General features: G+C 38.1%; 1 protein-coding gene across 5 annotated transcripts; it reads left to right on the plus strand.

Moving 5' to 3' along the window:
* Window positions 1-13,012: 13,012 nt before the first annotated feature.
* ZFX (zinc finger protein X-linked) lies at window positions 13,013-50,243 on the plus strand. 5 transcript variants are annotated; one of them, XM_070289863.1, is made up of 8 exons: window positions 13,013-13,349; window positions 29,650-29,738; window positions 32,635-33,204; window positions 41,832-41,981; window positions 42,201-42,344; window positions 42,777-42,929; window positions 43,456-43,596; window positions 44,491-50,243. In XM_070289863.1, the coding sequence occupies exons 2-8, from the start codon at window positions 29,678-29,680 to the stop codon at window positions 45,672-45,674; spliced, it is 2,403 nt and encodes an 800-aa protein (XP_070145964.1). In that variant the 5' UTR covers window positions 13,013-13,349; window positions 29,650-29,677; the 3' UTR covers window positions 45,675-50,243. The 5 variants fall into 5 exon arrangements, with proteins under 5 accessions (XP_070145964.1, XP_070145963.1, XP_070145966.1 ...); XM_070289862.1 differs by having other exon boundaries at window positions 13,339-13,905; XM_070289865.1 differs by lacking the exon at window positions 13,013-13,349 and adding an exon at window positions 13,371-13,905 and having other exon boundaries at window positions 32,704-33,204.
* The last annotated feature ends 20,438 nt before the right edge of the window (window positions 50,244-70,681 follow it).

Below are 70,681 nucleotides of genomic sequence, written 5' to 3' on the forward strand. Positions count from 1 at the left end.
GTGGGTTTATTTCTAGGCTCTGTACTCTGTTCCATTGATCTGTAATGTCTGCTTTTTTCCAAGACCACACTATTTGGTTGCTGTAGTTTTGTAATATAGTCTAAAGTCTGGGAGGGTTATGCCTCCAGCTTTGTTCTTTTTTGGTGGGGAACAGGCACTGCACAGTGTGGCATGCAGGATCTTAGTTCCCCGACCAGGGATTGAACCTGTGCCCCCTGCAGTGGAAGGGTGGAGTCTTAACCACTGGACTGCCAGGGAAGTCCTCAACTTTGTTCTTTTTCCTCCAACTTGCTTTGGCAATTCTGGGCATTTTGTGGTTCCATATAACTTTAAGGATTAGTTTTTCTATTTCTTTGGAAAATGTCATGAGTATTTTGACATGGATTGCATTACATCTGTAGATTGCTTGGAGGTAGTGTGGCCATTTTAACAGTATTAATTCTTCCAATTCAAGAGCATAGGGTCGCTTTCCATTTCTTTGAATCATCTTCAATTTCCTTTATCAGTGTTTTATCTTTTTAAGTGTAGAAGTCTTTCACCTCCTTGGTCAAGTTTATTGGTAGGTATTTGATTTTTTTTGATGTGATTTCAAATCTGAATTTTTAAATTTTCTTTTTGACACTTCATTATTAGTATAAAGAAATGCAGCAGATTTCTGTGTATTAATTTTTTATCCTGCTCTCTTGCTAAATTCATTTGTTAGCTCTAATAGATTTTGTGTGGAGACTTTAGGGTTCTGTCTACACATATCATGGCATCTGCAAATAGTGACAGTTTTACCTCTAACCTTCCAATTTGGATACCTTTAGTTTCTTTTTCTTTTCTGATTATTGTAGCTAGAACTTCCAATACTATGCTGAATAGAAGTGGCAAGAGTGGGCATCCTTGTGTTGTTCCTGAACTTAGAAAGAAGGCTTTCAGCTTTTCACTGCTGAGTATTATGTTGGCTGTGGGTTTGTTGTAAATGGCTTTTCTTATGTTCCCTCTATACCCATTTTGGTGAGAATATTTATCAGGAATGGATGTTCAATTTTGTCAAATGCCTTTTCTGCATCTGTTGAGATGATTATGTGGTTTTTGTATTTCCTTTTGTTAATGTGTTATATCACATTGTTGAATTCATTTTGCTAATATTTTTGAGGATTTTTACATCTGTATTCATAAAAGATACTGGTCTGTAATTTTGTTTTTATTGTAGTGTGTTTGTCTGATTTTGGTATCAGAGTGATGTCTTCATAATATGAATTTGACACTGTTTCCCACTCTTCAGTTATTTTGCAATCATTTGATAAAGGTAGGTATAAGTTGTTCTCTGTATGTTTGGTAGAATTCCTCAGTGAGGCTGTCCGTCTTGGACTTTTGTTTGCAGAATATTAATCATATTGTTTAGTGTTTCTCTATCCTATGTATTGGAGAAGGCAATGGCACCCCACTCCAGTATTCTTGCCTGGAAAATCCCATGGGCGGAGGAGCCTGGTAGGCTGCAGTCCATGGGGTCGCTAAGAGTCGGACACGACTGAGCGACTTCACTTTCGCTTTTCACTTTCATGCATTGGCGAAGGAAATGGCAACCCACTCCAGTGTTCTTGCCTGGAGAATCCCAGGGATAGGGGAGCCTGGTGGGCTGCCGTCTATGGGGTCACACAGAGTCAGACACGACTGAAGCGACTTAGCATCCTATGTATAAATTTTTTTAAATTTCAGTGTCATTTTTTAAATGTCAAATTCTACTAATATTTTTCATATTAGATTTCTCTTAGTTTGTATTTGTTTTATATATTTCCTCTTCCTTTACATTAATCTTTTTGTTTCATCATGTGCTTCATTTAAGTTATGTAAAATTGAAATTTAATTCAATTTGTGAATGCTAATTTTTAATAAGGGAGTAGATTCCATTTATATTTATCATGATCACTAATACATTTGTTTTATTATTCATTTCATTTTTCTGTGCTACTTTGTTTTCTCATCATTTTTTGGTGGCATAGTGGTAAAGAATCCACCTGTCAATGTAGGAGACATAGGAGATGTGAGTTTGATCCCTGGGTCGGAAAGATCCCCTAGAGAAGGAAATGGCAACCCACTCTAGTGTTCTTGCTTGGAAAACCCCATGGACAGAGGAGATTGGCAGGCTACAGTCCATGTGGTCACAAAGAGTTGGACATGACTTAGCGATTGAACACGTGCATGATCATTTTTTATCTGCTTTGTGATTTTTACATTTATTTTTCTCTTTTGAGTGTTTGCTTTTATCTTCTTTGTTTCTTTGGAAGGCCTATGTGTTCCTTTTGATACTGGTAAGCTTTTTTTTTTTTTTTTCCAGTGGCACCATGTAGCTTGTGAGATCTTAGTTCTCTGACCACAGATTGAACCCTTGGTCCTCAATATTGAGACCGTGGAGTGCTGACCACTGGATCACCCGGGAATTCCCTGATAACTATGACTTTTAAGTTTTCCAGAAGCATTCTGTGGGTCTATGGAATGTCATGTACCCTGTATTGTAATAGCAAGAAAGTTCTCCGTGACTGTTAGTGTCACTTCAGAAGAAATCTGAAGGCAACTTTTTAAAGAAGTTCCTTGTAGCCAAGGATAATTTGGGATAATTTGAACATTAGTAAAAATAATTGCATCAGGGAATTCCCTCGCAGTCTAGTGGTTAGGACTCTGAACCCTCACTGTTGTGGGCCTAGGTTCAATCCCTGGTTGGGGAACTAAGATCCTGCAGTCTAGGTGCAGCATAGCTTAAAAAACAAACAAACAAACAAAAAAAAAACAAAAAAAAAAACCTGCAGTGAATTGAGACACATTGAATATGTTTGAATCACGAGTATAAGACTACCAAGAAAACTTATTTTTACCTTAAAAAAAACAAAACCTGTTTATGGTAGTTGACTTTTAAAATAGTGGGATAAAGAAGTCAGGAGATACTCTCCTCAGTGAAATAACCATTTAACTGGTAAAAATTATTTTAAAAAGTCAGTCATTTTAAGTATCTGGAATTTGTTTTAAGGACATACAGCAAATAGAGAAGCATTTATTCAAGAAAATCCACAGACCTTAGTGATGGACCGGGAAGCCTGGTGTACTGTAGTTCATGGGGTTGCAAAGAGTCAGACACGACTGAGCAACTGAACTGAACTGAACTGAAGAACAATGGGAGCCCGTAGAATTTGAGCCAACGACTGCTTACCATCCCCCAGCTCAGTATGATGGAGGCTCTGCTCTTAGAACTCTTAGAAAATAGAACCAGAAAGATGAGGCTCCATTCCCTTACATCTCCTGGTCTAGAGCTTTGGTTTCACTCCAGGGAGGCAGGCCAACGCCACCTCTCATCACAGCCAGCTCTGTGCTGCAGAAGGTATATATCCAGGCAGGGGCAGGGCAGAGGATTGGCGATCTCTCCTCTGCCCAGCTTCCACAGTAAGATGGAGGGTCTGCACACGTGTGGCAGGCTGTGTAGTACTGGGTTCCAGCATTCCTGCTCCTGTTTGCTCACAGGGCAAAGGTTCCATATCAGGAAGAGCGAGATGATAAGATGAGGGGCTACAATCCCTGCCCACTTATCCTCCTCCAGAGCAGATGTGTCACTCTGGGAAAAGTGGGCCACAAGCCTCCTCTTCCCTCAGCTCAAGCAGAGGAATACAGAGGTCCCCTTAGAACTTAGAACACTGCCTGTCACACAGTGTGAGTGTGTGTGTGTGTGAGAGAGAGAAAGACAGTTTGGCAGAGCACACAGATCTTTTCAGTTACAGTCTTTTTCCCCCAAAACTTGAGCTGTTGCTAGACTTTTTCTTCTGAAAACTGATGTTGCAGAGAAGTCTGAAACCAAACTGGCTTTGTTGCCTTCGAGCGCAGTGGTTAAGAGCTCTGGTCAGACCGCCTCGCTTTGTGTCCTGGCTCTTTGACTTGCCCGTGATGTGCGACCTCGGGCAAAGCGACTTGACCTCTCTGATACTCTCTGATCCTTACTGTTGTCCTCTGTACAGTGGGGCAGCTCCTAGACCTCCCTGTCGTGGACCCTTGGGATCTGTTAGCCAGACCAGCCTTCCTCTCTTTTCTTCGTCTGTTTCTTCTCACTCTAACCTTTTAGTTCTGGTGGGACTTCTAGTCACAGTACCCTCAGCCCCTGCTTGAATATCACTCCATCCTCTTGCCCACCGTCGTGGATCCAAGGGCGAGCATAGAACATAAACCGGTGTCCTTCTGTGGGGAAACCAGAAGAGGGACTCTGTCTTCTTCTGGGGCAGCTGAGCTGGGACACTGTGAGCCCAGAGCTGCCTGTGTGCATCTGGGGGAAGCCTGCCTGCTCCCACGCGCGATGAGAGAGCTGAGGTAGCTGGAGGGCAGAGGGATCCTGACAAGATGGTCCGAGTCGCTGAATCCAGTCCACTTAACGGCCAGCACCACCATTTTATTGGAAGGCTATGAGGGTTAAATGAGAGAATTCATGGAAAGTACCATGTGGCGTGTGGAACTCAAGCCCTCCATTAATGATCACTTGTTTTCTCCCTGAATGAAGGCAGGGCTCTCCCCCCAACCACCACCTCCCCTGCCCCTTATTAAACATTGTTGCCAAATGTCTCTGTGGGCAGGTAGTTAATTTCCTGTGAACTGAGGTGAGTTCTTTCAGTCCACAGATACGGATCTTCCTCTAGTTTAGGAAGACCTTCTTCTCAAAGAGCTTTCATCCTACGCCTTGGTGGGAACAGTGAGTCCCTGGTGCTGGGGCTGACGCTCTGTTCTTCCTATCTTTATCTTTGTCCTCCTCTGCCTGATGAGTTCCTGGAGGCGTGGACGTGGTCGGCAGTGTTAATCTCAATAGCGGTTGACTTCTTCCTTGTTCTACCCCCAACTCCCGGGGCCACAAAAGCCCAGGCGGCAGAACTCCTTGCTTACATAAAGCCTACTCCTTTATGCTGGGTGGTTGTGGAGAAGGCTTCAGCTGTTTCCCGGGCCAGGCCTGCTGTCTTTCTAGCAGCAGTACCAGCAGGTACCTGCCATACACTACTTCTCAGTGATAGACTTCAGGCAAAGTTATGGGGACGAGGGCAACTATGCAGGTTCCACAGACCCCTGATGTGCAGGCCTAGCCTGGGCGCTAGTAAGGAAATGCAGAATCTCAGGCCCCAAACTGGACTCACTGCGTCACAGGAAGCCTTTCTCACAACATTCCCAGGCGATTTGTGTGCCCATTTGAGAAGCCTGGCTCCAAAGCACAGGCCACTTTAACCCTTTTATTCACAGTCCTTTTTTTGGAGTAGGGAGATCTACTCACAAGTCATTCTTCATAGCGAAATCCTTCCCAGACTCCTCACCAGCCCACATCATGTCATGTTTACTGCTTACTTCATCTTCATGTGAAATTTCCCTTACTGTCACTACCATAAAGTGGGGGCTCTATTGCCAAGGACTAGGAATCTTATATGCACAATTCACACTTTATTGAAACTTTAATTTTACTAGGTCAGATTCCTGCTGTGTCCTTGGCTCGCCTCACCTTTTGGAGAATTACGAAACTTGCCACATTTCTGCCAGATGCTTCTTCCTGTTTTGTTCTCAGTTTGGGCCGTTTGTTTCTATTTGCTTGATGTTTGTATGCAAAAACAATCAAAAAATATTTGTGGTTTATGTAAACACAGAGCACAATTCAAATTTGTTCCATATGAGATTCTCTGACTAATAATTCTAATGTCCTGTATTGCTCTAAGGTTAAGGTTGAATTATCATTTCTTTTTAGCATATTTATTGAATGTGTTTTGGGGTGAAAAGTCATTATGTCATTAAAAAGAAGTCTTTGTTCAAAATGTGGAAAATTTTTCAAGAGCTGCTTTAACAAATGTTGCTAGCTGAAAGGTCATTCTGTAAGATAGTTATGTTCTTGGCAAAAATTTAAAAGCACAAGCACATCAAGAATTGGCCAAGGAATGGGGAACTGGGAATTCTCTTCTGCTGGAGGGAATGTATATTAGTACAGTCATTTTGGAAAGTAATACTGAAAATGTGCCACATCCAGCAATTTTACTTCTTTGATACTCAAAGAGAAAGTTTTTATAAATGTGGGCAAAGATGTATTAAAGGATGTACTAGAATTTCTTAAAGTACTATTGGTGTGTGGGCCACTTGTTTATGTTATCACCTGAGCTCCTGGTTAAACTGCAAATTCCTCAGCTGTATACTGTACCTACTAAAAATAAGAATTTCTAGGAATTGAGGCCCAGGAATTCACATCTTTAACAATGTGTTCCCTTCCAAATTTGAAAGGCATTGCTGTTTTCCTAATATGTAGTCTAATTTTATTTCTTTTAGTGCTTATTCTTATTGTTTTGAAAATAAGTGGTATTATATGGTCCACAGAAAAGTGAGAAAAGAAGCAACTAGTATCTGTAATGCTTGCCCTTCTGCAAAGATTCTTTGAAAATTTGAAGGTAATGTTTTTCCTTCTATGTTTATATATGTTTGTTTTTTAAACTTGCTATGGAAAATTTCAAATATATGCACAAAGAGAATAATGTAGCAAGCACCCATGTGCGTATCATACAGCTTCAACGATTGTTTGCTCAACTGCAATCTTCTTTCAATTCTATCCACTGCTCAACCTCAACCTCTTTTCCACTCACCCTCTTTGAAGACCATCTCTGACAGCATATCATTTTATCTGTAAATATTTTGATAATATATCTCTAAAAGATAAGGACTCAAAGATATGATCTCACCATCTTTACACCTAAACCAGATTAACAATAATTTATGTCAGTATTTATCTGGTTAGTGTCGATAGCAATCCAGTCAGTGTTCCCATTTCTCTAATTGTCTGATTTTTTTATACTTACTTGACTTAAGATTCGGATGAAGTTCATACACTTCAGTTGACTGAGATATCTTTTGTCGCTTTTCTCATCTGTTGGTTTCCCCTCCAATGTTTTTTGACTTATAATTTATTTATTGAAGAAAGAAGATCCCATAGTGTTTCCTACCATCTAGATTTTGTCGATTACATCCCTGTTGTTTCATTGGTATATTTCTCTGTTCTTTTATTTCCTGTAAATTGGCAGAGAAAGCTAGTGGGTTGATTAGGTTCAGGTTTCATTTTTTTTTCACCGATGCACTGTCATGAGGCATATGTCTGGTTGTTACTCTAGTTAGCAGCTATTGATGATCATTGTTCAGATCCATTGATTTATTAGTGGTTGCAAAATGGTGATATTCTATCAAGTCTTCTTCATATATTGTAGGGATACTTATTCAGTTCAGTTCAGTTCAGTCCCTCAGTCATGTCCAACTCTTTGTGACCCCATGGACTACAGCACGCCAGGCCTCCCTGTCCATCACCAACTCCTGGAGTTTACTCAAACTCATGTCCATTGAGTCGGTGATGCCATCCAACCATCTTATCCTCTATCTTCTCCTTCTCCTCCTTCCTTCAATTTTTCCCAGCATCAGGGTCTTTTCAAATGAGTCAGTTGTTCACATCAGGTGGCCAAACTATTGGAGTTTCAGCTTCAGCATCAGTCCTTCCAATGAATACTTAGGACTGGTTTCCTTTAGGATGGACTGGTTGGATCTCCTTGCAGGCCTAGGGACTCTCAAGAGTCTTCTCCAATACCACAGTTCAAAAGCATCAGTTCTTTGGCACTCAGCTTTCTTTATACTCCAACTCTCACACCAGTACATGACCACTGTAAAAACCATAGCCTTGCCAGATGGACCCTTATTGGCAGAGTAATGTCTCTGCTTTTTAATATGCTGTCTAGGTTGGTCATAACTTTTCTTCCAAGGAGTAAGCGTCTTTTAATTTCATGGCTGAAATCACCATCTGCAGTGATTTTGGAGCCCCCCAAAAAGTCTCTCACTGATTCCACTGTTTCCCCATCTATTTCCCATGAAGTGATGGGACCAGAAGCCATGATCTTCGTTTTCTGAATGTTGAGCTTTAAGCCAACTTTTTCACTCTCCTCTTTCACTTTCATCAAGAGGCTCTTTAGTTCTTCTTCACTTTTTGCCATAAGGGTGGTGTCATCTGCGTATCTGAGGTTATTGATATTTCTCCCAGCAATCTTGATTCCAGCCTGTGCTTCATCCAGCCCAGCATTTCTCATAATGTACTCTGCATAGAAGTTAAATAAGCAGGGGGACAATATACAGCTTTGATGTACTCCTTTCCCAATTTGGAGCCAGTCGGTTGTTCCATGTCCAGTTCTAACTATTGCTTCCTGACCTGCATACAGATTTCTCAAGAGGTAGGTCAGGTGGTCTGGTATTCCCATCTCTAAGAATTTTCCCCAGTTTGTTGTGATCCACACAGTTAAAGGCTTTGGCATAGTCAATAAAGCAGAAGTAGATGTTTTTCTGGAACTCTCTTGCTTTTTTGATGATCTAACAGATGTTGGCAATTTGATCTCTGGTTCCTCTTCCTTTTCTAAATCCACCTTGAACATCTGGAAGTTCACAGTTCATGTACTGTTGAAGCCAGACTTGGAGAATTTTGAGCGTTGCTTTGCTAGCATGTGAGATGAGTGCAACTGTGTGGTAGTTTGAACATTCTTTGGCACTGCCTTTCTTTGGGATTGAAATGAAAATTGACCTTTTAGCCCTGTGGCCACTGCTGAGTTTTCCAAATTTGCTGGCATGTTGTGTGCAGCACTTTAACAGCATCATCTTTTAGGATTTGAAATAGCTCAACTGGAATTCCATCACCTCCACTAGCTTTGTTCGTAGTGATGCTTTCTAAGGCCCACGTGACTTTGCATTCCAGGATGTGTGGCTCTAGGTGAGTGATCACACCATTGTGATTATCTGGGTCGAGAAGATCTTTTTTATATAGTTCTGTGTATTCTTGCCACCTCTTCTTAATATCTTCTGTTAGTTCCATACCATTTCTGTCCTTTATTGTGCTCATCTTTGCATGAAATGTTCCCTTGTTATCTCTAGTTTTCTTGAAGAGATCTCCAGTCTTTCCCATTCTATTGTTTTCATCTATTTCTTTACGCTGATCAATGAGGAAGGCTTTCTTATCTCTCCTTGCTATTCTTTGGAACTCTGCATTAACATGGTTCACTGGAGAAGGGATACTTCTATTAAAAGAATATTCCCTTCATCAACTATTCTTTTTTAATTTGAAGTATAGTTCATACAGGGCTTCCCTAATAGCTTAGTTGGTAAAGAATCTGCCTGCAATTCAGGAGACCCCGGTCTGATTCGTGGGTTGCGAAGATCTGCTGGAGAAGGGAAAGGCTACCCACTCCAGTATTCTTAGGCTTCCCTTGTGGCTCAGCTGGTCAAGAGTCCACTTGCAATTCGGGAGACCTGGGTTCAGTCCCTGGGTTGGGAAAGTCTCCTGGAGAAGGGAAAGGCTACCCACTCCAGTATTCTGGCTATTTCAGTATAGTTCATACACGATAAATACTTGATCTTTCCCTTTACTAGTTTTTAAAATAATGGTTGGTTCTCTGCATGGATGTGTGCTAAGTTGTTTTAGTCGTGTCCAACTCTTTGCGACCCTATGGACTGTAGCCCACCAGGCTCCTCTATCCATGGGATTCTCCAGGCAAGAATACTGGAGTGGGTTGCCATGCTCTCCTCCAGGGGATCTTGCCAACCCAGGGATCAAACCCGTCTCTTGCTTCTTCTGCATTGGCAGGTGTGTTCTTTACCACTAGTGCCACTTGGGAAGCCTGGTTGGTTCTCTAGTATTCTCCAAAGGTGATCATATTTTAGATGTCAAGATATAGTTCACATGCTATAAAATTCACTAGTTTCTAGTATAGTCACAAAGTTGTGCAACCGTCACCACTAGGTGATCATTTTTAAAAGCCTCAGTATAAACTCAGGGACATAGATGATGTATTTTGATCCAAAGCAATTATTCTTTTAACATTCAATTGTTTTTCATCTTTAGCCAGCTGGAGCCTCTTTAAACTGGCTCCTGAGACCTTCTGACACTTTCTTTCTTTGCTTTCTTTTATGAGAAGATATCGCTGGTTCATCTTGTACTGTTCTGCTCCAGCCCAGGAATCAGTCATTTCTCCCAGAAACCCTGGTCCTGTAGTGGGAAATTATATATAGAGATCCCAGTCTGGGTGCCTGGGGTGCTCATCATTACTGGTTATTGTTTCTAGACCTCATATATTGATTTTTACCTCGTCAGTGGAGCTAATCTGTTTGCTTTGTCCTATGATTTATAATCCATGAGGTAGAATTTAGCTATTAGTAATTTTCAGGAATTAAACAGTGTCTTATTCAACTAAGGATTTGTGTGAAAAATACTGTTTGAAAACCACCTAATTGTCACTCAGTGTTTATTTTAAAATTATTTCCCTTGGGTAGGGTGGTTTAAAGATTCAGAGTAAAAATTCTTACTTGGCATTAATTATAGTCAGCTGAATTCCAACATGATGCAACGTGTTCATGTTAAGTATAACTTAAGTATCAAGTACCAGATAAATGATAAATTTTTATAGGGCATGCTTAGTTCAATAAAACTTAAGTTCTTGCCAGGGGAAAGTAAATGCTTTTTTAACCTTTGGAATATAATATAATGAATTATCACAACTTTTATTCAAGAAGGTCTATATTTCTCATAAGCTAGTAATTTATTGTTTCTTATTTGGATTTCTGTCAGTCAGTGATGAGAAATGAAAAGCAACAGCTTCTTTTTTTAACAGCTTCTTTTCTGAATAATCTTTTTCTGAAGAGATGATTGAAAGGCCTTGTATTATTCCTGGCTCAAGGACCCATAAACATGTCAGGGATTTTTAGTTAAGTTATTAAAACACTGTCGAAACCTTGAGTAGTTGCTTTTAACTATCTGATATACATTAACAGCTCTGAAGGAACAAATAAATTTTAGCACTTAACCAAAATCCCTTTGACTGCTTTGAAACCATCTCGTTTGTATTCACAGCATATGCCTTTGAAATGTTCTGCTCTCAATCTCCCTAAATAAAATTTCACTTTATTGTGTGTTTATTTAAGTGAGAAAATGAAAGCACTTAAGAATGTTTGTATTCAGCCATACACAGCCTCCTTATTCTTAGTTCCCCAAGGGCAAGCACCATATCTTTTTACTCCCTGTGCCCAGAATTCTCTAGGTCCCTAATACTAAAACAACAAAAGTATGAGTGAAGAGAGGCTGCAGTAGGTCCCTTAAATGCAAGGTCTCAGGTGCTTAATCACTTAGTGCTTGATTATCAAATGCTTTCAGTGATTTTAGGTGTCTTCAGGGTCCTACTGTGAATATCTTCACAACCTATATTTTGTGTTTTATATAATATGGAACAATCTCCTTTTTAAAAAATATATTTATTTCTTTTTCGGCTGTGCCGGGTCTTAGTTGTGGCATGTGGGATCTAGTTCCCTGATCCCCTGCATTGGGAGCATGGAGTCTTAGCCACTGGGTCACCAGCAAAGTCCCAACATCACACCATCAAACAATTTCTGATCTCTGCTGTTCATACTTCCTTTGCGACTTCACTTTTATAACATGAGAATTTTGTATTAAATGTAGTTCCAGTGAAATGATTTTTATCATATACTGTTTCTTACAGCCTTCTGTAAATGGATTTGAAATACCTTTTTAAAAAATGCAAAAAAAAAATATAGCTGACCTCATCTGTACAATCATCCATAGACTAATCTTTGTTGGACTTCAATAATGGTCTGTTAAATATAATTAATAGGACTAGGCCATCCTTTCCTTGTTTCCCATCAAAGTTAACAGTCTTTTAAAAAATATATTTATTTTTGGCTGTGCTAGGTCTTAGTTGCAGGGATGTAGGATCTAGTTCTCTGACCAGGGATTGAACCCATTCCTCCACATCTGGAGCAGGCAGTCTTAGCCACTGGGACCACCAGGGAAGTCCCGTAACAGTCTTTTTATGGATGAAAGGCAATGGCAAAAGGCTCTTTAAAAGTATCTGTACCTAAACTGCTTTTGGCTTTTTAAATTGAGTAAACATCTTTTTTATGTTCCTTGACACTTTTTCCTCAAGTGCTAGTGGACTTAGAAGTATTGGAGGGTAATTATGGAAGAACTAGAACAAGAATATTGACATTAGGTTGTGTCCTATGTTGCTTAGTTACATGACTGATGAGACCCATTCTTGACATGTCATAGCATTAAAAGGAGGCCCTTGGAAAGTACCTATTAAATGCTGGTTACCAATATTTTGAAACCATATTAGTGTGGGTATACAAGCAATTTTTCACCTTTTTTTTTTAACTTGAAAAAATACTAGTTTTATTTACCTTTCTGTGAATAGTCAGTATCTCAGCCCAGTGGAATTTTCTATAAATGATGACATGTCATTTATCATTTAATTGCTTGAAAAAAATCAAGCTTAAAGCCTTGAGAGAAAATTTACCATCAAGTACATTTTCAGAGAGTACTTCTTACTGTACCTTTGCTTTTCCTTTTTGAAAGCAACTTTATAGTTTTAAGAGGTCTGAAGGGAAGGACAAATTGCATTCTGGGAGTTTTAAAAAGTCATCACGGGATACTAAAATAGAAGGCCTCTATATTTGAAGAGATTTCACACTAATATGCTGTTTGCTTTATAACTTTTGTGTTCTTTACTGTTTAGAAGTATCTTTAACATTTAGTGAGCTGAACAAAGAAATAAAGCATATCAGATTCGAATTAATGTAAAGGCTACATTATTTAGCGTTTAACTAGTAAGTTTTAAACATAGTTTGGGTTCACTATGGAAAAAGCATACCAATTTCAGTAGCGAAATTGCAAAATACACATTTTTGGAGTTGATAAATGTTTTATTTACGCGAATACATATTTTTCTATGTCTCTTTAAACTTTGAAAGGCTTAAGTAGTTTGTAAAAAACACCCATATCGCCATTCTGCTGCTCCCTCTAGATTTATTAAAGAATGTGAAAAATTATTTAGTTATGAAACAATCACACAAGACATATATTTCAGACTCCCCAACCGTGAAACAGATATAGAGAAAATATACGTTAAGAATTGCTGTTCGTTGCAATGTGCGAAACAAGTTTCAAAATGTGACACGTAACACTTTTTATTTTTTCCGCCATAATCAATTAGGTTTTCTGAACGTTTATTAAAAAGAAAAAATTAAACGGTTGTTACGTGCTCTAGGATAACCCTTCTCCCCCTCCTTTTGCCCACACACCCATTTAGACTGGCAAGCCTATTTTCATTTTATTTCAAAGTTGCTTTTTTTTTTTTTTAAGCGAAGGCAGGGGATAGTGGGGGTTGCTAAATTTATCTTCTTCTCCAGCCACAGGGATGAAGAAAACACATTTACTGCGGGCGGGGGTCTGAGGGCCTGCAAACAACTCGAGCAGGCGCCTGGGCCAGGACCGGCGCGGAGAGGCGGTAGGTCTCCGGGGAGGGCCCGGGGGCCGGCCGCGGCCCTCGGGAGATGGTGGGGGGCGGCCGGGCCGGTTGCGGGCCGCTTGCCTCTCCACGGGGTCGGCAGACCACGGCCCCACGCGGGCTTTTACGGCCGAGGCGGCGGCAGCGGCGCGTGTGTAGCGGCGGCGGCAGCGGCGGGCGGGAGCGCGGAGGAGGTGGAAAGAAGGGGGGCGCTGTCACGGAGACTGCGGCCGCCGGAGACCCCGCCGCAGCGAGGCCACTGGGCTCCCCGGTCGCGGAGCGTGAGCGCGCCAACCGGGGCGCCAGGGGGACACACCGGGCGAAGGAGGGGGCCTATCTATCCTTCCGCATTTTCCTGGGTTTCTCTCCCGGGCGGTGACGTGACGTGCTGACGGCGGGCCCGTGCCGGGGAGCTGGGCCGCTTTTTGTCAGCTCCGAACTCGGCCCCTCCTCCCTCCCTCCGCCCGCCCCACCAGCCGGAGCCCGGCCCAGTGCTCCAGAGAAAGGCCGGCCTGCAGCACCCGCCACCGTCGCCGACCGCCCGCACGCCCGTCCGGTGAGTTCCGGGCGCCGCCGCGGCCGTAGGGCCTAGCCTGCGCGCAGGGGCCTGGTCCCGGCCTGGTCGGCGGCCCGCGTGGCGCCCTTCCGCGCTAGGCCGGGCGGTGTGGCGCGCGGCGCCGAGCAGGCCCCAAGGAGGCCGCAGTTAGGCCCGGGGAGGAGCCCGGCTGCCTCGAGCGGCGGCGGAGGCGCGCTCCGCGAACGGGCGGGCGTTGGGGGAGGGTTGCCCGGTGGCCCTGGAGACGGCCGAGGGGCCCCGGGTCGGTGTCGCGGCCGGCCTGGGGCATCTTGCGGGGGTGAGGCCTGGCAAGGAGGCGAAGGCTGCAGGCGTGAGGTGAAGGCCGCAGGCCGGCCGGGCCGATTTTCGCTATGTAAATATCGACGGGGGGGGGGGGGAGGGACGGGGGACAAGATGGCGGCACCTCGGCGCCTGCTACAGGGGACGGTTGAGGGGGTTGCCGGGAGGGGGAGCCGCCATCTTGAAGGCGGCGTCTGAAGAGAAAATTCCGCTACAGCCCGTGAGGGGGGGTGGGAGAGCGGGCGGCGGCGGCGGCGGCTCCGGTGACGGGTCCCGGAGGCCCGGCACGGCAGCGTGTGCGTGCGGAGGGGGCGTGCTCGCTCCCCACAGCGGCCATTGCCCTCGCCGCCATGATGGGCGCTCGGGCTCCAGGCGCTCGGCGGCAGCGCCACCTTCCTGCCCTGCCTCCCGCAGCCCCGTGACTGGCTCCTGCTTCCGCTGTATTTTAACTGAGCTGCCGCAGGCGGCCATAGCTGGCGCCCGGGTGCCGGTGCCATCTCGTCCCTCAGGTCCCTTCCCCCGCGCTGGTAGTCATTTGAGGGTCGTCCGGACGGATGGCCGCCCAGGCTTGTGGATTCATCACGCAAAAGGGACCCCAAGACATTTTTCAATTTTTACCACATCGAAGTCACACGTGACTGTTAGGGTGCCCTAGATGCAGTTGTTTTCCAACAATCACTGTCTTCTCGAGTAAAAAAACTAAGGAGTAAAAAAGAAAAAAACATTGATAGGTAAGAAGTTCTTACCACTTTTATGCTGTAAGGGAAAAATGCAAATTGCACAGCACGGAAACGGAGGAATGAAAAATCTTACGGAGTCATTTGAATTTCATTAATTCGGCAACAGCTTTCTAGCAAAGATACAGTTAAGCTCTTAGCGATCTGTTGGTAGCATTTTTTTTTTCGGCCAGGAGTAAGAAAAGGGCAGAAGTTTTATATTCTTAACTGAAGGACAGCATAAAGTGATGCAGTGCTGTTCCTGTACCTGGTACGGTATTCAGTTTTTCTATTTGATGTGAAAAATTCTACGGTGCAGTTCCACCTTGTAAGTAGTTTTGATTGCATACTCTACTCTCCCGTGAACTCGGAGCCCAGTGCCAGCTGGTGCTCCGAAAGATTAAAAAGATTCTTGTAGTGCAGACGCCGACTCCAAGAAGTTCGTTGTTCAGAGGCAGATGAGGTGAGATGTACTGAGGTGGTGCGGGGAAGGTACAACCAATTATTGGGGTTTCAGAGGAAAGCAAAGTTAGGTCACATTTTGAGGTTACTGAAGGATGGGTAGGACTTTGACGGAGATGGGGGTGGGGAAAGGGCGTTTCAAGGGTGAACGTTTCTTACAGAAAACAGCAAGTGTGTATAATTTGGCTGGAGTAGATGGTGTAGGTAGGGGAGTGGTGGCTAAGGTAGATGGAGCTTGCTTTGCAGGTAGAGAGGCTTTTACTTGATGGGAAAGGCCCAGAGAGCCCTCAAGTATCAAGAGTGATGACGCACCTGAGCCTGGCTTTATAGTCTCTTGGTCCTTCCGCTGGCCTCAGAAGTTTCAAAGTTGAGATATAATGAGAGTAGCAAGTTAACCTTGAAAAGCAGTGTTTCACTACAGGAATGATTATCAAGAATGTTCGGAAGTTCAGCCAATTTTGCTGCTTTAAAAAAAATTTTGTTATAGATAACTGCTCCTTTTTCTTGTCCTAATTTCTCACTTCAAGTAACCTTTTGTTCAAGAGTTGCTATAATTTCTGTAATAAACCAATGGGGAGGGACTTCTAGCTGTTCATTTACCGTGGTTGAACATTACAGGATCAGTGCTGTGGGTTACTTTACCAAAAGGAGGAATGAACCTGTAAGTATCCCATGGTGATTATTAAAGAAGTCAGTTTTAATGATGATTAAAAAGGCAGCAGCCTTCAGATGGCTTTTTTGGAATCCCTATTTTTCTGCTTGGTAAGAGGAACCACCTTTTTGATTAAGAGGGTAACTAAGGCTGTTTGCTACACTAAGCCTTCTCATGTTTTGATTAATATTTGAACTAGTCTAGATGCACATTTTGGGAATGTGTTTCCTAGAATTTTATGATAATGTAAATTTATAGGTAGCATAAATATTCATTAGAAAGTTGTTTCACTTTTTCCATTTTTTTTTTTTAAGAGTCTCATGTTGATTGTAAAGGGCCGTGGGTTAGAAACGTTTGAGACAGTGCGTTGTAGGAGGTGGACTCTTAAGCAAGATACTAAGGTGGGCTGTGGTTGTTGAGATGGTAAAGGTAAATGTAAACTTGAAAGAACCGGTTGCTTTGTATCTTGACAACTGGGAAACACACAGAACTCTAAAAGAGAGACTTGTTATTGCTGCACATGCAGTACAGCAGCAGTGGATGTTCCAGTACAGCAAGAGTGGATGAATAAGATTCAGAGTTGGACTCAAGTTGTATAGTTAAGAGGACAGACATCTGTGGTTTGAAACTGGTGGAACACTGGCCATCTTGGATAAACTAAGTGTTGATTTTCAATTTGTGTATCTTTCAGATAGATGCAAGTTTGCCTTTTTTAAAAAGCATACTCATAATGCATTGAAGAAAAACTTTGGTAAATGCTTCTTTCCTAAACCCATCTAGACTTTTATTGCCCCTGGTGTCCTTGTTTGTATTATTTGTGTTTGTGTACACTGGCAATTCCTGACTTCTCTTTTTTACTCTTTAACTCCTCAACCTGTCCTTTAAACCACTCAGCCTCAGCAGAGATTACCTAATCGTTTACTTAGGCCAGAGAGATAGACGACTGTCAGATATAAGCAATTCAATTTCCTTCCTGCCACTTGAAACTCTTCCTTTGTCTCTCCCTAGGCTGTCCTCCTGTTCTTCGCTTGCAGGAAGAATTGGCCCCCTTCAGGCCCAGACACTCTGCCTGCGGGATCCACCGGTCCCAAAGGATGGAGCTCTGTCAGTGTGCTTCTGCCACTTCCATCTTTGCCCTCTAACTGCTGGTGCCTTTCCCTGTCCTTAAAAACATTCCTGGGTTTGCTCATCTTAAAAAAACTTCAGCTGTTTTTCCTTTCACCAGCACTTTTATTTCTGTTCATCCCACTCTTCCTAGATCCGATACTTCCCCAGTTGGGAAGCTTTTCCACAGCATGTCAGCAGGTGTATCTCGTAAAAGTGTCTGTGTCTCAGAAACTCTGTGCCTTCTCTGTCTTCTGGATGGGATTTTCCTCCAGGTCAGTCATCTATGCTGTTTTCTTGAATCTTTTCCCGTGGTTTTGGTGCCCTTTACAATGCCCGCCCTCTTTTCTAGTTTCTCATCTGGCATTTCCAGTTGCCTATTAATCACCTCTATTCAGGTGTCTAACATGGCTGAAACCAGATTTATCTGGAACATAGTAGATGCCCAGTACTGTTTATTGAGGGGGGGGGGGATTGTTCTTTAAACCCAGAGCCCCTAAAATAACTCCTGCTGCTAGCTTGTTTTCTTTCTTTTATGGCATCATCATTTTTCCAGGCTTCTTCTGTCTCATATAGCAGTGTCGGTATGTTTTAATTTAGCATGTAACCTATTCTGTTTTAGCTGTGTATTTATATTTTTGTTATCTTTTCTAAACCTGTAGAGACAGGTTCTCATTTATCCTTGTCCCAGAGCATTACCTGGCACATAGTAAAGACAGTTACCTAAAAACAATTATCTCAATTATTGGATGCAGAGAATTGTATGTAGTTGGGTAGTTTTCAACTATTAAAGTATCTTGTCTAGTCATCGTGTTCTTTGACCAAGGGGTGTATGTAGTAAGACATACCACATAAGCTGAGTAATCCCCACTGTTTAAACTTGGGGTTAATATAGTCAGTCTCCTCTTATTCCTGTCAAATTATTTTCCAAAGAATTTTTTTTTTATAAAATCCAGGAATCTTGTAACTATATTTTACTCAAAGGGAGGTGCATTTTGAGGAAGCTACATGACCTTGAAAATAAAACCATTAGGATTAAAAAAAATTTAAAATTTTAAAATTATGAAATATCTCCAAATTACTAAAAAGCAAGTATCGCTTAGATTTAACAGATCTTAAATATCTTACACGTATTTTTTTCATAACTTGCTTTGTGTTTAAAGAAAACCTCACAGATTATAAAGAGTGCCTCCCTATCCCATTCCTGTCTTGTCTTTTCCAGAAATAACCACTGTCCTACTACGTATGTACCAGAAACAATATTAAGTACTGCTTTGTGTGTTTTAACTTTACATGTATGGTATCGTACTGTGTTGATCATTATATATATATTTTTTCACTTCGCAAAGTATTTTTTGAGATTTTTTTCATGCTTGTATGTGAATCTAGTTTAGCGATTCTCAGAGTGCTCCAGGAATTCCCAGGGATCCTTGAGATTCTTCCAGCCTCATTCTTTTGTGCACTGCACAAGTACTGTACAAAGGCGCCACGAAACATGATGTCATGATAGATGGAACACAGACGCAGTTATGGGAATCCAGCTGTCCTCTATTAAGCCTGTCTTTGAAGAGATTTGCCGAAATGTAAAACAGTGCTACTCTTTTCACAATTTTTTTGTTTTGAAAAATAGTTATTTAAAAATCAGTGTTCATGTTTACATACAGTGGGTTGATTTTTCTATCAACTAATAAATCTTTTTAAGATGTCTCGGATTTAATTTCTAACATAAACATGTCTAGATAGAACCCACATAAACAAAAACTCTTTGAGGTCTTCAATTTTTGAGAGTGTAAAGAGGTCCCGAGTCCAAGAAATTTGAAAACCACTGATATACTTCATTCATTTTACTTATATTTTAATGTGTATATATATTGTGGTTTATTTATCTGTTCTTAGGGAGGAGCCATTAGGTTGTTAGCAGTTTTCTGCAATTTCAAACAATGTGGCCCTGAGCATCCTAATAGGGGGTTCTTCTCTCTCGAGACTGTGGAAGTCGAGTGGCTACATTCAGGAGTCAGCACATTTGTCAATTTATTGGGAATTGTCGAATTGTGCTCCATTTGACATCCCCACCAACTGTGTATGAGCCTCTATTTCTCCAGACCACTGCCAAAAGATTAGACTTTGCAGTTTTCTCCAGTCTTTTGGGTAAAAATGGTATCTCATTGCTGTTTTCATTTTGCATTTCTTAGATTACTCATGTTGTTGAACTTTTTTTCCCATGTATTTACTGGCTGTATGAGTTTTCTGTGACTTACTTGTGCCTAACCTTGGTCCATTTTTTATTGGATTGTTGCCTTTTCCTCATTGGTTTATGGTTATTCTCTTTATATTCTGAGTATTAATGATGTGTAGTTTTACACACCGAAAATACCATTTTCTAGTCTGTGGCTAATCTTTTAATTTTTGTGCAATGTTTTTTGTGTAGGACTTCTTAATGTGAAAGTAGTCAGTTTTCTCTGTTTTTTTTTTTTTTTTTAATACATGTCTTATGTTATATCAGCAAGAAATTCTTCCCTTGCCCCAAGGTCATAAATGATATTGTACTTTTTTCATATTTAGGTCATTAATTCATCTGGAATTTTTTCTCTATTGTGTGATGTAGGGATCTAATCTTATCTTTTTAAATAAGTGTTCTTTTTCAGAGTTTTAAAGCTGTTTTCCTTCCTTTATTTTCAGGTCAGTTTGTTGGTTTGTATGAAAAACTGTTGGATTTTTATTGTATTTGCATCAAATTTACAGAATAATATATAGATAAATATAGATATATGCTAAATAGGGGAGCTGAGATTTGAGTCTTGGGTGTATTCTACTGCTTTTCATAAAGCTCTTGCACAGCTTTTATTAGATTTTTTGCTAGAAAAAATTTGTATGATTTTTGTTATTGTGAATATCTTTTAGATGTTGTTTCTAGTTATTGCTGATATATAGAGAGTACTATGGACTTAATGTGTTGATAGTGTAACCTTGTTGAACTTGCATATTACTATATTTCATAGATTCTGAAGTACATTCCCCCTCTCCATTATATCTTACATCTCTCCCCCTCAGAGAGTCATATAGATCTTCAGTTGATAGTGTCCTGTAATCATGGTTGTCCTCCAATCGTGGTTGTCCATGTCTTGATGTTATCGTCTTTATATGCACGTACGTGGTCAGGACTCTTCATTTTGTCATCACTTAAATGAGATTGTGGATTGTTGTTTTGTAATTTCTTGCTCAGCAATACAACTGAAGGCAGAAGGAATTGTGAAGTGAGTGTCTTACCAGAAAGAAAATCCCATAGATAATAATGGAACATTTATGAAATGCTATATCACCAATACTCTTATTGGTAGAGGACAGTATTGTTAGGAAAAATTGAAGAGCTTTAAGTAGAAGAGCATTAGTAGAACCCTGAATGTGAAGTTTTAGGAGTACCCCTCTATCAATTTCTTTTGCTTCTATTTTTTCTTCTGTATATGCACAGGCTATGATGGAAATACATCTAAATCAGTCTAAAAGAATTGTCTTGATAAGTCTAAAATGAAATTTGTAGATGTTAAAGTGTAGTATCAGTTTAATTGACAGTGTATTTTCGTTAGTTGTAGGTAGAACAAGGATGCATCTTAAAACAGGTGGTATTTTTGGATTCAGTGAAATGTGGGAGTTTATAATTTGTTTGTATTTTCTAAATACATAAGTGTATGTGAATAAAGATGTTTTATTTCTTCTTTTGATTCCTTTTTGCCTCTTTGTTTTTTGTTTTCTTTTTCTTCTACTTCATTGACTAATGCCTCCAGCACAGACTTGTATGAAAACATTGATAACAGGCATTATTGTCTAGGTACTTTAATGTTTAATGGAATGCTTCTAATATTTTATCATTAAAAATGATATTTTGGTGGGGTTTTTTTTTTTTTGAAGGGGGTATGTATTGAATATTTCTTTTTGAAACAAGTTGTGTTTAATAGAGATGATCTGTTTCTGGAAAGTTAGAATTCATCTGTGAAGTTGTCTTTGCCTGGTGTCTTTTTTTTTTCTGAATTGTTTTTTAATAGTTTTTTTTATGGTGATAGGTCTTTTGGCTTTTCTTGAGTTTTCTTTATACAAAATAAATTATTATAGAAAGATATGACATTTCAAATATATTGGTATAAAATATAGTCTTCTCTAATGACTTTAAAATGTCTAATTTCATTGATTTGTTCCTTTTTTTGATGAGTACTGCCAATAACTTGCCTATATTAAGGCTTTTAAAATAGTTCTTTTTATTGATCCTTTTTGTTTCTGCTCATATGGTTAATATTTCTTTCTATCTTATTTGCATTTATTCTGACATTTTAAAAGTTTAATTTGAAGTTTAGCTCCTTAGTTTTTTATCTCTACTGTTAAATGCCTTTAAAACTATAACATTTATTCTGAACTGTAACTGGGTAGTGAATTTGATGTGAATTGATTTTTTGTTATTTATATCTAAATGTATTGTGATTTTTATAATTTTCCAATTGCCCATTGAATTACTGAGACTTTCAAATTTATGGGATTTTTTGGGGGGGTGTTATTATCTCTGTGACATTTCTGATTTTACTACTTTATAGTTGAGGGACGTTGATTAATACACAAAAATAAATTGTATTTCTCTATACCAACAACAAACAATTTGAAAATCAGATTTAAAAGCCAGTACAGTTGATTGATTGTTTCACATTTTTGTTTTAAAAGCCAGTAGTACAATTTGTAATAAGATCACAAAACATTCAATACCTTGAAATAAACTCAGCACAACTTACTAAGACTTTTAGTTAAAAAGCATTACTGAGAGGAAATGAAAGACGAGCTAATAAATGTAGAGAGACACAGTGTTCATGGATCATGAGTGTCCATATTATAAATATGTCAATTTTTACATACAGATTCAATGAAGTCCCAATCAAAACCCCAACAGGTATTTTTTTTTTGATAGACCATATCAGATTTATATGGAAATGCAAAGGGCCTGGAATAGCAAAGCCAGTCTTGAAAAAAAATGTTGGAAAACTTACACTACCATATATCAAAGCTTATTATAAAGTTATAATGATTAATGTAGTGGGTGCAAGGCTGAATTGGTCAGTGGAACAGAATAGTCTGAAAGTAGACCTATATATATGAGGTCAATTGATTTACAACAAAAGTGTGTCGGGATTTTAATTGAATGTAGTAATCAAAGAAAATTAATACTACTGATCCAGTATATTGAAGAGCAAGATTGACTTTTCTTTGTATTTGTATTTTTTTTAAAAAATCCTACTTAGTAGAGTTTTCAGTTATTCTTATTATCAGTGGTATTTTACGTTTTTAACTATGGCATAAAAAAGCTTTTGTCTTAAAAAAGAAAAACCTTTGCCTTCAAGTATATTAATTTTGTATCAGCACACTTTTATGAATTCACTCTGAAATTAAGATTTTAGTTGATTCTCTTGAATTTCCTCAGTAAGTCATATGTAAATAAATATAGTTTCTTTCAAATAATAATTATATCTTGCATTTCATTATCTTACTGCTTTGGCTATCAGTTCCCATACAATCTTAAATAGTAATAGTGGGCATCCTTGTCTTAAGTTTGACTTGAGAAGAAATACTTCTAGTGTTTCACCTGAGTTTTAATACATTTCTTTTTGTTATAAAGTGATGCTGATACCAGTCTCCTATCTAAAAATACATATTGTAACATGAACTAGTTTTTGATTTGCATGTACTTGTGTGTTTTTTAAAACAACTTTATTGAGAGAAAGCTGTTACACAATACACCCTTCAAAACTGTACACTTCAGTGAGTTTTTTTGTAGATTGTGTTGTTCTCCTATCACCAGTAATTTTAGAACATTTTTATCACCTCAGAAAGCCTGTACCCAGTTAGCAAACAGTTTCTACCCCCTGCCCCTGCCAGTCTACTTTTTGTCTGTATGGATTTGCCTTTTCTTCCCATTTCATGTTAGTGGAATCCTGTTGTTATCTTCCCGTTCTTCCTTTTTCTCTTCACCACCTCCTTCTTCATAGTAAGAACACTTAACATACGATCTACCCTTTTAGGAAATTTTAAGTGTACACTACAGTATTGTTAGCTATAGATAATATGCCATATAGAGGATTTGCAGAACTCTCTATCCTTTACCATTCTCTCTCCAACATCTCCATTTAACCCCGGGGAACCACATTCTACTCTCTGCTTCTCTGAGTCTGACTGATGGGATTTTGAGACTGAATACTATCCCGCTGTATTTATATATTACATTTTCTTTATCCATTCATCTGTCAGTGGACATTTAGGTACTAATATTTTGGCGACTCTTAATCTGAACATGAATAGGGGCTTTGGAAAAATAAGATTTTAGGAAGATTTGTCATTTTTAGGTCTAATTTTTTTTCCTGTTTAAAAGCTTTTTAAAGAAAATTTTTTTAATTGAAGTATAGTTAATAGGCAGTGTTGTGTTAGTTTTAGGACAAAATTTTAATAGATTTTGAAAGTTTGCACTCTTAGACTTTAACCAAAAAACCTTGAAGTGACTGATTGGCGCAAATGGTTTTATGGAAAAAGCTAATCTGTAACAACTTGGCATTAAATTTTTGAGCAAAATGTACAGAATTCCGACAGGACAAGGAAGGAGGGGCTCTGACATTTACAACAGGAAGCATTTTTTTTTCCTCTTAACACAGAGGGTGGCAAGGTTGTTTAAAATATTCTGTTAGTGGAATTTGAATTAAATCTTTTAGCTTAATATTACTTATATATATCTTTACTTATTTTTTGAGTGTTTGATCTGTCAGGTGTTGATAAAAGTTGTAGCTTTTTACTACTATTGATTTTTTTGGTTCCATTTCTATCTCATAGTTGGTTTTTTTCTTTTTTTTTCCTTTTACATGTTTCCATGCTGTTTTATTTGACACATACAAATTAATAATGACTTCAAGATAGACTAGAGAACACACATTTATTTTTTACTTTCTTTTGAAATCACATTAAGGAAGAAGTATACAGATTCAAAGAAAAAAGAAAACTTGAGGGATATGCCACTTGTAGTCTAGAATATGATGAATTTCTGGTTGCGTAAAGCAATTGGGAATCAATCAATGACAAAGCCCTAGAGAGCTTAGCTTAATAAACATGTATCCCTATTTGAAAACCTGGAAGGACCATCCCCAAATTGTCATTTTGTGTTATCCCCAGTGTCAGAAGTGGGGACATCCTAGGAGAAAGAGCAAGCCATGGGCACAACCAGATAATTAAAGTTATGGAAAGCCAAGCATTTACTTATCAGTATAGATGTCTCTAGTGGTTGTCCTCCTGAGCTAATGCCAGAAATTTGGCTTTCTGAATTGCAAATTCATCCATAGGAAATTCCAATGTGAGTATTGTGGGGAGAAAGCTAAGGACAGTGCTTTAGGTAGCTTATAGCTATCCAGAGGATATTGGACCTCTAGTACCTGTGCTTAGGGATACTCATCCACCATAAAGGAAAGCCTGGCTAATTACATGTTTCCTTTCTCTTCCTTGGCCTTTTTCTAGACAGGACTCCTTTGGTCAGAACTTGGGTTCATTGCTAGGCAACCAGGGATTCTCGCTTGGGCTAAGAAAACACAATACAGCCCAGCTATCAGAATGTAACTCTAGTCTAGACCCTCATCCACAAATATATGTGGAGAACTGCTAAGAACAATGCTTTTGAGGAATACCATCAGTCTGAAAGAGAGGCACCAAATTCAACTCACTGAATAATGAAACAGCAGAGGAGACAGTTTAATATAGAGTACAGAATAAATCCTCAGAGATATTTGAGAAGATGCAGTATCCACTGAAAAAGGCTACTGTGAAAAAGAAAACTAAGTTTATTTTGAAATTAAAACTTTTTTAAAAGGCTTTTTGGCCATGCTACTTGGCATGCTGAATATTAGTTCCCTGACAGGAATCGAACTCATGCCTCCTGCATTGAAAGCACAGAGTCCTAGCCTCTGGACCGCCAGAGAAGTCCCAAAACATGATATTTTAAGTAAAAATCAGTGGATGGGGTTAAGATCAAATAGCTAGTTTAGAAGAAAGGGTTTAAGGATTCTGAGGATGTAATAGAAAAGGATAGAAAATACAGGAGAAAAGGTTAAAGCAATGTGGAAGCTAGATTTAGGAGTTCTAACATTCTGTAATAGAAAGTCTAGTAAGAATGAACAGAGACAATGGAAGAAAGTGTAGAAACAGAAGAAAATTTCTTCAATTCAAAAAGGGCTCAAACTTTTAATTGGAAGATTGCCACTGGGTTCTGGAGGAAGCCCACCAGAGCTTGTGGTGAAAATAAAGGGGACATGATGAATTTAAGAGTGACTGGCTGTGAGACAAATTAAAGGGCTGAATTGGTGAGAGAAGTGAAATAGCATTCCAGATTTGAAAGTTAGATACCTGAAGAAATGATGACTACATATCCCACATTGAAGAATTTGGGGGAAAATTGGTAAAGAAATGTAGCTTAAGAGAGAACATGTTAGGCTTTAAATATAAATTTTAAGCAGTTTCATTTTCTTTTTAAGAAAAATTCTGTTACAGACGGGTCTGCTTTTGTTTGTGTTTCCTGTGACTTGAGCAGTTTCATTTAACATGTGTAATACAGTTTGAGTCTCTGAGCATGTCTTAGGGAGAGGAACTAGAGTTACATCATGAAATTAAAAGGCACTGAGTTTTGGAAGACCAGAAGCAGACAAGTGGTTCTTGGATGCTTATGACAACAAGCAGAGGGAATACATAAGCACCCTGTTAATCTGCCTGAGAGGAAGATTGTGAAAGTGTCTAGGTATCAAAAGACATAAAACAAATAAATTATATTCTTTATCCCTAATTTAAGACAGATAAAATGCCACTGCTATACTTATTAACTTGGCATGGTATTTTTATTGCTTTATTTTAAAGGATGGAAGAAAGTTATTTGAATTTCCTGAGTTTAGCTCAATCCATTATTTCTCTTAAAATGGTACATTTTTCTGCTGTGAATTTTTCCATAGCATTTTTAAGATCATGCATCCAAGGAAGGGAATATTTTACTGAGCTTAAGGGACAGTGGGGTCCTGGAATTATTCTGAGGGCATTTGATAGACTAAAACTATGTGTTCACCCAAATTGTTGGGTTCTTGGTTCTCTGAACCATTCTGCTGATTTGTCTTCAGATTCAGCTGGTCCCTGGACATGGTTCTTGCAGCAAAGGTAGGGGCACTTTCAGTTACATCATCAGTGTGTGCCCCCTACCACCCCGACTTTGTCATAATCCATAGAAGTGTCCTGAGTAGTCCCATTCTAAGAACTTTGGTTTCAGTCTGATGATCAGAGAGGTTTCTAACCCAGAGGGGTTACAAAGTACAGTAACCTCTGCCTGGAAGTTCAAAACATGTTTTTTTCCTGATTTGAGTTTTTATAATGACAAAATAGAAGGAAAAATAACCAGGCAAAACTGTTGAACAGTTACTGCTTACCTGAGTCAAAATAAGGTGAGTGGACGGACACCCTCCATTTGGACCAAAGTATCTGAGGAAATGGATATGATGTGAAATGTTGGGAATAATAGCAAATAAGTCTAATATGGTAACTTGGGTTAATATTTTAGAGCACCCTGAGTTTTGGGGAACTGCTGGAGCTTTCTGAGCAGGGAGTGCCTTCAACAAAACAGTACTTCTGAAAATTAGTCTGCCCACAGATGGCAGGAATGCCCCGGCAGTTGGCACCAGCCCTGACTTGTAGGTTCCTGGTCATTTGTTGTGGGAGTGGCAGAAAGCGAAAGACCAGTTGAGAGGCTATTTTTGTCTCTTGGGGATCAGGACATATGAAACCGAGAGTGAATGGTGACACTAGGAATAAAAAGGGACAGATTCCAGGGAACCTGTGGAGAAGGAAGGGACACAGTCTGACAACCTGGTGGAATATAAGCAGGGAAGGAAAAGGCCTTAGTGGTCTTACTGGGAGGAGAAAGCAGGATTTTCTCCTGATGAAAATCTTCAGCAGACAGTCTGGTGGAAGTGTTAGGAACTACCCTGAGTATTGGATTTGGGGAATTATCTTTGTGTAAATCGTAATTGAAACTCTGGAATAAAGAGAAAGAAGAGAGTAGGGCTAAGTGTCCTATCCTGGGCAGGACTGAAGTAAGGGGAGAGGGCCAGCAGAGTAGACAGAAGCTGGGAAGATAGGGAGAGACGAGAGTTATCACTTAAACTGAGGAAGGAGAGAATGTCAGTCAAGGGGATTAGCTGTCAAACTCTTTCATAGAAAAGCTGAGAAAAGGAGTTACTGTGCAGGTGGGAAATTCTTAGAGCCGATGGGTTTGGGTTTATTACCTTCCAAATTGGCTTAATTTCATGTTTTAAGACTATGTCATTATGCTTAGAAAATTAGCTTACATTTATAATTTTGTAGTTACATTTTTAAAAGGCAAGAATGGACTATGGCCAGAGGTGATTTTGTTGGGGAGAGAGCAGTGACAATTTATTCAGAGCATTTATGTTTTACATTTTTTATAGTTGAAATATTTTTGGTTTTGGTCCATTTAATTTGAACAACTTCAGATAAATAACATGAAACGTTCACTTTCCTGAAAATGGATAGACTACGTCTCAGAATTGACAAGCTGAAAATCTGTTTATTAATGTTAATTGAGTTTCTCATGGATATTTCATTAAGGATTATATATGTGTATGTAAATGCAAGTTTAGCATCTGAAAATAATCATAAATAATTTACAGCAAGCAAGTACAGTCGGAAAAGGATAAAATGCTGTAGAAGTTCAGAGGAGGGGGGATATTATTTTCATCTTTTTCTTTTTTGGGTGTGGGGAAGGGGGTTTGGGGGAAGAACAGATGACAGGGGAAAGATGTTCTGGGTAGAAGAAATTCTGAGCCAAGTATAGAATTTGGATCTTATGTGGACATTGAGCATTTTTGTTTGGTTGAAGTGTGTGAATGTGGTGTTCGGGGATATTGCTTGAAGGAAAGAGACTTAGGGAAGATAATGAGAAAAAGATAATTTGCAGCTGGAACTTAGAAGATGGCAGGCGTTTCAACTTTATTTGAAGGAAACAGGAGCCATTAAACATTTTTTGAACAGAGGCCTGATATCACCTAGCTGATGCTTTACAAAAAATGACTCTTGTTTCTGTTATTTGAAATTTTAGCAAGCATCATGCGGCACTTTTATCATCAGCAAAAGATGATAAAAGTAAAAAGAAAGATGTGTTTAATACTACCATTTAGGTTGGATTAGAAAGTGAGAAAGTAGAGATAAGGAAACCAGTGAGGGAGGAAGTTTATGTAATACTTGTAACATGAGTAAGCCCTAATCCCTGATGTCTGCTCTTTTGAAGCAGTGATTAGTATTAAGTAGTATATTATTTGATTGGTTAATTTTTTTGTTGTAAATTTTTGGCTTAAGTAGAAAAGGGAGCATTAAGGTCATTGGGGTGGCTTGCAAAACTCAAGGCAGACTGTAGCTGGACCTCAGAAAGATCTAGAACCAGGAGCTAAAAAGCTATTATTGGTAAGCTTCTCTTCCCTGCTCCCTCTTCTCTATTTCTCAAGGCATTCACTGGATTCTTTTTGTTTTTTTATTTGTAAACTTTATCTCACTAGTCTAAGCTGAAGTTGGTAAATAGTCTTCCTCACCTCCTATGTTCCAGCCATGAGGAGAGGAGAGAGAGAATGATAGACTGAGTGACCTTTGCTCATGGTTCAATTCTAGGGATAGGACTTTGATTTTATTGTGCTCAAAGATGAACTTATTTGTACTGTTTTATAGTTAGTGCCAATCAGCTATGGCCAGGAGAGTATAAATTCACTGTGGGAATTTACTTCTCTAGACTGGAGGGTTAGTTAAGAGGTCATTTTAAGGTAGGCAGAGATCCTAAAGGGTGTTTGCTACAATTACACACTTTGAATTTTTAACTGTTGTTTAATGTATTGGTTGGAAGATGGCAGACTACGTAAATTTAGAGAAGTAATAAGACAATTGTGCAGGAATTTCCTCCCAGTAAGCTACAGATTTGAGTCTTAATAAAGCCAGTTGACCTTGTGTGAGTGAGGAAGACAAGAGTGGAGACAAGAGTGACAAGAGTGACAAGACTGAGAGGAGACAAGAGTGACAAGACTGAGAGGAGACAAGAGTGCTGGGATGCTGGAAATGTTCTCTTCTTGATCTAGGTAGAGTAGTGATTACACAGATTTATGCATGTATCAGAATTCATCAGGATGTCTGCTGTATGTATGATGTATGTAAGTAGTATCTCAGAAAGTCTAGGCTAAGTTGGTTTTTTGATTTATCTGCCTTTGTTTGCCATATAGATGCCCATATATCATTATGTTTTTGGCAATTTAATTTTAACTTTTCTCTTTTATTTCACCTAGATACATTTTTGATAGGTATTCATTTGTCACATAATTTTGAGTGTTTCAGAAGTGTAAATATTATATGACATTGTTAATACATGATATAAAAAACCTAATGCTTGGTTTACTTTCCCCCCTAATTTAGGAGCTGTGACTGATGAAAATTAAAGGCCATGGATGAAGATGGACTTGAATTACAACCACAAGAACCAAACTCATTTTTTGATACAACAGGTATAACTATTTGGGTTGTTCCACTTCCCAACTACCAGATTTGGAGTTGGTTGTCAAATGAACAAATTGCCAGATGCTCTCGTTGATACTCACATTTAGGTATCTTATTATCCTGTCAAACCTACAGATGTTGAAGTGAGTACATTATTATTTCCCTGCCTAAAAATATGGCTCCCTCTTAACCATCACTCATATTCTTGTCAGTAACAGCAACAGGATCCAAACCTTAGTGTATAGTTCAGTTAAAGCATTAAGTTTAACTATTAAAGTTCTTCCTTTGAAGATATTCCTTGTTTACATCTCTTCATTCTACTTTCTTCCACATAGACCAACTCTATCATCTCATTCTTAGTCTTCAGGAACTTTTAAATTCTTTTCCTTCCCCTTAGTCTTTTTTGGCTAGCCCAGCAATCAGAGTACTCATCATAAAATAACATATGGATCTCGTCATTTTTGTTTCCCATTATCCAGGAGGTAAAGTCTAAACCTAAGGCACTCTGTTTTCTGACACCATCCTACTTTTAAAATCCTCTCTCTCACAAGGTAACAAAAGGAGCCATTTGCTTCAGGAAGATGGAATCTTACCTCACTCCCCAAACCGTTCAAGGAAAATTAAATTTATGAAGTCCTAAAAATAGAATAAAGTATTCACAATTTTTAATTACTCATGGTTCCTATTATATAACATAGTGAAGTGATTATGCTAGGTTTTATAATGTGAAATGGTTTTATATAACATTAACTAGGAGCCCTTATAAATAAAATGTTAATGAGTTTTCCATTGGACTTGAAATGACTGTTGTAGTATATTAAGGAAATAGTAATTAACTATCAGGAAATTAAATATTAATGATATTTAATTTTAACTTTTCTTTAATCTCTAAATCTAATGGGGGGTTATGTATTTTTCTTAACAATATGGGATAGTCTTTTGATTCACCTTTGGTAATTTCAGCTTGATAATGATAAATGCAAAGTTATGATTCTTCTTTAGAACATGAAGTATAATTAATGTGCTTGAAGGAGAGACTAAGCTCTTTGGAGAAAAACGCACGCTATTTACTAGCTTAATCTTGGCGCATGCAAGCCTAGATCATGGGCTGAGGGGTAGATTGAAGGGCTGTTGCTAGCCCTGATTGTTAACACTTATGGTGTTTGTTTATCTTTGAGCAAGTCACTTAATCTGCCAGGGCCTCCATTTCCATATGTCCTAATAATAATGAAACCTTTCATTACAGTTTTTCAGAACACTTCCCATATATTCCCATTTGATCATCACAACAGTCCTGTGAGGTATGCATGGCAGATACTACTGTCCTCATTTTACTGATGAGGAAACCTAAACTCAGAGGTTAAATGACTTGCCCAAGGTCACAAAACTAATAAGTGTCCAAATCCTGCCCTGTGGTTTAGATTTTTTAACCGGTACTCTTGCCACTAAATGCTTTCATTTTCATGCCTGCAAAATGGAGATTACAGTGCTCTATTACTTGATGTTACATTGAGAATATTGAAAACAGTATAAAACATTTTGTGTGAGTTCTATGGGAATTAAAGCAAACACTTTGTTATTTCTAGGAATAATTAAAATGAATATTAACTGGCTTTAAGATGTCTTACATTTTTAAAGGTTCTTTGGCCCTTGTTGATTATTTGTGTTCATTAAAAAATTTTTTTAAAAAGCCCTGTGTGTCTCTGCGGGCCTGGCCATTGATACAGTCATTGAGTTAGGCAGCTGCTTGGACTCAGCTTGGTCTGAGTCACATCCAGAAGCACTAATCGACTGAATAGCTTTTTAGGTAAGACTTTTATAAAATATTGTTTGCTTTTCTCTGGGTCAGGAGCCAAGATACTGGATTTGTTTTGTCTTACATTATGTTTTTGGCAAGGATATCTGATTTTGATTCTCATTTGTGGCATTCATTCAGAGTAATATTTACTGAGCACCATAATCTGTGCAAACTGTGTGATCTTGGTGAAGTCATTTAATCTCACTGGGCTTCAAATGATTCAACCCTCTACCTTCATTCATTAACTGCAGAGTGGACTAGAATAGGGTTTCTTATATTCTGAGGAACTGCCTGGGGGATTGGGATATGGGAAGATGGGAGGAAGCTGGATGGAGGCAGACTACCCTGGTGAGGTTGGGTCAGGCCCTGCTCCAACTAACCTTACCCTCCACTGCTGCAGAGCAGCTACACTTTTATTCATCTTACCTTTCCACAGAGGCTCCTTAATCAGTTGTCTTTCCTCTATAACTGTGGCCTTCTAGCCCTGGTTTTATTTATGGCCCAATCCTTTTTATTTTCTAGATTCAGAAGATAGTTTCTGAATTTCTATAGTCATAAATGGAGGATATTGGTGGGATATTGTCCTCAAACAAAACAGGAGAAAGGGGAAAAAATGGAAGGGAAGTAAAAGAAAACATGGGAGAGATGAAAAGAAGAAAAAACATGAGTTGAGAGAGACATGGAGCAAGAAGGGAAAGAAGTGAAAAACATATAATGAGGGAAATGGTATATTTACCTCCTGAAGTTGCTTTACTTGCTAATTTTTATAATCATCCCTCAAGTATCTGTACATATGGGTTTAATTTTAGTCAGCCTAGGAAATTACTTTCATGAATATATTTTTTTGTGTGACTATCTCAATTTGCTTTTCTGTTATTTCCTTATCTGTTGATTTGGGATGAGTATAAAAATTCTTGTGTTAAGAATTTCTAATTTCTGATATGATTCAAAAATAGATTCCCTCTTTATTTCTTTAATCTGCCTTAATGTTTGAGACAACTGAGGAGCTCTAGACTGTTTTCCTGGTAGAACTTAACATTTGTATTAATTGAGGTAGTCATGCAGGTCTACCTGAAATGTGTGATTTTAATTTTTGTTTTTTTAAGGAGCTGACGCTACACACATGGATGGTGATCAAATTGTTGTGGAAGTACAAGAAACTGTTTTTGTTTCAGATGTTGTGGATTCAGACATAACTGTGCATAACTTTGTTCCCGATGACCCAGACTCAGTTGTAATCCAAGATGTTATCGAGGACGTTGTTATAGAAGATGTTCAATGTCCAGATATCATGGAAGAAGCAGATGTATCTGAAACAGTCATCATTCCTGAGCAAGTGCTGGACTCAGATGTAACAGAAGAAGTGTCTTTAGCACATTGCACAGTCCCAGATGATGTCTTAGCTTCTGATATTACTTCAGCCTCAATGTCTATGCCAGAACACGTCTTGACGAGTGAATCCATACACGTGTCTGACATTGGACACGTTGAACACGTTGTTCATGATAGCGTAGTAGAGGCAGAAATCGTCACTGATCCTCTGACAGCCGATGTAGTGTCAGAAGAAGTATTGGTAGCAGATTGTGCCTCAGAAGCAGTCATAGATGCCAACGGGATCCCTGTGGACCAGCAGGAGGATGACAAAGGCAACTGTGAGGACTACCTTATGATTTCCTGTAAGTCTTGTGGTGCAGTGATTGTCAAAGGTGTTTTCAAAGGTTGTCTTTCCTAACTTAGGTTGGGAGGATATATTCTTGACTTCTATAAAATTAAATTAAATCTCATTGACCTTTTTTCATTGTTGTTTCTGTCTGGACCCTGTAAGACAACTCAAAATTTAAGAAAACTGAAATGATACAGAATAGAGTTATTTCTTTTTAAGGACACAATAAAAAGATGAAATTTCTTTTGTCTAGAAAGACGAAGGTGGAAAGGAATAGAATTGAACTTTGTGAAATCATGAAGGATGTGGTTAGGTTGTTACGAGCCTTTATTAGAATTAGGAGCCCTGTTGAAACTTAAAAGGAGAAAAATGTGTAATCAAACTACTTATATTCTTGTATATGGATATACAGTACTACTTATATAATACTTATTTACTTGCTGCTGTTACTAGGTTGCCTCAGTCGTGTCTGACTCTGTGCGACCCCAGAGACGGCTGCCCACCAGGCTCCCCCTGTCCCTGGGATTCTCTAGGCAAGAACACTGGAGTGGGTTGCCATTTCCTTCTCCAATGCGTAAAAGTGAAGTCACTCAATCATGTCTGACTCTTAGCGACCCCATGGACTGCAGCCTACCAGGCTCCTCCATCCATGGTATTTTCCAGGCAAGAGTACTGGAGTGGGGTGCCATTGCCTTCTCCAACTTACATACGTATACAGTATGTAAAATGCTGTTTATTATAACAGCATGGGAAAGAGCTCTGGCATAGTATTTAAACAGATGATTCCAAAACATTTCAAATGTGACAGACTCATACTAGATTATTGAAGAAAAGTAACTGTTTTGGAACACACCTCTAACATCTGGGAGGACAGCTGTGTCGTCTTACAATCTGTTTCTTGGTGCCTCTGTCAGAGATAAAATCCACAGTTGAATAGACCACAGTTCTGACCCAGTGTGGAAATTCCTGTGCCTTTAGGAACTAAATTCAAACAACACTCACAGACTATTTGCTCATATAAATTTATGAGACTGTTTGCTTTGTTTGAATACCTGTTACATTTAATTTAATAGAACATGTTGGAATCCACCAGCATTTTAGGAAATACCTTTTAAAAGTTCTTAAGATTTTGGAAATCAGAGAATTGTTTTTGTGAAAAGAAGAAAAATGCCTTCACTCCAACACGTTTATTATGCCTCTACTGTGTTTCAGAAATTTGTGTAGATAGTACAAATATAGACTATAGCCTGCCAGGCTCCTCTGTGCATGGGATTTCCCAGGCAAAATTACTGGAGTGGGTTGCTGTTTCTTCTCCAGGGGATCTTCCCAACCCAGGGATCAAACCCACATCTCTTGTGTCTCCTGCATTGGCAGGTGGATTCTTTACCACTGTACCACCTGGGAAACCCAAGAATATGGATATATGCTAAATAAAAAAACACACAAAACCATTGTTCTTGGAGAGCTTGCAGTCTACAGTGGGCGAGAAAAATAGGTCACACTATGATGTAGAGGTATGACTAAATTAATGTGGAGACAGAATGGAGTTGCTGACCTTTGAACTCACCGATGAGTTCTTAGTTTAACAAGATGAAGAAGGTCATGGATGAGAGGGAGCCATTCCAGGAAAATGGTATAGTATGTCAAAAAAACGTCTTGGCTTCTTCTGAGAATAATGGGAACTTAGGATGTACTTGTATCTTTGTGTACTTTGTTTAATTACTTAGAATGCATTTCTAAAAGTAGTATTGATGGATCAAAGGGTACACATGTTTACAAGTCTGGTTATATTTCCCTTGATAGTTTCCCTCATACTAACTCCACCCACCAAGTTTATGAGAATGTCCATTTCCCTACATTGTGACCAGCGTAGGACATTGTTTCCCCTTTTAACTTTTGGCATTCTGACAAGGAAAAATATTAGTACCCTGTTTGAAACTTGAATTTATTTTAGGAAGATAATCCTAGTAGTACTATGGAGTAAGAATAGGTGAGGAGAGGTTAGTGGTAGAGAGTAGTCGAAATGGTTCCTAGATGAGACAAGATCCGAGTACCTTCATAATAGTGGGAGTATAGAAGGGAAGTTCAATTTAAGAGAGTTTAGGAAGTAAAATGAATGTGATTTGGTGATAGATTAGGGGTAGGGATTTAAGGAAGAAAGAATTCGAGGAGGACCCTAAGGTATTCTACCTTGGGAGAATACCAGGGTAACAGCCTGGTTATGCTGTTACCTGGGAGGAGGAATAAATTCAGTGGAAAGAAAGTGATTTAGGACCTGTTTAAAGTTTGGGTTGTTTGCTGGGAACAATCTGGTGGATGTTTCTGTGGAAGTTAAAAATATAAATTTGGTGCTTTTGAGAGAGTTTGTGACTAGAGAGGAAGAAATTTAGGACAAGAGATTATATAGCTGGTATCCTGTCCTATCTGGAAATGGATGGTGGGCCCCAGAAAGTGCTTATCAAATAAGAATGTCAGGTATTGATCCTTTGGGAATTTAAGAAGTAGGCACAGAAGAGCCCATGAAAATCAGGAAGGTTTAGGAAAAAGAGGAAGAGAAAAATCTTTAGACTGTTTTTAACACTGTCAAAGATAAGAATTTCTAAGAGTGTCAGTCACTGAGGAGGGAGTGGCCGTTTTCTTTAGGTAGTTAAGAGGTCATTGGTATCTTTTTCAGTGAGCCTTTGTTTTTATTTTTGTGGAAAGGCAACTTTGTTTTTTAATTAAAAATTTTTTTTTTCATTTTTTAAATTTATTTTAATTGGAGGATAATTACTTTACAGTGTTGTGATGGTTTTCTCCATACATCAGCATGAATCAGCCACAGATACACATGTGTCCCCACATCCTGGACGCCCCTCCCACCTCACTCCCCATCCTATCCCTCATGTATATTACCATCTGTAAAAAAATTTTTATTTTAACTATTGGATATAATATAGGCTCAAGGATGTATAGTACAACATGAGGAATATAGCCAATGTTTTGTAATAACTGTAAATGGAAAGGAACAAAAAATTATAATAACAAGTTATTGGTATCTTAATTAGAATAGTTTCAATAAAGCATGGGCCAGTGGAGAGGACATAGAGGAGATAAGCTATAATGGGTTGAGAAGCTGGTGGAAGTGGTGGAGTAGGTGAAGCAGTTTGTATAAATTGCCATTTTGGTCACTGAAGGGACAGAAAAAGCATGAGTACAGGTTTTGATCGTTGGCTGGATGGTGGAAGTGTATTGAGCATTTATAGGTTTATAGGTGCAGAACACAAACTGTTGAACAGGGACTGAAGATAAAGGAAGAACTAACAGGTGGAGCAGGTTCCAGAGAAGAGGAATAGAGTAGGTTTCAGGGCAGTAGTGGAAAGCTGATAGGTGAGTCCTAGAAAGGAAGAGTGAGAGAGAGGTAGTTAAGGTTCAGGAAATTTGGAGAGCCTGAGACAGTGAGTTTAAAAGGAGTGTTTGAATGTTGGGAGCTATTTTCTCTGTGTAGCAAATTCACCTGCTAATATAGAAGGACCTGCAGAGGTTGGGTGGGAGCTGAAGGGTAGTAGCAAAGACCTTTATCTTATGGGGATGGGCCAGGATAGGAAGCTAAGAGCCTATAAGATTGATTGCTGAACTGCCGGGGCCAGGTGAGCTTGGAGACTTACGTTTATTTGTAAGATGCATTATTTACTATGAAAATGCTATTTTTAAATATAACTGCCAGATTTTGTATCCCACAACTAGGCAACCCAAGGGCAAGGCTGGAGAAAGGAGGGAGTTGGGTTCTTTGTGCTTTTCGAGGGGACAAGGATCAGAAAGCACTCTCCATTCTTGACTTGTCTTTCCATTTTCTGCCCTGCCTTAAACCTGTTTTCTGAGGAGTAAAATGTATGTCATTGGTTTGACCTTTAGTTGCACAGCATCTCTCTTTATTACCCTTTTAAGAAGTCAACTCTTCCAAGAAGGTTATCCAAAAAGCCAGAAGTTTCTTTAGTAGTGGTTGACACAGTGTACTAGATTCTCGTATTAGAGCTCAGAATTGCAAAATTTTTATTAAACTTTATAATCATCTTTTTTGTAGGCCTGGGGTTTCTGCTAATTTATATAGATTTAATGTTTCCTGAAAAAGTAAATACAAATGGATACAAACTGCTATTATACTGTATTTTAGTATATTTTATATATGTACATAAAAATACATATTTTAATAATAAAATGCAATTTTACTTTTTTTTGGTTTCTTTCTTTTAAAATAGAATATCACACCTAAGCTCAAAGAATATAAAAACATATATATTAGTACAAGTCCTTATCCCCCTATTTACTGTAATGAAATGGTTGGATTGGTTTTAAATTGGCTTTAGGGATGGTGGCTTTTGGTAGTTTCTTTTGTCTTCTCTGTTACACAGACACATCTTCACTGTTTTCCTCTACTCCACACTGTCATCCCTTTTCCCTTCAAAGTAATAATCATGTTAAACTGTTGGCTTTGGAATCAAACCAGTTGAATGTCTTGTAATTAATTAGCTTTTCTCTTGTTTCTGCCTCCCAGTAAAGATACTTCTTTTATGCTGCATTTTAACTTAAAACCTATATTGATTTCAGAAGTTTAGGATTGAGAGGGCTTTGTGCCAAACATATACAGGAATGGCCTGATTTTATCCGTGATAGAGAATGCTGAGATGCCATTATTAGCAGTCAGCTTTAATGCTCTTCATGAGAGATGATGGTGTATCTGAATTCCTGTGATATTTATTCATTACTTGATAGGTCAAAGAAGAATATGAACAGATGTGCAGATATTCTTCTCATTAAAAATTTCAGGAATTCATTGAATCAAAAGAAAGAAAGATAGCACTAAGTCGTGTCTGACTATTGCAAGCCCATCAACTGTAGGGTGCCAGTTTCCTATGTCCATGGGATTCTCCAGGCAAGAATACTGGAGTGGATTGCCATTCCTTTCTCCAGGAGATCTTCCCGATCCAGGGATCGAATCTGGGTCTTCTCCATTGCAGGTGGATTCTTTACCATCTGAACTACCAGAGGATAAAGTGCTCAAATAAGATAAAAATGTTGTAGTTCCTTCCTTCTCCCCACCACAAAAAAGATTGGGTTAAAAGTTCTACATCTTGAAAGTCTTAGATACAGTTGGAGCTTCAGATTTGGCTTGTGATTCATATTTACTATTTATCTGCTTGAGCCCTAGACAAAAACTGTCTGATACCTTGCTCTTGGGACAGATCTCTGCTTACTTGATGGGGTAATTTGAGTTGGTTAGTGGAGAGACAGGAGAGAGGGAGAGAGAACATACCTGACCTTTCATAGGGATGATAGAGAAGCAGAATGGTGTGTGGAAATAGCACGTGTAGCTTAGAGTCAGCCAGCCTTCCTTCAATTTGGATGCTATGCCTGCTGCCTATGAGCTGTATGAATTTGAGCAAATTACTAATTTCACTTTTTTAAAGTCTTATTTGTGAAAAGGCAGTAATACTACCTGACCGACAGTGTGGTTGTGAGAATTAGAGGTATGCACACCAGGCTTCCAGCACAAAGCATGCCTGTCAATAACTACTGGCCATAGTAATCATCCACACAGAGTCTCTCTGTTGGTGACATCCATTGGGCTAGCAAGACTAACCCTGGACTGGCTTCATTTAAAACCTTCCTGTTGTCCCATCAGGGCGTTTTTGGGTAAAGGCAGGCATAGGGTGGAATTGTAGCAGTCGTTCCTCTTCCCCCTGAATTTGTGAAGAAAGGAGTTCTTGGTTAACTAGGTTTAATTAACTGTGTGTTTTAGACCGATGCAGTGTAATTTGGCCCATATTTTTCACTAATTATATCTGTGATGACATGTTGGAGATGACTGTAACTTAGGGTAGGCACTTGAATGGCTCTGATCCTGTAAGTCTCTGTCACTTAAGAAAGCCTTTGAACCTCTCTAGGAAAGTTTCAAGAATTAAAGGAGATCAGATTATAACCAATTCTTTGAAATATTTTATAGGCTATATAATAAAGTTGAAATTTTAACCTCAGAAAGAGGATTCTTGAGGAAGATAAGAGAGGGAAGTCTAAAAGTGAACTTCTAAGTTAACTGATAGCTTGGTTAGGTATGGAAGTCTAGGTTGAAACGAATTTTCCCTGACAATTTGTGATGGCATGTTTCACTGTCATCCAACGTTTGGTTTAAGAGCCTAATGCCATTTTGATTCTCATTTCTTTGTACATATTTCTTTTTCACCTGAAAGTTTTACAGATCATCTTTTCATCCCCATTGGTCTGAAATATGATCATAGGTTGTATTTAGTTAGGTGTGGATCTTTTTTCATGTGTTGTGTTATCATGCATGGTGAGCCTTTTGAAGATTCATGTTCTTCAGCTCTCTGAAATATTTTATTTAATATTTTGCAAGATGAATTTAAGTACATAGTTTCTAAATTGCACCAACCACATTTCAAGTGCTTAGTAGTCAAATGTGGCTAGTGCAGATATATAGAACATTTTCGTCATCACAGAAAATTCTGTTGGTTAGCACTGACCTGCAGGCTCAATGAAATTGCAAACAATGTGATTTCTTAAAACACAGAGAATGAGATACAGAGGTTCAAAAAATGTATTATAAGACAATAGAGGTAAATAGTAAACTGACAGAAGTTGAGAAGTAAGACTATGATCAAGATAAAAGCCACCATAGAAGTAACTATAAGAATAAATATGCCTCAGTATGTAACCAGGGAGGGGCAGAGGGATACCTGGCTTTAGAAAATCACAAAAATGAAATGGTTAAAAATAAAAAGATATAAATGATTATGGGGAAGATGGATAGATATGGGAGACAGATAAAGGAGACAAGTGCACATAAGTGAAATTCCAGAAGAAGGGACTAACTGAACTAGAAAAATACTTAATAATGGAAAAAATTTTTCCGAAATAAAGATTAGAATCTTCAAGGAACTTTCCTGAAATAAAGATTAAATCTTTCTTTCAAGTTGACCAAATGATAAAACTACTAAGTCATAATCACAGTGATGTTTAGGAACTTTGAGGATAAAGTATTATAGGGACATCCACACAGAAATACTCAGTGCTAGAAGACAGTGAAACAGTATCCACAAAGTTCTGAGAAAATGTAACCTAAGGGTAAAGTACGCCTGTATTTTGCTGTAGTTTTGCTTTTGCTAATAAGATCATTGATAAGTCAAATTTTTCTTTAGCTTTTAAGATACTAAATGGGTTGTAATGATTATTACATAAGACTTGACAATATTGTAAAGTAATTAGCCTCCAATTAAAATAAATTAATTTTAAAAGAAAAAACTAGGAAGGAAATTTACTAATGATGCAATCTCTGGTTAGTGAGACTATTGATGATTTTTTTTAAATACCAAATTTTATATAGTGAAACCTACATTTCTTTAAAAATCTGAGGATGAGGACAAAGGTCTAAGTTCTAAAAACAGGCACCTGCCCACTCTTTCTCCCACCACTTACTTATTAACTGATGGGGCTAATCACATATCATTTCAGAGCTTTCCTTTCTTTTTCTGGAAAAGGTAAGAATCAAATGGAATAAAACTATATAGAAATGCTAAGGAAATTGCAAAATGCTATGCAAATGATAGTTATTATTAGAAGTGGTCTTAATTTCCAGAAATTATGCTCTTCTGTTTTGGAGAGGCCTTATTCTAAAACTTTAGTTCTTCATTACAACATTAGAAGGAGGCACTTATACAGAAATCATATGTGTGATGACTCAATGTTATGAAAGCTTTCTTTGTCTGTTTTTAGAAATTCATTTTTAATGGAATCTTTAAAATCACAGTGAAATTTTTAGTACTTAATAGGACCACCAAAGTGTTTTCTTTTTAAAGTAAATCACTTCTGTAATATTTCATATTCAGAATAATTTCATAGTTTAAGTTAGTAGACACATTTTCAAGGTGAAAATCTGAAGGTGAATTCTACTTCGGTAAAAGACTGAATAATGAAAATAGATTCTGCTTTATCAATGGAAGAGATCCATTTGTTCAGTTTTAATTTGGGCTCCAGGTTCTACAGTTTTAGTCCTAGATACAACTCAAGGATAGCCCTCTTCCCCATGCATCCTACCCCTGTCCTGATTTTTGAGGCCTTCTTGCGTTATTGCAGTAGACTCAAAAGTGGTATCTCTGCTTTGTGTCTTGATCCCTTAGAAGCCACCTTTCTCTAGGCCAGCTCTGTGAGACTCATCCACTATCTATAGTAGAAGTTCTTGAACTGCTGATCAGAATCCCTGGGGCAGGGCACCTCTAAATCTGTCAGGCCCCACCCCTGCAGTTTCTGATTCTGTAGACCTGCTTGGCGGTGCCCCTGTTTTTAAGTTTCCTGAGAGATTGTCATACCTGACCAGACTGTGAAACCTCCTGCCTATCAGAGTCAAGTCTGAACCTCTCTGCCTGGTTTTACAAAGCCCTCCGTGACCCTGCTCTATCTTAGCAGTTAGCCACATTTCCAGTACCTGTTACAATCAGTTTTGCGTGTCTACTTGTTGAGGTAAAAATCATCCAGTTTTATGTGAATCAAGTTAAGGGATTATATTTGTAAAACGGGCATTTTAAAATGGTAACATTTTATTTAAATATCTGCTGTTATTATTTATTATATATTTCCTGCCCTTTTTAGTGGATGATGCTGGCAAAATAGAACATGACGGTTCCTCTGGAATGACCATGGATGCAGAGTCGGAGATCGATCCTTGTAAAGTAGATGGCACTTGCCCTGAAGTTATCAAGGTGTACATTTTTAAAGCTGACCCTGGAGAAGATGACTTAGGTAAGAGAAGACCTTCAGCATAGTATCCATCCTGATCAAACACTTCACCCTAATTACTGTTTGGTGGTTTAGACAGTGAATATTTGTAATCTTTTCTGAAAATAACCTTTTAAGCGAGGATTCCAATATAGCAGTAGAAAAGTATGCAAATATAATAAGTAAAACAAGTGGAAATGAAGTTTTCACATAGATTCTTGGAGCTGTCATCTTCCCTGATAGGTGGGACTGTAGACATTGTGGAGAGTGAGCCTGAGAATGATCATGGAGTTGAACTACTTGATCAGAATAACAGTATTCGTGTGCCAAGAGAAAAGATGGTTTATATGACTGTCAACGACTCTCAGCAAGAAGATGAAGATTTAAGTAAGTAGGTGGCCTTTTTGTGGGAGAGAATTTTATGTTCCTGTAGCTCTTTTTTTTTTTTTTTAATATGGCCAGTAACTGGAGGAAACAAATAGCAGTATTATAGAAACTGTGATTCTGCTGTATTCCAAGAGAAACATCAATGACTTACTGTGTATGCTTAGAATATGGCTTTAAGAACAAATTATGGAGCTGTATTCAATATAATAAACCATAATGGAAAAGAATATGGAAAGATAAAATTTAAAGCAAATTATGTTAAAAGCCAAGAAATATATGATTCATTCAACAAATATTGAGTGCTATGTGAAAGCTGTGTTCTAGGTATATAACATGTGAACCTTCTTTCTACTTGTCTATTAACCGAATTCACGTGAAAATATGTGATCTCTGTAAACATGGTCACAGAAGTTTCTAAAATTTTCTACTTAGATGTTGCTGAAATTGCAGATGAAGTTTATATGGAAGTGATTGTAGGAGAGGAGGATGCTGCTGCCGCTGCAGCAGCTGCTGCCGCCCATGAGCAGCAGATGGATGACAACGAAATCAAAACCTTCATGCCAATAGCATGGGCAGCAGCTTACGGTAAGTCCTGTTGCAACTCTTGGGATTGAGTTGGTTCTTTAACGTGAATTCATGATTGAAAACAGTTTCTGTGGTCTTACATTTCACAAATCTGAAATACCAGCATCCTGTAAGGGTTATTTGATTTGAATAAGAATAGAGGAAGATTATAAAGTCTACTTTTTGCCTTTATTTTTAAGAGGAATTTCCTTCATGTGTATATCACGTAGAAGGAAGTAGTGCAAGAAGTACACAAGCTTTCAAGCTGAAACTTTTCATCTTGATTATATGTGGCCCATGACTTTACAGTTTGGGGAGACAACAAGGGAGTCCATGGGGCAAAATGCTGACATATATTTTTTAGGTATGGAAGCTAGGCCTTTCTTACAGTCTTGCTATAATAGATGTGGTCATAAAACCCATTACCTAGAATGGGGAATTTCCGTCATTCATGAGTATCATGGCTTATTTTCGTTGTTATAGTTAATAAAGAGTCCCTAATTCTTTATAATACTGTATAATTTTGTTTTTTAATGCACATTGTTAGGTAATAATTCTGATGGAATTGAAAACCGGAATGGCACTGCAAGTGCCCTCTTGCACATAGATGAGTCTGCTGGGCTTGGCAGACTGGCTAAACAAAAACCAAAGAAAAGGAGAAGACCTGATTCCAGGCAGTACCAAACAGGTGAGGGCATATGAGTTCCACAGCGCAGCGTGCTTTGCGAGCTCTCAGATGAAACTCTAGTGTGTATCCTTAAAGGTGTTGTGATGGCATTTTAGCTGCTAGACCACATAGAGTTTTTGTGTATTGAATTTAAAAATATAATTTTAAGAATTCAGTGATATTCATGAATGATTTCCTTGGATTAAAAACAACAGTGAGTGGATCAAATGTAGATTTAAAAAATTCAAAACTTGGGTGATTTTTATGTGGCTATGCAAAGAAATCCCTGAGATATGTTATAGGCATTAACTTTTTTTAAAAATGAACCTATTTAAAGAATCTGATTATGTCAGCATAAAGCAGGAATAATTTACAGAGCAGTAGGACAAGTACTTCAGTTCATGTGGCATATTCCTGTCTATTCTTACATGCTGATTTGCATACTATAATTTTTTAGACATCTTTAAGCTTTACTGTAAATTGACATAAGTTATGTTGTTAAGAATAACCAAAACAGCAATTGTGATTATGAAACTTTTTTATCAATAATTTTCCACCGATTTCTTAATTGGTATAGCTTCAGTTGCTAGTTGGTAAAAGTTACATATTTATTTCATTTATTTTTTCCAAGCTGAAGGGAGTGAGATTGGTACAGTCATACTGAGTGGAGTTGCCAGACCAGGTTCCCTTCATGATGAGGCTGCTAATCTCTTATGTTGAAAAACTGTAAAAGGATTGTTAAGCAGCAAGTAGACTAACATAGGAGTACTTGTCCAATAATGTTCAGAACACACACTTTAAATTCTTCTTCCTTTTTTTTTTTTTTTAAGAGAATCTGACCCACTAAATGTAATAATGAGAAACCAAAACAGAACTTGGTTTGATCACTCATGCTCCTTTCTTTTCCTTTCTTAGCAATAATTATTGGCCCTGATGGACATCCCTTGACTGTCTATCCTTGCATGATTTGTGGGAAAAAATTTAAGTCAAGAGGTTTTTTGAAAAGGCACATGAAAAACCATCCTGAACACCTTACCAAGAAGAAGTACCGCTGTACTGACTGTGATTACACTACCAACAAGAAGATAAGTTTACACAACCACCTGGAGAGCCACAAGCTTACCAGCAAGGCGGAGAAGGCCATTGAATGCGATGAGTGCGGAAAGCATTTCTCTCATGCTGGGGCTTTGTTTACTCATAAAATGGTGCATAAGGAGAAAGGAGCCAACAAAATGCACAAATGTAAATTCTGTGAATATGAGACAGCTGAACAAGGGTTACTGAATCGCCACCTTTTGGCGGTCCATAGCAAAAACTTTCCTCATATATGCGTGGAGTGTGGTAAAGGTTTTCGTCATCCATCAGAGCTCAAAAAGCACATGCGAATCCATACTGGCGAGAAGCCGTACCAATGCCAGTACTGCGAATATAGGTCTGCAGACTCTTCTAACTTGAAAACGCATGTAAAAACTAAGCATAGTAAAGAGATGCCATTCAAGTGTGACATTTGTCTTCTGACTTTCTCAGATACCAAAGAGGTCCAGCAACATGCTCTTATCCACCAAGAAAGCAAAACACACCAGTGTTTGCATTGTGACCACAAGAGTTCGAACTCAAGTGATTTGAAACGACACATAATTTCAGTTCACACAAAGGACTACCCCCATAAGTGTGACATGTGTGATAAAGGCTTTCATAGGCCTTCAGAACTCAAGAAACATGTGGCTGCCCACAAGGGTAAAAAAATGCACCAGTGTAGACATTGTGACTTTAAGATTGCAGATCCGTTCGTTCTAAGTCGCCATATTCTCTCAGTTCACACAAAAGATCTTCCGTTTAGGTGTAAGAGATGTAGAAAGGGATTTAGGCAACAGAATGAGCTTAAAAAGCATATGAAGACACACAGTGGCAGGAAAGTGTATCAGTGTGAGTACTGTGAGTATAGCACTACAGATGCCTCAGGCTTTAAACGGCACGTTATTTCCATTCATACAAAAGACTACCCTCACCGTTGTGAGTACTGCAAGAAAGGGTTCCGAAGACCTTCAGAAAAGAACCAGCACATAATGCGGCATCATAAAGAAGTTGGCCTGCCCTAATAATACTTCGGCAGACTTTTGTAGAGATGTTGGCTTTGAAGCAGAAAAATCATTTTAAAAGCCAGTCAGTCTCGTTCACATACAATACTGTATATTGATTTATGCTGTGTACAAATAGATTTATTGCTTTTAGTTGACTTTTTTTTTTTACATTTTGTTCAATAGTGTGTTCTGAATTCTATTCAGTTTGTTTAATAAATGGGGAAAAGCAGCAACAAGCAAGTTGCTTTTAATAAAGTAATCCCTGATTCTATACTGAATTTTTCTATCTTAGAAGTTTTATATTTATTTAAATATTTACCTTGCTTACCTTGATGGTACTCTTCTAAGACCATTTAACTTAAAGTTAAGGTAATTTTAGATTGGTAACTCTGAAAGTACTCATGTTGACTTATTTTTTCCCATAAATTTCTCACAATAAAATTGTCAGAGACATCTACTAACATAAATGGGAGATTTTATGGTCAGGTCTAATTATCCTAACATGGAAGTCATTTACTCTTCTTGTTTAATATTTTCAGACCACGTGACAATGAAAGTTTTCATTCAAGCTTTTGCGTCCCTGGCATTGCTGAGTGAAGAGCAGTGGCTAGGTTCGGGTTTAACTTTCGTTTTGTTCAGCAGACAAAATATCCTTTCAGGGGGTGCTTTCTTTGGAGTATTTACACCTTTTGTCAGCATAGCAAACTTTTAGAAAACTTTATTGAAAAATTTTGCTTGATCCTGTTGTATTTTGTCTGTGCTGCTTTGTGTTGGAATGGTTGTGTGCTACAAATGAGACTTAACTGAGGACTGCATTTGGAATCTCCTAGAGGTAATTCGTGGCTCATAGGATCTTTTGCAACTTTATATATGTAAATGTACCCTGACTTATGTATATGCACATATATATGACATGTATCGTGTGTATTGCTTATTTTACATATTTATACACACAACCCCAATTAGTTGTTGTTTAAAATCTATAATAATGAAAAGTATTAAATTTACAATAACACGAAAGATGCAGGGATGCATGAGAGAGCATTTTGTAAATCATGCTCTTTGGAGAGACTACTCAGGTGAAGAATTAGAAGGAAAATAAGGACACTAGTATTTTTAAAGAGTAAAGGTATTTTCTTTTAAATATCTTTGGTAACTGAAAAATAGAACTTAAGATGTTTCTACATAGAATGTTTTCATATAACTTCAGCTTCATGCCTTTATATTTTTCTGAAAAGCTAATGAGTATCCAGATATATACTCCCTCAGTTCTCTCTGAGAAGCCGGTGAGGGGACTCTGTGTCACCAAGGGAGGGGACTAAGGAAGCAGCGGTTCCATGTACCACAGAATGGGTGCTAATTACGACTTCCACTTAGCAAGTTGAGACTGCTCGTTTACTTCTCCGTTACAGCTAGCAACCTTTCAAAAATGTAACACTCATGTTGGCTTTGATTAGAAGGTAAAGGTGTATTCTCAGTGCATGAGAAAATTTTGAGGCCTTATTTGGAATATCACCAAGTCTTTCACAGTTGTGTTTTTCTTCAGGAGTTAACTTTTTTTTTTAACAAATAGATATGATTCAGGGTCATAAATACATAGAATGTACTTGGTTACTTAGAATTTGGTTAAGATGAATTTTGGAGAACATAAAATAGGTTTTGGGGTCTCACTCCCCTGGTGGCTCAGAGGTTAAAGCGTCTTCTGCAATGAGGGAGACCTGGGTTCAGTCCCTGGGTCGGGAAGATCCCCTGGAGAAGGAAATGGCAATCCACTCCAGTACTCTTGCCTGGAGAACCCCATGGACGGAGGAGCCTGGTGGGCTATACTCCATGGGGTCACAGAGTCGGACGCAACTGAGCAAATCCTTAGTACACTGGCTGTTGACACACGAGTATCTGGCACATTGTGGGAGATTCTGGAATTCTTTCCCCACTTGTTAGCTGCCTTGCCACTTCATTATGGTGCTCTATCCCCTTTGTGCTCTTAGGTTTTTAGCTGTCATCTTTCTCTTTGCCATTGATACTTCTTTGCGAGAGTTATATTTTTAGGGTTAGAAATCTAATAGTGTTTGGCAAGCCTCTAAAGTGCTAGATTGATTGAGTCCATTTCTAAATCAAGTGCTTTAGGCTGGTATGAACACCATCCTTGAATGCCAGTGAAAGCCAGGGCATAGAAACGCCTGTGCCCTTTTGCCCCCCGTAATGTGCTTTTTTTTTTTTAAAGTAACAATTTTGTGATTCATTGCCCCGCAGTACAGTTGAAAGCTCTGTCTGTTTTTTTGTGAGAACCTTTAAAATCTCCCTTAATTTTTATTTTTCCCACAAATAATGTAAAAGAAAACACTTAAATGAAAGTGGAAATTTGTTAATTTTAAAACATCCTGTAAAAATTAATACAGAAAATATAATTGGTCATTTATATTTTTTTAAATAAACTGAAAGATAAAGAACACAACAATTTACACACTTTATATTTCTCTTACATGGTCTGGAATCATACACCGTTCTTTTCTTTTTAAAGCACAATATTGAAACCTTTAAAAGGTATTTAAGGGTTTGGTCAAGTGAATATGATAAAGTGTATTTGTCTGTATAAAGAGAAACTGAAATCGTAGTCACTGTTATGTACTGACATTAGTTACAACCTAGTTTTAATTCTTAAAACAATTTTGATTAGCAAAGCTAAAAGGATGTTTCAGTTAAATGTTTTAAAGAGGTACAGATTTTTACAAGGACATAATATAAGTTATTGTTCTGTAGAAATATCCTATTAAATATTGTATGTCCCTCCCTCTGTACACTTTGTAAAAAAAGTAAAATACGTAAAAAGAAAATCATATAGGGATGTGTGACATTATTGTAATTGTGTACTTGAGAATAACGTGCAAAAATAAAAATCAGAATATTTTCCTGTTAATGTTTAGTCTATTTGATACCAGTACTAAGTTAATGCTTTTTCTTAAGAAAAAAAAATGTACAGTTTTTGTAAACCCAATAAACATCAAAAGCAGTGGATTATTTTCCTTTCCCCATTTCTTAATTCCTTACATGCAGCAGCGTAATGCACAATGCTTGATCGCTTTGAATTTTGTGACTTGGATTTAAATACTACTAATGTTTCAGTTCTGCAAATTTGCAAGTAACATTTCAGAGAAGTTAAGAGGTGATTGGGAAGTCCTTGGATGAGCATGTCCTTGAAATTCTTATTTTATTTTATCTTCATAAAGGATTTGTTTTATTAGCATCTCTAATTCCCCCAAGATAAATTTCCCCACGCACAAAATGGTTTTTGAGAGCACTTAAAGTTTACTTCAGCATCAGTCCAATAGCACATTTAATCAGTGGGGTTGTCCCCACCTCCACAGCAGAAGCCCTGCCCTAGAGTTACCCCTTTGTACACAGTTGGAAGGCTTTAGTAGACACTAACATCCTAGAGAATGGTCATTGTTATAATAAATTCAGAAGCCAGGTAAAAGTTATCAGGAGTCAGAAGAAAATAATAAAACAGATTTGAGTCATCTTTCACTTTTAAAGATGAGATCTTACAGTTACTTAACTGTTGGAACAAGTGTTTCTCTAATAGTTGAAACACTAATCAAAATTTGAGGTAAATGATTAAGAAGACATGGTGAATGTCACTGTCTAGAGCCATGAAAAAGACAAAACCACGCCATGCTGAAAAACTTAATCACGGTAGAACCCCTGATCTTACTTGTCTGATCCCAACCACGGACAATGTACTGCTCTCTTCTCTGGAAATCTCAGTATTAACAATTTCCTTTATTTCTCACAAATTCTAGGATTTGTGTAAGGAAAAGTTTATGAGTAGTTGAAATCTTAAAAGGGTGATAGTTCAGGGCAGTGGTTTTGAAAGTGTGGCCTGGTAGCAGCAGTGGCATTATCATCACCTGGACTTTGTTAAAAGACGCAAATTCTCAGCCCCACCCTAGATTCACTGGATCAGAAACTGGGCGTGGGACCCAGTCAGTGACCTGTGTTTTAACATGTCTTAACATATGACTTTGATGCATGCTCAAGTTTGGGAAGCACTGCTTTAGAGCACTTGAGGAACTTTAAAGATTACTGGTGCATTAATTTTATGTAGCAGACAACACACACACATGCCCTAGAAGGAAGCAGTGATGGTGAAGTGGGACTCAGTTTATACGTTCACTTTCACACCACTTTATACCCCTTTTGAAATGATGTGAGCCTGTCAGTAAGTCTATCTTTTAGTATACATGTAAATATCCTGTATGTACTTCATAAATCTTGTATGGCCTCCCCAAAGTTACATTCCTCAAAAGTAAATAGAATTTAGAGGAAGGTTCAGCAAGTAAAAAAGAAAGGCTGAAAAATGTGTGTGTTGAATGGCCCAGCAGTACTTAAGTAATTCATATCTGAAAAACCATTTTGCCACATATGCAGCTGTTAAGGTCACATTAAGTTTGCCCTTTTGGATTTTGTTTTATCTTTTGTATATGTATTGTTTGCCTTTTTCATAAAATAACTCTTGGATTTGTTATATATTGTTCCTGTTATTTTTGACACCTTTGCTATTGTAAATAAATTCCTATTTTTAAGTTACTCTAGTGGAGTGTTGCCTGTAGACAAGGCCTACACACACACATACATGGACACGAGGTTTAAATCACACAGTTAATCCCCAACACAGTACAAGCGGGAAGTAATGTGACTCCTTCAGTAGTTTATCACTTCTAGGCCCGATGAAAGTATCACTGTTATACCTAGATATAGCATCTGCACTTGCTCAGACTTCAGAATCTTTTTCATGGCCTCTGATGCAAATTCTTAGTCAACCAAGTTTGAGGTCAAAGTAAAAAATAATCAAGAATTATTTTCCTTGATTTTTCCTAGTCTCTTGGTCTCGGGTTACTTGGGTTGCTAATACTGGTGAACACAAAGGATTTGGCGTTGTAGTGATGTACTGATACTGTAGAGCCACAAGGGAAGTTCAGCACAGAAAACCTACATAGTACTTCTGGATGGTCTTTATTCACTGATGATGTGAATTACTCAGAAACAGCTAAACCCATTGACAAAAATGGAATAGTTAACTAGACCTATATTTTACTTTTCAAGAGAGGCCAATTTCTGCTTTTCCTTCATGCTTGTGTTTGACTTTAAATGCAGAACCCATTTCCCTTTGCCTGAACTCTGAAATGAGGGGAGGTATTCCAAAGCTATCTGATGGAGTTTGGGAGGTTCTAATCACATTGAAAACAGACATAAACCACCCTCACTGGGTATGTGGCTTCACATCGTAAAGCTGGATTGAGAGACTCAGAGGCCGAATCTTTTCCTCCATCCAGTCTCAGTTCAGTTCAGTCGCTCAGTCATGTCCGGCTCATTGCGACCCCTTGAATCGCAGCACGCCAGGCCTTGAATAATGCAGCCAGTCACTTGAAAGTGTGGGGTTCACCTTACCGTCTGGGCTATAGAGAGATGGCTTGGCCCTCTACCAGAGAAATGGAACAGCCATCTTCCCCACCCTCTCAGGGGAAGCAAAGCAAAGTTCCCTTAAGCCATTCTCATAAAGTAAGGGTTAGTCCAATTCTGGGTTGCCCTCTTTACTTTTGGCCTTGCATATTCCTGTTGGTTTTTCCTCTCTTGAGGAAGTTGTGACAGACTTTCAAACATTTAGTTCCTATTTCTCCCAGGGCAGTATGCTTCAATTTTTCTTCAGGAAAAAAATAGCTTTTAAAGGGAACATTTATTAAACTATACAAAGATGGATATCTTGCAAGTTATTTTTATTGTATGTGACCCACAATACACTTGCTTTATTAAAGGGCTGTTCTTTGTTTCTTCCAGTCTCAGTTGTTAATGCATAAATCTTGTGTTTTGTAACCACAGCATTGATTCTGTTGTATGTTTAGTGATTTTTAAACAAGTATTTCTGTAACTATTGTTTGACTTAAAAGGTTTTTTTTCATGCACATTCTTTTTGGAGAGACTATGGAAAATTCAGAATGGTACAGAGAAGAAAGTAAAATGCCTCTCCCTTTTATCCTATTACCCGGAACATTGGTGGTGGTGGTTTAGTTGCTTCAATTGTGTCCAACTCTTGCGACCCCGTGGACTGTAGCCTGCCAGGCTGCTCTGCCGTGGGATTTCCCAGGCAAGAATGCTGGAGTGGGTTGCCATTTCCTTCTCCAGGGGATCTTCTCTACACAGGGATTGAACCTGCAGTCTCCTGCATTGGCAGGCAGATTCTTTACACTGAGCCACCTGGGAAGTCCCATCCAGAACATCCTTTAAATGAATCTTTACTGTGTGATTTCCTGGTGATCCAGTGTTTAAGAATCTGTGTTCAGTGCAGGGGATGAAGGTTCAGTCCCTGATCAGGGAACTAACATCCACATGCCCTGGGGGCAACTGAGCCTGCGTGCTCTAGGGCCATGTCGCCAGTCGTGTCCAACTCTGGACCCCATGGACTGTAGCCCGCCAGGTTCCTCTGTCCATGGGGGTTCTCCAGGCAAGAATAATCGAGTGGGTTGCCATGCTCTCCTCCAGGGGATCTTCCTGACCCAGAGATCGAACCCAGATCTCCCGCACTGCAGGCGGATTCTTTACCCTGAGCCACCATGGAAGTGCTAGGGCCGGTGCAGCACAACTACTGAGCCTGCGCACTCTGGAGCCTGTGCGCCATGACGAAGACACAGCGCAGAGAAAATAAAATCTTTACTGAGTTTTAATTTTGTTACATTTTTAGGTTATAAAACGCATGTTATTGTAACATGTCGTATAAAGGCAGCTTAATGGTGTCATCTCTACACTTCCTTCAAGCCAATTTTCTTAAGGTAATCATAGTTAATAGACTGTATGCCTTCCCTTCATGCTCATACAAAACTGTACAGAGATAAATAGGTAAACAGAGCAAGAGGACGTTTTTGTGAATTGTGAAGTCACTCAGTCGTGTCCGACTCTTTGCGACCCCGTGGACTGTAGCCCACCAGGCTCCTCCGTCCATGGGATTCTCCAGGCAAGAATACTGAAGTGGGTTGCCATTTCCTTCTCCAGGGGATCTTCCCGACCCAGGTATCGAACCCAGGTCTCCTGCATTGCAGGCAGACGCTTTAACCTCTGAGCCACCACGTTTGGAGGAATGTAAATTTTTTTTGACCAAAATAAGACTGTGCCTCTCTATAAGTCACATAGTATATCATATCTATCCCTTTGGGAAAACAGACTGAGCTCTCTCTCATTCTCTTTAACAGCTGAAAAACTTGCCAGAGATTGTACTCACCATAGTTTAGTCAACTTAGATACTATTAAAGCATCTATTGATCTTTATATATTTTTCATAGACCTAGCTACTTTACCACATGACAGTCTCAATTCTAATTTGTTTTAGTAGTCTTGAATTTCTATGTTTGCAGTCATATTGCAAAAAGATGTCAATCATTCCCATTTTCTATTTTATGTTAGCTAGAACTTCTAAAACAATGCCGAATACTATATATGTTACAGCAGACATTTCTGTGTTACTCCTGCTTTTAATGGCAACAGTCCAGCATTTAACCACTTAGTATAATGTTGGTTTTGGAAAACATGTTTATCAAAGTTAGTTTCTGTCCACTATTATTTTACTTAGAGACTTTATTAGGAATAACTAATGTTATCAAATGTCTTTTAGCCACATATTGATACAGTTACTTGATTTTCTCTTTATTTGTTGATGTAATGAAGTGTACTGAATTACACTGATAGGTTCCTAACTACTACTACTACTAAGTCACTTCAGTTGTGTCCAACTCTGTGCAACCCCATAGACGGCAGCTCACCAGGCTCCCCCATCCCTGGGATTCTCAAGGCAAGAACGCTGGAGTGGGTTGCCATTTCCTTCTCCAATGTATGCAAGTGAAAAGCGAAAGTGAAGTCGCTCAGTCGTGTCCGACCCTCAGCGACCCCATGGACTGCAGCCCACCAGGCTCCTCCGTCCATGGGATTTTCCAGGCAAGAGTACTGGAGTGGGGTGCCATTGCCTTCTCCAAAAGTTAAACCAAACTTGCATTTCTAGGATAAAAGTACCCTACTTAGGAAATTTTTATTGTTCTTTAAATATATTGTTACTTAAATTTGGCTAGTATTTTTTAAAAGAATTTTTGTATCTGTGTTCATAATTTTGGTGTTTCCTTGTTTTGTACTGTTGTCATCAGGTTTAAATGTTAATGTAAAGCTAACTCCATAAGATAAACTTGGAAACTTTTCTATAATCTCGATAGAACTCAGTCATGAAAGCATTTGTAAAATGGTAGGTTTTTACTTTAATGATCTCTTCTACTTTAATTGGCCCACCAACTTTTCTTCTTAAATGAGTTTTGATATCTGTATTTCCATGGGAAATCATCCATTTCTTCTAAATCAGTACTCTGCAAACATTAATGTGCATTCACATCACCTGAGGGAGGTTGTGAAAATGCTTATTCTAATTCTGTGGGGTCCAAGATTCTGCACTTCTTGCATGCTCCGTGGAGATAGTGATGCTGGTTCATGGACCATATGGTCCAAGCCCACTAAGAATGCAGTGGTTCTCAATTTTGGTCAACCATCAGAATCACGTGAGGCAGGCTTTGTCCCACCCAGTGCCCGGGCAACACTCCAGACCAATTAAATTGGAATCTCTGGAAGGGACTTCAGTTCAGTTCACTCTAGTTCAGTTCAGTTGCTCAGTCATGTCCGACTCTTTGCAACCCCATGAATCGCAGCACGCCAGGGCTCCCTGTCCATCACCAATGCCTGGAGTTCACTCAGACTCACGTCCATCGAGTCGGTGAAGCCATCCAGCCATCTCATCCTCTGTCGTCCCTTTCTCTTCCTGCCCCAAGTCCCTCCCAGCATCAGAGTCTTTTCCAGTGAGTCAGCTCTTCACATAAGGTGGCCAGAGTACTGGAGTTTCAGCTTTAGCATCATTCCTTCCAAAGAGCACCCAGGACTGATCTTTAGGATGGACTGGTTGGATCTCCTTGCAGTCCAAGGGACTCTCAAGAGTCTTCTCCAACACCACAGTTCAAAAACATCAATTCTTTGGCACTTAGCTTTCTTCACAGTCCAACTCTCACATCCGTACATGACTACTGGAAAAACCATAGCCTTGACTAGACGGAGGGACTCAGGCATCAGTAATTTTCTAAGTTCCTCAATTGATGACAATGTGTAGCCATGGTTAAGGACCACTTTTCTAGATTTTTCTATTTATTACCATAAAGATGCACATAATATTCTCTTATAATTATTTTATTCTCTTGCATTTCTGGTAATATCTCCTTTCTAGTGTTGATCACTAGTTTTATTGGTTTGGGTTCATACTGTGGCCCAAATATCCTCTACATTTTTTGGAATTTTATAGTTTTCTCTTTGGGCAAGGCATAATAAGTTTTTTTGGGGGAACATACAGTACAGGAAAATTAATACAATGTATATTTTTCCACTTCTGAAATAGATTTATAGATAAAGTTGGACTTCATTATAATTTCAAATATATATTATACTGTTTTAACTACCTGATTTTTAAATTTTTGAAAAAGTATTCAAGTCTCCCATCATATTGGTGTTTTATTCCGTTTCCTTGTATTTCAAGTTTTGCATTATGTATTTGCCATTTGTACATTTCTGTTAGACAGATGTATGACATATCTTCTTTATGATTGTACAGAGCATCTGTTTTTGTCCTTTTTAGTGTTTGATCTTGAATCCTGCTTTGTCTGATACGTGTTTTCTATTTCAACAATCCTTTCTTATTGCTTATATTATAAATCCTCAGTCACGTTATCTATTTATATGTAAGCATATATTGCAAGATTTATTGCTACTGTTGTTTCTTATTCGTTTTCTCTCTCCCCATTTGACATCTCTGTGCTGAATAAATTGTCGTTTGATTGATGCATACCAAATGTTTATTCCCTCATGTCTGATATGTGGGTGTCTTATATTCTTTCTGAGGCCTTGACTACCCCAAAATATCTACTTTTGCCTTCCCAACTAAGACAAATGCTGTCTTAGTTGGGAGGTATAAACTTTTGGTCACAGTCCCTTAGTTGGGAGGTTATAAACCTTTCACCGTTGATAGATGTTATTTCACTGGTTCTCTTTTCTATATTTTTCCTTTGTTTTCTAAAGTTCATATGATTTTTAAAATATCTTTGAAACTCAGAAATCTCACTAAGATACATCATGTGTGTGGGGGCTGTTTTAATCATGTCTGGAAGTTACTTGTTGAACACTTTCTTGGTGATGGATCAAGTCTGTCTTCAACTGAAGAAAGAATCTCTTTAATTTCACATCCCAGCATGTGATTGTTATCGTACTGAAAAATTTAAATGTTTGAAACCTGTGTCGTTTGAAGAGCAAAGCAAGAGAGTGGTGATATTTGTAAATGTGTAGCTTGTCCTCATGGACTAACAGTGCTTCTGAGTTATTTTTATGTGGTAGAAGGAACTTCAGCCAGAAGTTTCCTGTCATAGAATAACAGCAGTCTGGGTACCCCTTTTGCTTCAACTTTAAGAAGCATGTGAAAAGGTCTTAACTTAATGCTTAGCCTATAGATGGTGCTAGATAAGAATTCTCCATATCCTTCTTTCTCAGTATATTATAAATCTTGTTAAGCTAGCAAGGAGAGCATTTATTGTTGCAGACATAGCTGTTATTTCTGAATGTGTTTTCTCACATTATTCAAATTTAACATGGAATGCCAAGCTTTGTTTCAAAATGAACCCATTTACACTCTGACAGGTGCAGCAATGTATGAGAAGTCCCACTGCTACCCATTCTCACCAAAGCATATTCTCAGACTTTCAAGTCTTGCCAACTTTGTACATGTGAAAAAAAAAAATTTACATTGAGGCTTTAACATATCCCTAAATATGAATAATATTGAGCATCTTTTCACACGCTTACTGATCATTTGTGTTTCTTCTTCTGTGAAAGCCTGTATAGATTTTTTTTTTTTGCCCATTTCTGTTGGATTGTTTACCTTTTCTTTGTTGATATTAGTCCTTTGCCAGTTATATGTAATTTAGCAGTCTGCATGTATCTTCTCTTCCTCTATGGCTTGCCATTTTACTTTCTATTGCTTTGTTTAATGAACATAAGTCTTCATTTTAAAGAACCAAAGTTGAAATATTTTCATTATGTTTAGTGTTTCATGTGTCTTAGGAAAGCCTTCCCTTCCCTACTCTAATGAAGATACTCTCTGATAATATCTTCAAAAGCTTTGTAGTTTGACTTATCGCCACTAAGTCTTTAATCCAGAGTCAGTTCTAGAATATATATGCCTAAGAATTAGGCATCCAATTTAAATTTTTTCAATTTCAAATGGATACAAGTTCAACTATTTATTGAAAAGCCAGTACTGTCTTCACTGATTTTCAGAGCCAGCTGAAAATATTCCTATGTATATGAGTCTGTTTCTGGGTGTTCTGTTTTGTTCCATTTGTCATTTGTCTTTTTCTGCAGCTATACCACCCTGTTTGAATTACTATACTTTTTAAAAAGCATCTTTATTAAGATATAATTCACATACTATAAAATCCATCTATTTAAAATATACAATTGCGTGCTTTTAGTATAATGAAAGAGTTTTGCAACCATCACCATGATCTAAGTTTAGAATATTTCATCACCCCAAAAGGAATCTGGTACTCACTAGCAGTCACTCCCTGGTCCCCCTCTCCTCCCAGCCTCTGGAAACCATTGGTCTACTTTCAGTCTCTATAGATTTGCTACTCTGGTAATTTCAAATAAATGGAATCATATGATACGTGCTCTTTTTGACTGGCATCTTTCACTTAGCGTAGTGTTTTCAAAGGTCATCCATATCGTAGTATATGCGAGTGTGCTTAGTCACTTCAGTCATGTTTGACTCTTTGTGATCCCATGAACTGTAGCCCACCAGACTCCTCTGTCCATGGGATTCTCCAGGCAGAAATACTGGAGTGGGTTGCCATACCCTCCTCCAGGGGATCTTCTTGACCCAGGGATTGAACCCAGACCTCCTGCATCTCCTGTATTGCAGGTGGATTCTTTACCCACTGAGCCACCTGGGAAGCCCCCCATATTGTGATATGTATCAGTAATTCATTCTTTTTATGATAGAATAATATTCCATTGTATGGGTATACCAATCTGTTTATCCATTAATCAGTTAATGGACAATTGAGTTCTTCCACTTTTTGGCTTTTTTTTTTTTAATTTTATTGAAGTATAGTTGATTTACAATGTTATGTTAATTTCTGCTATACAGCAAAGTGATTCAGTTATACATATATATGCATATTCTTTTTCATATTCTTTTCCATTATGGTTTATCACAGGATATTAAATATAGTTCCCTGTGCTATATTGTGGTATCTTCTTGTTTATCCATCTTATATATAACAGTTTGCATCTGTTAATCCCAAACTCCCAATCTGTCTGTCCCCTACCCTGCCTCCCCCTGGGCAACCAGAAGTCTGTTCTCTATGTCTGTGAGTCTGTTTTGTTCATTCACATTGTATTTTAGATTCTACATGTAAGTATTGGTATATCATATGGTATTTGTCTTTCTCTTTCTGGCTTACTACATTTTGGCTATTACGAATAATGCTGCAATAAGCTTTTGTGCACAAGTTTTTGCACATACGTGTAGTTTCATTTCTCTTGGGTATGTATACTTAGGAGTAGAATTGCTAGGTCATATAATAATTCTGTTTAATATTTTGACCAACTGCCAGACTATTTTCCAAAGCAGTTGCATGATTTTACATTCCCATCAGTAGCCTTATGAGGGTGCCAATTTCTCTACTTTCTTGCCAACACTTGTTATTGGCCGTTGTTTTGATTATAGTTATCTTAGCGGATGTGAAGTTTTATCTTATTGTGGTTTTGATTTGTGTTTCCCTAATGACTAAGGAATGCAGTTTCCAACTTACTGTAACATTAGAACATTATTTCATTATTAGAATGTTATTTCAGTGGGTTAATTCTACTTTATTAAAATTTAATGGGGTAAATAGCATACTTACTTAATACATTATTGGGCTTCCCTTTTGGCTCACCTGGTAAAGAATCTGCCTGCAATGCAGGAGACCTGGATTCGATCCCTGGGTTGGGAAGATCCCCTGGAGAAGGGAAAGGCTATCCACTCCAGTATTCTGGCATGGAGAATTCCATGGACTGTATAGTCCATGGAGTCGCAAAGAGTCAGACACGACTGAGTGACTTTCACTTAATGACTAAGGATGTTGAGCACTTTTCATATGCTTACTGGCCATGTATATGCCTTCTTTGGAGAAATGTCTATTAAATCCTTTGCTCATTTAAAATTGGGTTGTCTGTCTTTCTATTATTGAGTTGAAAGAGTTTTTATATACTCTGGATACTAGTCACATGACCTACTATAGTTTAAGAATAATTCTTATATTTCTTTTTAAAATTTTATTTATTTATGTATTTGACTGTACCACAGCTTAGTAATGGCATTCAGGATCTTAGTTGTAGCATGTGGGATCTAGTTCCCTGACCAAGGATGGAACTTGGGCCACCTGCATTGTGAGCACGGTTCTTAGCCCCTGGCCCACCAGGGGAGTACCAAGGATAATTCTTATATTTCTTAGGGAAAGTCTACCCATTTTGTTCTCCTTCAAGGATGTCTTGAGTTTCTTGGTTCTTTGCAATGACCACATAATATAAATTTGGGGAGCTTATTATGTACTTACAAATGTACCATTCTTAACATTTTCCTTTTTTAAAAAAATATTTTTACTTATAGCCTTATGGTGTCATCATGCTTTAAAATTAATCTCTTGTAAGCAGAACATAAGAAAATTTTATTTTTTTATTTTTTTTTAGAAAATTTTAAAATATTTGTGATATTTATCAGTGATAAATATTTCATATTTGTCTAACCTGTACATTTTTATATTTTTATTATAAAAATTCAAGTATAAACAAAAGCAGTCAGGATAGGATAATGGACCCCCCATTTACCCATTATCCATATTCAATAATTATCAACATTTTGCCAATCTCCTTCATCTATTCCTCCCATCCCATTTTATGCTGCAGTATTTTAAAGCAAATTCTAGATATCATGTAGCTTCACTGATAAATACCCAAGTATGCTTCTCAAGCAGATGGCATTTAAAAAATGTAACTACTATGCCATCACCATTTACCATAATTGCTTATCTTATATTACCCAATCCATATCCAAATTTCCCTAATTGACTCGTTTATTCTTTAAGAGTTCTTCACCCACTCAGCCGCCCATTTTTACAGAATTAATTTTTCAGAGAAATCAGGTCATTTGTTATATGGAATGTCTCACAGACTGCATTTGGCTGGTTGCTTCCTCTTGATGTCATTTAACTTGTTCTTCTGTTGCTCTTATTTCTTGCAAATGAGTAGTTAGATCTGAAGCCTTGATTAGATTCATATTCAGGTTTTTGGCAGAAATACTTAATAGGTGGTTCTTCATATTGCATCATATGCTTGGGCACAGAAGACCTGGTTTTTGCACTTTTAGTGATTGTTGAGTAAATTTAGATGCATATTTACCTTTTATCTATTTAATTGCTTTATTTTGGATTTATTGTTTTTTCCTGCTTCACTTTTCCTCTTCTGTTGGTCTGCAAATAAAAGAAATTTCTTTTGCTGTTTTGATAATTGTTACCCTGTCCATTATAATATGACTTCTTCACTTATCAAAGTCAAATGTTAATTGGTACTTTTATACTTCTCTGAGAAAATGTAAGGACTATAGATTAGTCTTCCTAACTTAAATGCTACTGTTGTCATATATATGTTTTTTTGGAAAAAAAATTTTAAATATTTTATTGAGATGCAGTTGACATATAACATGATATTAGTTTCAGGCATTTAACATAATGATTCAGTATTTGTATATACTGTGAAATGATCACCACAAGTCTAGTTAACAACATCTGTCACCATATATAGTTACAAGAACAATTTTTTTTCTTGTGATGAGGACTTTTGATTTACCCTTTTAAAACTGGCTTTCTATTATAGTTGGTTTACAGTGTTGTGTTTCTGCTGTACAGCAATGTGAATCACCCATACATATACATGTATCTACTCTCTTTAGACTCCATTCCGATATAGGTCATTACAGAGCACCAAATAGAGTTCCCTGTGCTATATAATAGGTTCTTATTAGTTATCTTTTATATATAGAAGTCAGTATATGTCAATCCCAGCCCCCCAGTTTATCACCCCTTATTAACCATAAGTCTGTTTTCTAGATCTGTGACTCAATTTCTGTCTTTTAAACAGTTTCATTTGTATTATTTATTATTATAATTTTATTTATTTGGCTGTGCTGGCTCTTTGTTGCTGCACAGGTTTTCTCTAGTTGTGGTGAGCGGGGGAGGGGGGTGCATGGGCTTCTCACTGAGGTGGCTTCTCTTGTTCTAGATCATGGGCTCTAGGCCCATGGGTTTCAGTAGCTGCAGAACGTGGGCTCAGTAGATGGGGCTCCTGGCCTCTAGGGCACAGACTCAGTAGTTAAGGCACATGGGCTTAGTTGCCCCACGACTGTTGTCATACATTTAAATTCTCGGTGTGTTGTAAACTCTGCATTAGAATACTATGTTGGCAGTTATTTTCATTATAGTGTTTTCTGGATTCCGTTGTTCTCATTGAGAAGTCAGCTACTGATCTAACTATAGCTCTTTGGCAAGTGATTAGTTTTTTCGCTTGTGTGTGCTTTCCCCACCCCTGTAATTCTGCTGTGATATGTCTGGGTGTGAATTTCTTTTGATTTTTCTTGCTTAGGATTTGTTGGGTTTCTTGAAACCAGAAATTAATGACTTCTGTTCTCTCTTCAAATGCAGCTTCTTCATTCTCTCTCTCCTCTCTTTCTGGGAGTCCAGTGAGATCTATTTTAGGTCTCTATATTGTAGCCCGTGTCTCATACTTTTTAAAATACATTTTTCATCCTTTAAATCTCTCCGTGCTTCATTTTTGGGTAGTTTCTTGTGACCTACCTTCCAGTTCAGTAATTCTATCATTGGCTGCATATCAGTTCAGTTCAGTTCAGTCGCTCAGTCATGTCTGACTCTTTGTGACCCCATGGACTGCAGCACACCAGGCTTCCCTGTCTATCACCAACTCCCGGAGATTACTCAAACTCATGTCCGTCGAGTCGGTGATGTCATCCAACCATCTCATCCTCTGTCATCCCCTTCTCCTCCTGCCTTCAATCTTTCCCAGCATCAGGGTCTTTTACAATTAGCCAGTTCTTCACATCAGGTGGCCAAAGTATTGGCGTTTCAGCTTCAGCATCAGTCCTTCCAATGAATATTCAGGACTGATTTCCTTTTAGATTGACTGGTTTGATCTCCTTGCAGTCCAAGGGACTCTCAAGAGCCTTCTCTAGCACCACAATTCAAAAGCATCGATTCTTTGGTGCTCAGCTTTCTTTATGGTCCAACTCTCACATCCATACATGACTACTGGAAAAACCATAGCCTAGCTAGCTTCGACTAGACAGACCTTTGTCAGCAAAGTAATTGAAGGAAGTAGGAAAAACCACTAGACCATTCAGGTATGACCTAAATCAAATCCCTTTCAGTGGAAGTGACAAATAGATTCAAGGGATTAGATCTGATCAGAATGTCTGTAGAACTATGGACGGAGGTTCGTAACATTGTACAGGAGGCAGGGGTCAAGACCGTCCCTAAGAAAAATAATTGCAAAAAGGCAAAATGGTTGTCTGAGAAGCCCTTACAAATAGCTGAGAAAAGGTGAGAAGCTAAAGGCAAAGGGGAAAAGGAAAGATATACCCATCTGAATTGCAGAGTTCCAAAGAACAGCATGGAGAGATAAGAAAGCCTTCCTAAGTGATCAATGGCTGCATATAGTCTGCTCTTAACTCTGCTATTCTTTTTCTTTTCTTTCTTTCCTTCCTTCTTTCTTTGCTTTCTTTTGTTTCTTTCACTCAGCATGATTATTTTGAATTTCCTCCATATTTGCACATATACTAATAGTTCATTCCTTTTCATTGCTGAATGTTATTCAATTGTATGGATATACCACAATATTTTTATACATTCACCCATTGATGGATATTTGGATTGTTTGCAGTTTTAGGCTATTACAAATTAAACTGCCATGAACATTTATGTATTTGTGTGGATATAAGTTTTCATTTCTTTTGGGTAAATGAAGTGAGTGGTTTGTATGGTCTATGTTTAACATTTTAGACACAAACTTTTTCCAGTGTAGTTGTATCATTTTAAATTCCACTAGCAGTATTAAGAGTTCTGGTTGCCTCATATCCTCACCAAGACTCATGATCATTCTTTTAAAAAATTATCCCCATTTTAGTGCTTATGTATTGATATTAATTTTTTTTCTTTTTTGAAATTTCATTTTATTTTAAAATAACACAGTGCAGTTGACTTTCTGGTATAAAAGTTTATGAGCTTTAGAAATTAACATAAAATAAAAATGATTCCTTTTTTTGTTTTTGGTGTACAGTTCCATGAGTTTTAACAAATAAATATGTTTCCATAACCCCTGCCACAAACTGATTGCAGAAAAATTCCATCATCCTAACAATCTCCCTCAACCTGTCCCTTTGTGAGCCTACCCTTATCACATCCCTAATCCATGGCAACCAACAATCTTCTATAATCTCTTTTCCCAAATTCCATAGAAAAAGTATCTTGCAATATATAACTTTTGAAAGTGGCTTCTTTCACACAGTATAGTGCCATTGGAACTCATCCATGTAATAGTTTGTTCCTTCTTATTGCTCAGTAGCATTCCATTATGAGGCTGTACCGCAATTGTTTATTCATTCACCCATTGAAGATCATTTGGGTTGCAATTGTGATTTGAGTTGCTATAGACATTCACGTTTTTGTGAACATAAGTTTTCATTTATGTAAGGTGGTTTCCTAGGAATGGGATACCTGGGTCATTAGTGTGGTAAGTGTATGTTTTACTTTATAAGAAACTGTCAAAACATTTCCTGGAGTGGCTGTACTGTTTTGTATAACTATCAGCAATGTATGAGACTTCCATTTGTTCTGCGTGCTTGTCAGTACTTGGTATTGCAAGTTTAATTTTTTTGTTTTAGTCATTCTATTAAGTTTGTAATGCTATCTCATTGTGATTTTAATGTACAGTTCCCTAATGACTAGTAACTTTAGCCATCTTTTCATATGCTCATTTACCATCCATATATCTTCTTTGTTTTAGTGTCTATTAATGCAGTTTGCCCATTAAATTTTTAAAATTTCTTTTAATTTAAAAAAAAATTGAAGTATAATTGATGTGCATTGTTGTGCTAGTTTCTGGTGTACAGCAGAGTGATTCAGACACACACACACACACACACACACACACATATTCTTTTTCAGATTCTTTTCCATTGTAGTTTATTACAAGATATTGAATATAGTTCCCTGTGCTATACAATAGTCAAGTGAAGTCGCTCAGTCGTGTCCGACTCTTTGCGACCCGGTGGACTATAGACTACCAATCTCCTCTGTCCATGGAATTCTCCAGGCAAGGATACTGGAGTGGGTTGCCATTTCCTTCTCCAGGGATCGAACCCGGGTCTCCTGCATTGCAGGCAGACACTTTACCCTCTGAGTCACCAGGGAAGCCTGTGCTATATAATAAGACCTTGTTATTTATTCATCCTATCTATACTAGCTTGCCTCTGCTAATCCCAAACTCCCAATTCTTCCCTTCCCTCCCCCACTTTCCCTGTTGGTAACCATAAATTTGTTTTCTAAATTTGTGAGCCTGTTTCTTTTTTGTAAATAAGTTCATTTGTATCATATTTTAGATTCCACATATGAATGATGTCATACGATATTTGTCTTACTCTGTCTGACTTACTGCACTAAGTATGACAATCTCTAGGTTTATCCATGTTGCTGCAAATAGCATTCTTTTTATGACTGAGTAATATTTCATTGTGTATATGTACCATATCTTCTTATCCATTCCACTCTTAATCAACATTTAGGTTGCTTTCATGTCCTGGCTATTGTAAATAGTGCTGCTATGAACATAGAGTGCATGTATCTTTTTGTATTATAGTTTTCATCTTTTCTGGATAGGAGCGGGATTGCTATATTGTATGGTTGCTCTACTTTTAGTCACCATGCTACACATTAGATCTTCAGAGCTTATTCATCTTGCATAACTGAAATTTTGCACCCTATGACTAACATCTCTTTATTTCTCCTACCCTTAGCTCTTGGCAGCTACTATTCTGCTTTCTGCTTTTATGAATTTGAGTTTTTTAGATTCTACATATAAGTGAGATTTTGCAGTATTTGTTTTTTTTTTTGTGGCTGGCTTATTTCACTTAGCATAATGTCCTCCAAGTTGACCCATATTGTTGCAAATGGCAGGATTTCCTTCTTTTTAAAGTCAGTAATATTCCTTTATATGTATACATATCACATTTATTCATTATCCATTTATCCATTTTGTTTCCTTTAGTTTTATACACAGAAGTGGGATTGCTGGGTCATATGGTAGTTCTAGCTTTCAGTTTTTGAGAAACATCTATACTATTTTCCATAACATCTGCACCAATTTGTATTCCCACTAGGAAAGTACAAAGGTTCCCATTTCTTCCTTTTCTCCTTGCCAACACTTACTGTATTTTGTCTTTTGGGTAACAGCCGTTCTAACGTGTGAGTGATATTTCACTGTGGTTTTGATTTGCATTTCCCTGATGATTTGTGATGTTGAGCACTTTTTCATGAATCCATTAGCCATTTGTGTCATCTTTGAAAAAAATGTCTGTTCAGATTTTTATCCATTTTTAAATTGGGTTATTGGCTATTTTGCTATTGAGTTGTATGGATTTCTTATATATACCAGATATTAACTCATCAGTTATACAGTTTACAAATATTTTCTCCTATTCCATAGGCAGCAGCATTTTGTTGATGATACTCTTTACTGTACAGGACCTTTTTGGTTTAATGTTGTCTCACTTGTTTATTTTTGCTTGTGCTTTTGGTATTATAGCCAAAAAATCATTCCAAAGACCAATGACAAAGAGATTTTCCCTGATGTTTTCTTCTTGGATTTTCATGATTTCAGGCCTTACATTTAAATCTTTAATCCATTTCAAGTTAATTTTTGTGTATGGCATAAGATACAGGTCCAATTTCATTCTTTTGCATGTGGATATTCAGTTTTCCTTTGGTATTGGAAAAGACTATTGTTTCCCCATTGTGTGATGACTTCTTTCAGCTTTTGTAAATCTGAAAAAGTCTTTACTTCCCTTCATGTTTGAAAGATATTTTCACTTGGTATAGAATTCTCGGTTTACTTTTTTTTTCTTTTAATATTCTCAAGATCTATCTTCACTGTTTGCATTGTTCCAAAGAGAAATATGATGTTCTTCTGTTAAGTAACATTTTTTAAAATTGTTGGGCTGCTTTTAAGATTTTCTCTTTATCACTAGCTTTGAGAGATATGATTATGATGTGCCTTGGTATAGCTTTCTTCATGTTTCTTGTGTTTGGGATTCACTGAGCTTCTTAGATCCGTGAGTTTATAGTTTCCATTATATTTGGAAAACTTTTGGCTATTACTGATCACTAGAAATCCTGTCCAGTGTAATTTCATGTCTGACATTATAATTTTTATTTCTTAAAGCTCAATTTGAGTCTGTTTTTTAAAATACATATCTTCCACATCATAACTTCTGAGGGCATGAAATACCTTTTAACCCTTTTTAATGGTCTTGTCTACTAATTCTAGCATCTGTGTCATTTTGGGGTTTGTTTGATTGATTGATTTCCCCCCTCTTCATTTTGGGTTGTATTTTCCTCCTCCTTTGCATGCCTAGTAATTTTTTTAATTGGACACCAGACATTGTGCATTTTACCTTGTTGAGTGATGGATAATTTTGTATTCCTATAAACATTCTTAAGCTTTATTCTGTGACATAGCTCCTTGGAAACAATTTGATCCTTTCAGGTCTTGTTTTTAAGATTTGTTAGACAGGATCAGAGCAGTGTTTAGTCTAGGGTTAATTATCCCCTCAACTGACCTCAGATTCTTCTGAGTACTCTGCCAAATTCCCTGTGAATTTTGAGGTTGTCCAGTCCGCTTAGTGGGAACATGCAGTATTCTTGGCCCTGTGTTAACTCTGAGTCCTGTTCCCTCTAATCTCTTCATTTGATTCTTTCCCTGGCCTTGGGCAGTTTCCTGACATGCCTGTGTTGATTAGTACTCTGCTGAATACTCAAGGGAGGCCCTCTGCAGAGAAACTGGACTTCCCTCTCTGCAGTTCTCTCCTCTCTGAAACTCATTCCTGAAGATTCTAGCCATTTTGATCACCTCAGATTTTCAGCTCTGTCTCTTCAGCTTGGGGAGGTCACTGGGCTATTTCTGAGTTCCCCTTCCCTGCCCCATGACCTGGGCACCCAAGGCCGTAATGTGGGGTGCTCCTAGTGTTCACCTTGTTTGTTTTCCAGCTCTCTCCATCACTGTCATCTGTCGCCTAATGTCCAGTGTCTTGTAACCCAGTGTCTCATATATTTTTTCATCTTTTGGTTGTTTCAGATGGAAGGTAAATTCAACCTTTTTAGTCCATCTTGGCCAGGATTCTCCTAATAATTTTTGATGGAATGTTTGACATATATATGAAAAATTATAGAGATAATTTGATTCTCTGTAAAGTATTATTTTCTTATAGAATTGTTTTACTTTAGTTTCGGGCTGGCAACTGAAAGAGGCAGTTCTCCTTAATGTAATCAGGGATTAAACTGATTTGAAGCGGAGAGTAAGTCTTTTTGAGTGTTTATTCATTTCTGATTCATCCTTATTCCTAAGATAAGGCCCTTCAGAGATTCTAGCTGAAAACATGGAGTATTTATCAGGGTCCCTTTTCCTTGGTGGACCCTAAACTCTTAATTTCTCCCATCCCTTTGGGACTATTGGAAGCACTGCTCAGTTCCTCAGACTATGAGTCATTGCTTCTGCTAAGCTTCTCAGCTTTTCAGCTGCTTTTTTAAAAATCAGTAAATGCCTTGAAGGAAAAGCAGCCAGCAATGAATGTTGGTCTCATCTTTGTGTGTTTTTCATCTTTTATCTTGGCTCTCAAGACCTCATTGCATTGGCTCTGATACCTTCAAACAGATTTTTAAAAATATTTTACCTAGTTTTTCCAGTTGTACTTGATGAGAGAGTTGGTATGCAACAAGTTAGTCCACTATTGCCAGAAATAGAAAAGCTACCTTTCATTTTTTTGTTGGTTACTTTCCTTCATCAAGGTGTTTGAAATTTGCTTTATGTTCTATAATTACAATTCTCATTTGTTTAGTGTAAGTTCTAAATTAACTTACATAGAATATTCATCACCAGTCCTTTCAGCATTGCAGGCCATTTTTGAGCTCTTTATTTTATTCAGCATTAGGTTGCTTGGATTTTATTCCCAAAAGTTTTTCTCTGGAAGCCTCCTTTCCCTGTTTCAGCTGGCTTGGTTTCTTTCCAGGTCTATTTGTACAGCTGCTATCCTCAAATTATTTCTACTTATTATTTTCCTGGTTGTATGTACTCTTTCTTTAATATTATGTCTTTCTCTTTCTAGGCTTAAAAATTACACAGTCACATGCTCTAAATTCCTGAAAAGGGTTTGGGAACATAAACTTTTGAGTCTTTGCATGTTTCACTATGTCTGCCTTCTGTTTTCACTCTTGGTACTTGAAGCTATATTATTTCCTTTTTTATAGCACATAGAGGCAATGATGAGAATTCTGAAAATGGTATTATTCTAGTTCCTTTGAAGGCAATGTTTTTCCTCTTTGGGAATTTAAAGAATTTTTTTCTTCATTCTTGATGTTCTGAGATTTCACTACAATAGATCCAGATAAATATTTAAAAATTTGTCATACCTTAGCATTTGCTTCACTCTTTAAATATGAAAACTGTGTCTTTTTTTACCTCTGAGATTTTCCAACTCATTAATTTTATTATGGTCTCCCCTCTATTGTCTTCAGCTACTCTAGAACTTTCATTTGATCAAAGCTGATACTTCTTAATCTGTCCTTGTTCTTTTAACTTTTCTTTAATATTGTAATCTCTTTTGTTCCCTGTTTGCACCGTGTTCTAAGAAAATCACTCAGAAAAACTTATTCTTCAGCTGGGGTTTTTTCCAGTCTTTAATTGGTTTGTTTTTTTAACAGCCAACTCTTGTTTTATGAATGCGATAGCCTCTCTCATCTTTCTCCAGATATTAACAATTAATTTTAAGTTATTTTCTGTATGCTACATCTACTCTTAATAATTTTAAGTCAAGGTCTTATGTGATCCATTTATTACAAGTCTGACATCCAGAGAAATCTAGGGCAGCAGCCAACATTCATGATGAGTAATTTAAAGCTTTACTTGGTCTCTTGAGAAAAACCGAAGAGGAAATGCATTTTAAATACCTACCTAACATCTTAAATATGCCTTTTCTCCACTGCTGCTTCTCAGTACACTTTATACTGCTGGTAAGAGAGCTGTGAAAGTCACCTTCCAACCCTCTCAAATCCTCTCCAATATCTTGTCCATACAGCTTCTTCTTTATACCCCCTCCTTTCCAACTTGGATTCTCTATGTTCTCTACTTAAAAAAAAAAAAATCTCCTTATGCCTCACGTGTGGATTCTCCACAACAAATGAAAACCCAAGAACTGCAACATGCAGAAGAATTTTTCTCCCTTAGAAACTGGACATAGTGAGGTAAGATTGTGAATACTCACACTCTAAAGGAATTCCCTGGTGGTCCAGTGGTTGGAACTCTGTGCTTTCACTCCCGAGGGTGTGGGTTTAACCCCTGGCCAGGGAACTACGATCCTGCAAGCTGCGCGGCATGGCCAATAAATAAATGAATTAAATTGTTCCCGTGACAGTTTTCCCGAGGAAGTATTTGAAAGTCTCTGTGGAAAGAATCCTGGCAGCCAGAGATTACTCCTCCAGTTCTCTCCCCATCCTTCTCTGTCAGTTTAATTACTTTTTTGGCATCCTAGAAACCATGCCAGGCTGAGCCTGAGTGCATCATGGTTTCTTCTCAAAAACCTTAGAGCCAGAGAGTGGCACACTCCACAGTGTAATGTGAAAAAGAGGAGATGCTCACCGAGTAGCTGTCATCACGTTTGCCAGCTGCTGCTGGATGGCCATCTTCCTTAACAACTTGAAACAAACCCAGGCCATATAAACCTCCCAATGTTTGGAGGTAGCATTTTCAGTTTCATTTCCATTTGTCTCAGTTTCCAAAATGCCAGGGTATGGTTGGTCCAAAACTCACTGCCCCTGCTCTTCTGAATCATCTTACTCAAACGAAAGCAAATGAGTGGGTGTAGTCTCCCAACTGAACTCTGGGAAAGAGGGTCCTGCTCGGGTTTCAAACTCTACTTTATTCAAGCCACTGGGATCTTGCTTATCTTGGATACAGTTTCATATTTTTGAATAACTTCTCTCCCCTAGATCTACACTAGAATCTTTAGTCTGTGCTTTATTGTTGAATCTTGCTTTTGGAAAACATGTACAGTGACCTTTTGCTCTTCTTCAGATTAGCTTCACCAACAATGAGAATTCTGAGTTTAATGAAATCTAAGATGACTTCACTTTGCTGACAAAGTTTCATATAGTCAAGGCTGTGGTTTTTCCAGTAGTCATGTACGGATGTGACAGTTGCACCTTAAAGAAGGCTGAGCACTGAAGAATTGATGCTTTCGAACTGTGGTGCTGGAGAAGACTCTTGAGAGTCCCTTGGACAGCAAGGAGATCCAACCAGTCAGTCCTGAAGGAAATCAGTCCTGAATATTCATTGGAAGGACTGATGATGAAGCTGGAGCTCCAATACTTTGGCCACCTGATACAAAAAGTTGAGTCATTGGAAAAGACCCTGATGCTGGAAAGGATTGAGGGCAGGAAGAGAAGGGGACGACAGAGGATGAAATGGTTGGATGGCATCATCGACTCAATGGACACGAGTTTGAGCAAGGTCTGGGAGATAGTGAAGGACAG

This window comes from Ovis canadensis, chromosome X, assembly GCF_042477335.2.
Source record: "Ovis canadensis isolate MfBH-ARS-UI-01 breed Bighorn chromosome X, ARS-UI_OviCan_v2, whole genome shotgun sequence".
Taxonomy (NCBI): Eukaryota; Metazoa; Chordata; class Mammalia; order Artiodactyla; family Bovidae; genus Ovis; species Ovis canadensis.

What these genes read in the sequence shown, in the direction of transcription:
- ZFX (XM_070289863.1), top strand. Translation starts at nt 29,678, where the DNA reads ATGGATGAAGATGGACTTGAATTACAACCACAAGAACCAAACTCATTT. An exon ending in CTCATTTTTTGATACAACAG is followed by an intron (nt 29,739 to 32,634) that starts GTATAACTATTT and finishes TGTTTTTTTAAG; the next exon opens with GAGCTGACGCTACACACATG. An exon ending in GCAAGAAGATGAAGATTTAA is followed by an intron (nt 42,345 to 42,776) that starts GTAAGTAGGTGG and finishes TTTTCTACTTAG; the next exon opens with ATGTTGCTGAAATTGCAGAT.